Consider the following 71,294-nt stretch of genomic DNA (forward strand, 5'->3'; position numbering starts at 1 on the left):
ATCAGTAACTTGCTCAAAGTTTACCACTGAACAATCTGGAGGGAGCATGCTCTGTAACAATAACCATCTGTCTGTCCATTAAGAAGTGGCTGCTTGCTTCCACAATGTAATGTGAGGCCATTGCCTGTGAGAACAAGGAAGCTCTCTGTGCACTGATATGAAATGATATCTGAGGTATATTGTTTATGAAAAAGCAGGTATAACCCAGGAAGAATAGTGTGTAGAGCTTGCTAATATGTGTTTTTAAAATGTGTGAACATTTGTAAACCTGAGATTTGGTTCCATGGTCCTGTCTGAGACCTGGATGGTTAGCAACAGGAGTGAGAAGAAGATTGTTTTTCCCTGTATGTGCACTTTTTTTTGTTTGTTTGTTTTGTTTTGCTTTTTAGGGCCACACCTGCAGCATATGGACATTCCCAGGCTAGGGGCTGAATCAGAGCTATGACTGCCAGCCTACGCCACAGTCACAACAATGCAGGATTTGAGCTACATCTGCGACCTACACCACAGCTCACAGCAACGCTGAATCCTTAACCCCCTGAGTGAGGCCAGGGGTCGAACCTGCAACCTCATGGCTCCTAGACGGATTCCACTGCACCACCATGGAAACACCTGTGGATGCACTTTTACCTTTTAGATGTTGAACCGTATGAATATAATACCTGTTCATATGCAAAAAATTACATACAATTTTTAATAATAATAATAATATCCTAAGAAGATGTTGATGCAACATAAAAGCTAGCAATAGGACCTCCCTTGATTATGACTTTTATAAAAAAAATCATAGCTACTCAGGCCTCCTGGCAAGAGTAGGTGAAGGGAGCTCCAGGCTCTCCATGCCCTAGAAAGCATTCTCATATGGATAGTGAACTCCTATATATTCGTCAAAGCCCAGCTGAAATGTCCCCTCCTCCAAGAAGATTTCCCTGACCCTCCAAGAAGCTGAGTTCTTCTCCACCAGGGAAGACACTCCATGGGGCTAGGAGTGTTGGTGCTGGACTCTGTCTCCCACCCCCACCCCAGCATGGAAGACTCTGGAAGTGGGACTCTTGCTGCCAGCATCGACTTGAATTCACAGGAAGGGTTTGGTTAATAAGTGCATGGCCAAAAGTGGACTGAGAGCCAGGTGCAGATATCGGGGAAGGGGGGCAGGCACTATCTGGGGAAGAGAGAATAATTTTCCTCCACTACAAAGTGGGTATAGCAGGGACAGGTCCCCATTCACCAGCCAGCCTTGACCATGAGAGAGGCCAGGGCAGGAGGCTGTTGTATTCTTGTTGCAGGAGGACGTGCCCTTAGGTTATTTTCCCCAGGACTGTGATGGCCACACAGATTGAAAAACTTTGGAAATGACATTGAGAAATCTGGGGCAGCCCCAGGGAGGGGGGAGGCCACAGGGAGTGGAGGGCTGGGCTGAAGAGGGGGAAAAGCAGCTGCCAGATAAAAGGCAGCCTCCAGCAGCCTCTGCTCACTTCCCCCCCCACCCCCGTCCTTTCCCTCTGTCCCTTTGTCCCTCCACCGTCCCTCCATCATGGGGTCCACCTCGGGTCCCAGGCTGCTGCTGCTGCTCCTGACCAGCCTCCCCCTAGCCCTGGGGGATCCCATGTGAGTAATCACAACCCCAACCCCCAAACAAGGCTGCTTCTGCATTGGGAGTGGGCACTTGTGAGTATAGGTCTCTGCAGGTTTAGGGTGCATGTACGGTGCTGGTTGATTCTGTGGCTTGTGATGAGGTTGGGGTGAGTCTCAGAAGTTGGGGTTGGGTGAGTCTCAGAAGTTTGGACTCCATAGGATCTGGGAGTTTGTAGTTTTAGCATTTAGGAGTTTCAGAGATGCGGTTTGGATGTATGTGGCTGAGGGGATGGATTGGGTTGTATTTATAGGTCTGGGGTGCTAGAGGTTTAGGAGGCTGTTTAGGGTGTTCCAGGGTTTGGGTATTTAGAGACTTGAGGTATTTAAAGATTTAGGAGTTCTGACCTTGGAGCAGTGGGTTAAGAATTCGACTGCAGAGGCCAGGGTCGCTGATCCGGTGCGACCATAAAATGATAAAAAATAAATAAACGATTAAAAAAAAGATTGAAGGGTTGAGACTTCTGGAATTTGTGGGTTTGATTGTGGGCTTGGAAGTCCATCGTCTTGGAGGAATTGGTTCTGATTTTGAGGTTCAGGAATTGATGGGATCTGAAGCCCCCAAGCTGTCCTCCAGTCATCGGATCCCCCGCAGGGCTAGGGGCTGGGGCAGAGCGCTGACCCTGGGGGTGCCTAGCATCTCGTGCCCCTGGGATGACAGCTCTACGCCTCGTCCTCCCCTCCCGCAGTTACACCATAATCACCCCCAACGTCCTGCGTCTGGAGAGTGAGGAGATGGTGGTGTTGGAGGCCCACGAAGGGCAAGGGGATATTCGGGTTTCGGTCACCGTCCATGACTTCCCGGCCAAGAGACAGGTGCTGTCCAGCGAGACCACGACGCTGAACAACGCCAACAACTACCTGAGCACCGTCAACATCAAGGTGGGCGCGCTCAACAGCCGGACCGCTGAAGCCCCACCCCTTCTTTGAGTCCTCTTGGTAGCTGAGCCCCTCCTCCCTTTCTGAGCCCCACCCACCCTGCCTGAGCCCCGCCCCTTCTGTCTGAGTGTCTCCATTCTGAACCCCGCCCCTCTGAGTCTCCTCCCCTTCGGAGCCCTTCCCCTTTTGGAGTCCGGGTCACTTTTTGGAGCCCCCTCCCACTCTCTCATCCCGGTCTTTCTCTGAGTGTCCCCACCTTCTGAGCCCTCGTCTTTCTCTCAGCCCGGCCCCCTTCCAAGCCCCACCATGTCTGAGCCCTTCCCCATTTCTGACCCCTCCCCTCCAACCCTCCTCCCTAAGTCCTTTCTTCTTTTAGAACCCGTCCCCTCTCCGAGTCTCCTCCCCTTTCTGAACCCCCTACCCCTTCTGAGCCCTCCTTCCGCTAAGCCCCCTGCCTGAATCCCCCTTCCCATCCCTCCCTCTGACTCCCTACCCCCTCTCTTGCCCTTTGGCCCTTCCCCGAGTACCTCTTCTCTCCCCAAACCTGGGCAAAGCAGGAGGACCAGAAGTGACAAGCAGGCTCTGTTGCGAGGAGGGGCGGGTGCGGACCCAGCCGAAGTCCTAGAGGCTGGATGGTGGGCAAGGGGTCTTGGCCCCTAGTGATCCCCTGGTTCCTGCTCAGATCCCGGCCAGCAAGGAGTTCAAATCAGAGAAGGGGCACAAGTTCGTGACCGTTCAGGCGCTCTTTGGGAACGTCCAGGTGGAGAAGGTGGTGCTGGTCAGCCTTCAGAGCGGGTACCTCTTCATCCAGACGGACAAGACTATCTACACCCCAGGCTCCACGGGTAAGGGGCTGAGGGTGGCTGCAGAGAGCCAGGGGCAGGGCTGGAGGAAGGGGCAGGGCCTCACCCGGCTCTGCTTTTCTCTCCCACCACTGCTCAGTCCTCTATCGGATCTTCACCGTTGACCACAAGCTGCTGCCCGTGGGCCAGACCATTGTCGTCACCATTGAGGTACCAGCCGACTGGGGCCCCAGACATACCCAGGGCAGGGACTCGGGGAGAGACAAAGAGAGAGAGAGAAACAGAGAAAGGGATTCCGGCAAAGGCCCAGCAGCAGAGACATAAAGGCAAAAAACAAAACCCCAAAAACGTAAGGGCACACAGAGAGATCGGGAGAGAGGCGGGGACCCAGCGATGCTTACCGTGGATGACGGCTCCAGATAAGTCCCTGGTCACTGTGTGAATCTGGACAGGTCACTTCATCTTTCCAAGCCTCAGTTTCCTCATTTGAAGACTGACACGACAGGTACTAATTCTATGTAGTCTGTTCCGCCTACTGCCCGCCAGAGGGCGCGTGGGAGCACCTGAGTCAGGTTCCACCCCTCCTCTGCCTGCCGTTTTCCAGGGCTCCCCGCTCCTGGGGTAAATGCCCAAGTCCTCCCCACGGGCCTCAAGGCCCTGCAAGACCTGCTCCCGCACCCTGCCCACCCTCCTTTCTTCCCTCTCTCTTCCTCCCTCCGCTCCAGCCACGTGGGCCTCGTCACCGTTCTTGCAACAATCCAGGCACAGTCCTGCCCCAAGACCTTTGCAGGGGTTGTTCCCCCTCCCCCCCAAATGCTCTTCCTGCAAATATCCACACAGTTTGCTCCCTCACCTCCTTCAAGTCTTTGCTCAAATGTCACCAGTGTACCAATTTTACAGTGAGGCTTGTCAGAGCGCCCTGTAAAATTGCAACAGAACACACACACACACACACACACACACACACACACACACTCCCTTTTTTGCCTTCCTGCCATCTCTTTTTGGCATCTTATAAATCGGAGTTATTTCCCCCCTCCCTTTTTTGGTCTTTTTATCTTTTTAGGGCCGCACCCGCAGCATATGGAAGTTCCCAGGCTAGGGGTCGATTTGGCCTAGGCCACAGCAATGTGGGATCTGAGTTGCACAGCTCACAGCAACGCAGGATCCTTAACCCAGGGAGCGAGGCCAGGGTTCAAACCCAAGTCCTCATGGATACTTGTTGGGTTCGTTAACCACTGAAGCACGATGGGAAGTTTTTTGGGGTTTTTTTTTGTGGGACCTATTCCTTTGTTAACTGCGCCTTCCCCCAATCTGCACTGAACCTAAGTTCTGTTCAGAAAGGGATTATCTGTTGGCCCAGAGTTTGGCGGGTAGTAGGGTAAATAAAAACTTACTGGAAGAAGGGAGGGAGGGAAGGAGAGGGGAGTGAGAAGCAGGGAGTGATGGGGAGAGAAAGACAAGTGGAGGAGGAAGGGGAGGAATGGGGCCTGTCCTCCTTGTGGGATCTTTGTATTTATTGAAATCAGGCAAACCTAACAAGGACCAGAGTTTTTGTGTGTGTGTGGTATCAGTATGTGTGTGGGGTTTTTTTGGTTTTTGTTTGTTTGTTTTTTGCTTTTTAGGGCCATACCCTCAGCATATGGAGGTTCCCAGGCTTAGGGTCCAATCAGAGCTACAGCTGCTGGTCTACACCACAGCCACAGAAAGGCAGGATCCAAGCCACATCTGCGACCTACACCGCAGCTCACAGCAATGCCGGATCCTTAATGCCGGACTGAACATGCAACCTCATGGTTCCTAGTTGGATTCGTTTCCACTGCACTACGATGGGAACTCCAAGGAGCGGGTTCTGAAGGCTGTGTGCTCACTTTAGTGATGGTGGAAAACAGAGAACACCCTCCTCTAAAGATGTGGCGCTGCCAGACTCCCATTGAACGTCACCTCATGCCATTGGGAAGAACATATCCACAATTACCTCCACTTGCCAGAGAAGCTAGAGAATCAGATTTCTCTTTGAAGTCTCCTGATGTTTAGCTATTGGCAACAAATGAAATCATATACTTATTAGGTTGAGCCACACGAAGTTGCTATTCTTGCAGGTCAAAAAGGTGAATGTAGGCAGTGATGTGTGCCTTCTACAAATCAAATGCTCAGCCCAGGGTCCTATATCAAAGGAGGTGATAAATTCTAGTAATTACTAGTCTTCAGAGCGACACAGATCATCACAAGCACTTGCCTACACTAACAGGTCCCAAACCAGTGACACAGGAGCTGTAGTTATCTCCTTTTTCCAAGAGGTTCACATTGAGCACAAAGAGGTTAAGTAATTTGCCCAAGATCACACAGGCTTGTAAGTGGTGCAGTGGGGACAGGAACCCAGGCTACCTGGTTTGGGTGCCCATTCTTAACCACTGCCCCTGTAGACACGACACAGAGGAGAACCAAGGGGCTAAGCCTGGTCTCTGAAGAGCCACTTCCCTTCCTGTCTCCTCACAGACCCCTGAAGGCATTGACATCAAACGGGACTCCCTGTCATCCCACAACCAGTTTGGCATCTTGGCTTTGTCTTGGAACATCCCAGAGCTGGTCAAGTAGGTCGGGCCCTCCAGCAGGGGTGGGGTGGAGTGGTCGTGTGTTTTAGGGCTCCCCAGGAGAGGGAGTGGGGGGGCTGCCAGACCTGGCGGACTCACTAGCCTGCCTCCCCCACAGCATGGGGCAGTGGAAGATCCGAGCCCACTATGAGGATGCTCCCCAGCAAGTCTTCTCTGCTGAGTTTGAGGTGAAGGAATATGGTAAGAAGAGGAGGGAGCTGGGGGGGGGGGGGGCGTGCATAATGTTGGACCCAGCGTTGACCCCCCCCACCGAACGAATACCATCTGCTCCCCCCCAATAGTGCTGCCCAGTTTTGAGGTCCAAGTGGAGCCTTCAGAGAAATTCTACTACATCGATGACCCAAATGGCCTAACTGTCAACATCATTGCCAGGTGAGGGTCTAGGGGGAGGGCCTGGGGAGAGGGAAGGTCAAGGGATAGGGCAGGGATGGAGGGGGAGGGGCTCGTCACGGCCAGTGGACATTTGGGGGAAGACTCCTCTTTTCAGGACCGGGGGAGTCTGAGACCCCTTCCCACTTTGCAGGTTCTTGTACGGGGAGAGTGTGGATGGAACAGCTTTCGTCATCTTTGGGGTCCAGGACGGTGACCAGAGGATTTCATTGTCTCAGTCCCTCACCCGTGTTCCGGTACCTAACAGTGGCCCCCTCTGAGTAACTCTTCCTCTCCCCCTCGGAAGCCCTTCCCCTCCCTGAGCCCTCGCTTTCTCCCCCAGATCATTGATGGGACGGGGGAAGCCACGCTGAGCCAAGGGGTCTTGCTGAATGGAGTACATTATTCCAGTGTCAATGACTTGGTGGGAAAATCCATATATGTATCTGTCACTGTCATTCTGAACTCAGGTGAGGCCCGATCTGAGGGCGGAGGCTCCGTACCACCATGTGGTCCAGCCTGAGAGGGGCAGCTCAGTGGAGGGGAGAGGATCAGAATGAAGGGCGACCCAGTCTGGTGGGGGGCGGTGTGTCCAGTCTGAGGGAGGAGGTCCAGAATGAAGGCAGGGTCGGGTCTGACAGGGGAGACCTAGGCTGGGACACAAACCCAGTCTGAGGGGGGAGGCCCAGTCAGAGGGGGGAGGCCCAAAATCAAGGTGGGATCCAGTTCATGGGGGAGACCTAGTCTGAGGAAGGTGGGGTCCGTGTTGAGGAGGGCAGTCTGGCCCTCCCTCATGGCTGGCCCCCCTCAGGCAGCGACATGGTGGAGGCAGAGCGCACCGGGATCCCCATCGTGACCTCCCCCTATCAGATCCACTTCACCAAGACCCCCAAGTTCTTCAAACCCGCCATGCCCTTCGACCTCATGGTGAGACCCGGGGCTGGGCTGCAATGTCCCCCCCACTACCACCTGTGCTGTACCTGAGCACAACCATGCTTCTGGGGCTGCTTGAACACCCTCCACCCACCCCACACCCACAGGTGTATGTGACGAACCCCGACGGCTCCCCTGCCCGCCACATCCCGGTGGTGACTGAGGACTTCAAAGTGAGGTCCTTAACCCAGGAGGACGGTGTGGCCAAACTGAGCATCAACACACCCGACAACCGGAATTCCCTGCCCATCACCGTGAGTCCAGGCCAGCCTCGGGACCCCACATCAGGAGGTGGGGGCTGTATTCTGTAGCATGGGGTCCTGACATTTGCACAAAGGGATCCTGTCCTGAGCATCCAGTGGGGTTCTTTCATTTGCATCCACCTAGAGGTTCTTCATTTGCATAGAAAGTTTCTCCTCTGCATGGTAGGGTGCTGCCCTCTGCCTAAAGGTCTTTTTTTTCTTTGGCTTTTTAGGGCCACACCCACAGCATATGGAGGTTCCCAGGCTAGGGGTCCAATCAGAGCTACAGCTGCCGGCTTATGCCACAGCCACAGCCACAGCAAGGCAGGATCTGAGCCACGTCTGTGACCTACACCACAGCGCATGGCAACGCCAGATCCTTAACCCACTGATCCCAGGGCCAGAGATCAAACCTGCATCCTCATGGATCCTAGTTGGGTTTGTTAACCACTGAGCCACGAAGGGAACTAGACATCTTATAGAGAGACTTGCGATGGCATTGGACCCACCTGGATAATCCCATGTCCTCCCTATCTTCACCAGCCTTAACCTAATCCCACCCTTAAAGTCCCTCTTACAACATAAAACCATCTTCCCAGGTCCCCAGGGGATGCGGACATGGACATTTGTGGGGGGCCAGCTCACAGCCATCTTTCCCTGTACAGGTACGCACTGAGAAGGACGGTATCCCAGCTGCACGACAAGCGACCAAGACCATGCACGTCCTACCCTACAACACCCAGGGTAACTCCAAGAACTACCTCCACCTCTCTGTGCCCCGCGTGGAGCTCAAGCCAGGGGAGAATCTCAATGTTAACTTCCACCTGCGCACGGACCCCGGCTACCAAGACAAGATCCGATACTTTACCTACCTGGTTCGTGGCTTCCTAGAACCCCAGCCCCTCCCCCTCACTTCACGGGCAGCCCCCGGGAGACCCCCCCCAGATCCCCCCATCTTCCCTCTCACCTTCCCGATCCTTATGTCCACCTGTTCCCCCACCTCCACCCCACTGGCAGATCATGAACAAGGGCAAGCTGTTGAAGGTGGGACGCCAGCCGCGCGAGTCTGGCCAGGTCGTGGTGGTGCTGCCCTTGACCATCACGACGGACTTCATCCCTTCCTTCCGCCTGGTGGCTTATTACACCCTGATTGCTGCCAATGGCCAGAGGGAGGTGGTGGCCGATTCCGTATGGGTGGATGTCAAGGACTCATGTGTGGGCACGGTAAGCTTCCCCACAGTGCTCTGTGCCCAGCTGGGGACACTCCACCTGGCGAGCGCTTTCCCTGCCTTGCCTCTTTCCAACCTTCTGAATCCATCCCTCTCCCATTTTTAGGGTTCCTGCCTCTCCTTTCTCCGTTTCCATCTCATCCTTTCTCCCCTCTCTGCTTCAGTCTCGGGAGCTTTTGTTTTTTTTCCTTCCAGTTTTGAGATGCAACTGACTCATAGCACATGAGTTTAAGGCGTACAGTGTAATGATTTGACTTAACATGCATCATGAAATGATGACCGCAGTAAGTTGAGGTAACATCCATTATCTCACAGAGATACAAAATTAAAGAAATAGGCAGTGTATTTTTTTCCTTGTGGGGAGAGCTCTGGATTTCCTCTAATGACTTTCATATATAATGTACAGCAATACTCATTCCGTGTATTGTGTTGTACATTATATCCCGGGTACTGATTTATAACTGGAAATTTGGACCTTTTCACCACCTTTGTTCAAGGCTCCCTCCCCTGACTGATGGTGATCACAAATCTGATCTCATTTGCTATGAGTTGGTTTGTTTGTTTTTAAGCACAATTGACCTACAATGATCTACAATGCTATGTTGGTTCCGGGTACATCACAGAGTGGCTCTAGATTTCGACACATTTCAAAATGCCCAGTATGATGCCTCTAGTTCCTCTGTGTCATCCTGCAATGATACTACCTGGTTATTGACTATATTCCCTACCCTGTACATTCCATCCTCGTGTGTTACTTATTTTGTAACTGGAAGCTTGTTCTTAGTATCTCTCTTGCTCCTGCTTTACCCTATTTTTTTTTTTTTTTTTTAGGATCGCAGCCAAAGCATTTGGAGGTTCCTAGGCTAGGGGTCGAATCGGAGCTTTACCACAGCTCATGGCAGTGCCAGATCCTTAACCCACTGAGTGAGGCCAGGGATCGAACCTGTGTCCTCATGGATACTAGTCAGTTTCATTTCCACTGAGCCATGGTGGGAACTCCATGCTCTCTTTTCCTGACTTTCTGCCTGATGCCAGTTCTGCCCGCCTCTCTCCTTTCAGTCCAGCCCAGGACCTCCTCTGTCCTCGGCTGCCTGAGACCTGGGCCTCGCGGGGCTGACTTCTCTCTCTACCCCTTCCCCTCCCCCTCCCAAGCTGGTGGTAAAAGGTGGCGGGAAGCAAGACAAGCAGCATCGGCCTGGGCAACAGATGACCCTGGAGATCCAGGGTGACCGAGGGGCCCGAGTGGGGCTGGTGGCCGTGGACAAGGGCGTGTTTGTGCTGAATAAGAAAAACAAATTGACCCAGCGTAAGGTATGCACCCCACCCCTGCCCTGCCCACATGGCTGAGGTTGGGTGGGAGATGGCTTTGGGTTGAGGTGAGAACGGTGCCAGGGAGAGCAGATGGGTTTGAGTGTCAGTTGAGTGTAGTAGTTGGGATGAATGTATGTCAACACTGGGATGGGCTGAATTGAAGATGATGATGAGAATGTGGATGGACCAGGGTCCAAGTTGGGGATGGTCATTGGGAATGGACACAGTTCATGGGGGACCAAGGTGAGGATGGAGATGGGGCTGGATAGACATGTTAGTGGCTCGATGGAGGCACTGCTGGCTTGGTCCCACCCTGCTTTGGTTCCCCGCTTCACCCGGCAGATCTGGGATGTCGTGGAGAAGGCAGACATTGGTTGCACACCAGGCAGTGGAAAGGACTTTGCCGGCGTCTTCACAGATGCAGGGCTGGCCTTCAAGAGCAGCAAGGGCCTACAGACTCCCCAGAGGGCAGGTGAGGATGCAGCCAGAGGCAGGTCCAGGGAGGGACAGTGCCTCCACCTCCCAGATCCTGGGATCTTGGGCATTCAAGTCCCATCTCAGCCACCACCCAGCAAGTCACTGCTTTCTGAGCCTCAGTTTCTGCAGCTGTCCATTGGGAACAATAAACCCCCTCCCCCGACCTTACGGGCTACCTGGGGTGGGGGGAACCAAGGATACACAGTAGGTGCCTAACCCATCTTATTCCCGGTCTACCTGCCCTCAGATCTTGAGTGTCCGAAACCAGCCGCCCGCAAACGCCGTTCCGTGCAGCTCATGGAGAAAAGGATGGACAAACGTGGGAACCCTCTGCCCTCACCCCCCTCCTCCTCATCAACTGCCCATATGGGGATCTCAGCTGGAGAGGGAGGGGGAGGGCCTGGCCATGGGGGGAGTTCTCCCTGAGGCCAGTTTTGGGTGCCTCCTGCTTCGAGGCCCAGACTGAGGGCACTCCCGGGGGGTCTATGCTCCCACAGTGGGTCAGTACAGCAAGGAGCTGCGCAGATGCTGTGAGCATGGCATGCGGGACAACCCCATGAAGTTCTCGTGCCAGCGCCGGGCTCAGTTCATCCAGCATGGTGATGCCTGCGTGAAGGCCTTCCTGGACTGCTGCGAATACATCGCAAAGCTGCGGCAGCAGCACAGCCGCAACAAGCCCCTGGGGCTGGCCAGGAGTAAGTCCGCAGTCAGGCGAGAGGGCCTGTCCAAGGCGGGAGGATATGCCTGCCTGAGAGAGGAGGAGGCTCCTGTCTGAGTGGAAGGAGGACCCCTGTCTGGAGCTCTGATTTGACCCCTAGCCTGGGAAGTTCCCTATGCCACAGGTGCGGCCCTAAAAAAGGCAACAGAAACAAAAACACCTAGAATGGTCTCCATCACAAAGTGGCATTTACAGAACTGATAAGAGTCCTCACTGCCATCTTCTGAGAGGCTGATGGACCCATGTGGACCAGTCTCCCCCCCCCCCTTTTTTTGATATTATCTTTTAATATGTCAATTAGAGAAAGACTTTTGTGCCAGGATGGGCTTTGTCGAAATTGAATATTTGGATGAACTTGGCATAGGACTAGTTCATTCTAACTTGTCCATGTTTCTCTTCTTATTCATTTTATGCTAAGATGTCATTGTGATGGTTCTCATAAGCCACTGGAACATTTCTTTCATATCTCCTGTCACTTTCACGGGGCACTGGGAATTGTGTTGACCAAAGTGGGTTCCCTGGGTAGAGTCAAGTGTGAGTAGTTCTTTAAATTGAGAGAAATTACATGGTCAATTACAAGAGACGAAAAGTAATGAAAGAGAATATCTTTGCTTAAAAACCATAGAAGACTTGTACACTTTCACAGTGGCAGGTTCCCAGGCTATGGATACAATCAGAGCTGTAGCCACCAGCCTACACCACATCCACAGCAACGCGGGATCCGAGCCATGTCTGTGACCTACACCACAGCTCACGGCAACACCAGATCCTTAACCCACTGAGCAGGGCCAGGGATCAAACCCGCCACCTCATGGTTCCTAGTCGGATTCGTCTCTGTTGCACCACGACGGGAACTCCTAAACAGTCTTAAACTTAGAGAAATATTGAAAATGCAGTCTAAAAAACTTTCTTCCTTGGGAGTTCCCATCATGGCTCAGTGATAACGAACCCAACTAGTATCCATGAGGACGTGGGTTGCTGAATGGGTTAAGGATCCAGCATTGCCATGAGCTGTGGTGTAGGTTGCAGACTCAGCTTAGATCTGGCATTGCTGTGGCTGTGGTGTAGGCCAGAGGCTACAGCTCTGATTTGACCCTTAGCCTAGGAAACTCCATATGCAGTGGGTGTGGCCCTAAAAAAAAAAAAAAAGTTTTCCCTCCTGCACCAGCTCCAACACCCCAAATAGTTTGGTGTGTGTTTTCTAGAAAAAAAAAGATACAGGCAGACCTCGGAGTCAGTTCCTGGCCATGTTAATAAAGCAAGTCACATAAATTTTTTAGTTTCCTAGTACATATAAAAGTTATGTTTACACTATGCTATATTCTATTAACTGTGCAACTGCATTGTTTAAAAAAATGTACATACCTTTATTTTAAAATACTTGATTGCTATCAGAGTTTCCCAGCGGCTCAGCAGATTAAGAATCCAGTATTGTCACTGCTGTGACTCTGGTTACTGCTGTTGATGGGGGTTCAATCCCCTGGCCTGGAACTTCTGCATGCCGTGGGCATGGCCAAAAAATAAAAGAAGAAAAAAAATTTAAAAATTAAAAAATGCTTTACTGCTATCAACTATACTTCAAAGAAAAAATTGCTAGAGTAAAAAATAAATGCTTTATTGCTAACAAAAGTTAACCATCCTCTGATAACGCAGAGGTCACAAGCCTTTGATTTGTTTTTCAAAAATGCAGTATCTGCAAAACTCAATAAACTGAGGTATGCCTGCATTCTCCTACAAACCCACAGTGCAGTCATTAGAATTAGGACGTCAACATTAATTCATTACTACCCTCAAATCCTCCATCACCATTCAAATTTTGCCAGGGTTTTGTTTTGTTTTGTTTTTTGGTGTTTGGGGTTTTGAGGTTTTGTTTTTGTTTTTGTCGTTTATAGGGAAAGGATCCTGTCCAGAATCACAGGCTGTGTTTTCTGGTTGGGTCTCTTCAGTGTCCTTGGACCTGTCTGACCTTTAGAGCACTTTCTTCTTTCTGTGACTTTCACATCCTTGATGGATACGAAGTACACAGACTGAGATCTTGGGGACTGTCCCACCATCTGGGTCTGCCTGATGCTCCTTCATGACAGCACTCAGGTTTTGCATTTTTGGCAGGACTGTCACGGAAGAGACATCGTGTCCTTCTTGGTGCACCATTTCAGGTGACAAAGGGTACTGATTTATCCCACTCTTTGGTGATGTGTACCCTGATTGCCTGATTAAGCTAATGTCTGCCGGGTCTCTCCATTGTAAATGTCCTCTTTATTCCTTTTTAGTTATTTTTAAAAACTTCTCTTTAACTATCAGATAGTGGCAAAATTCAAGTCAAGAGAGATTTCCCTCCAAATCAGTGTTCACTTAGCCTTTAAGACAACAGGGGTGGATTCCTTATATTGTAATGTATGATTTTCAAACACAACCGTACTTTTTTTTTCTTTTCTTTCTTCCTTCCTCCCTCCTTTCATCCCTTCATTCTTCCTTCCTTTCTTCTCTTTTTCTTTCCTTCCTTTTTTTTTTTCCTTACAAAAAAGCACCCACCTCTCAAAGGCAGCCATTGATTGCCAAAATGGGCAAACATTTCTAAATTCCTGTAGTGGAAAGCTAGCAGCCCCTGCAGCCCTCCAAAAAGAAAAAGATTCCCAATACACATGAGCAAAGGATCTTCAGTCTCTTTGCACTTTATAACTAGGCGTGCTGCTTTCTGCTCCAGTGACCCAAGATGTTCTTTTGCAAAGAGGAACGTTTTTTTGCAAGGAGGAAATTTAGACAAAACATCTGATTTAGAGGGGTACAGTTTACACATACGTGGATTTTTTTCAACATTGTGTCATTACTTTAACCAGTTGGGGGTGAGCCAGAGGATTGATTAAAAGTCAGTACCCCAAAGGCACTTTGATGGATTATTCCAGAGCGCAGATGGATTTAGGCATCTCTGGAATTCCACCTACTTGGTTGTAAGGCAGACCCAGAGCCAAAATAAAATCTGTTCATCATTTTTTTGAGGAAAGCCCAGCCAGGGTTGAACTCTGTTCCCGCCCAGCTTGCTGATGGTGTCAAGCTGGCTTTTAAAGGCCACCTCCTCTCCAGCAGTCTCCATCAAAGTCCAGGGAATCTTTCAACTCACCCCATTGCTTTCAGGAAGGACTTTTAACCATCAGACACAGCAGCAGGCATGGTACTCAGGGCCCAGGATGCTTCTGGAGGGTCTTCCGTGCAAAGGTTTCATTCCCTCAAAAACCAAAGAAGGGAAAGAAATCAATACAATTCAGCCTGGATTATTTTTGCCTTTATGCCAACACAGTTGTAAAATAGGGTTTCCCATATATTTTATGGAAGAAGGAGCCCCCAGAGTCAAATGGGCCTGGGGTCCCTGGAAGTGATCACATGGTCATGGGTGTGTGGCAGCTAGGAATCCCTCCGGGGATTGTAGAGATACGTGTCTAAAAGGGGACAGCGAGAAAGTGAGTCTGTTCCAAACCTGGGTTGTTCCCCTCCTCCCCTCTTCCCCCAAAAGGTGACCTGGATGAAGAAATAATCCCAGAGGAAGACATCATTTCCAGAAGCCAGTTCCCCGAGAGCTGGCTGTGGACCATTGAGGAGTTTAAAGAACCAGACAAAAATGGGTAAGGCTGGGATGACCCTGCTTCAACCCCCGCCCCCAGCACCCAGGGCCAGCCCCTCTCATCACCCTAGACTGGACATTGAATTTGCAGGTACCTGGAGTCCCCCTCTTTTCTTCGTTGTGGAACCCCACAACCCAACCTAGAAAAATCAAGTCTTGGGCTATCTGCACATGCCCACCCCCAGCCCCCCTCCATCCTGTCTTTTGGGGCCCCCTCCTTACCAGCTCCTCCCTCCCCCACCCTCCACCGCCATGCTCAACCTCGTCTTTTCCTAATACTGCTCCCCCTCATCTCCCCAACCAGAATCTCCACCAAGACCATGAATGTGTTTTTAAAAGACTCCATCACCACTTGGGAGATTCTGGCTGTGAGCTTGTCGGACAAGAAAGGTGAGAGAAGATGGTGGCCCAGTCCTTAGGAGGGTGGGAACCCAGACCCCTCAGGCATTTGTCTCGTTTCATCCCAAGAGATCCTCTGTTTCTTGTTGGCTGATACTCTTCCCCCTGTTTTTTGTTTGTTTGTTTGTTTTTTAATGGCTGCATTTTATGGCTGCATTTGGAGATTCCCAGGCGAGAGGTTGAATTGGAGCTGCAGCTGTGGGCCACAGCCACAGCCCACAGCAATGCCCGATCTGAGCCACATCTGCGACCTACACCACAGCTCTTGGCAATGCCGGATCCTTTAACCCACTGAGCAGGGCCAGGGATGGAACCCTCGTCCTCATGGATACTAGTCAGTTTTGTTACCCCTGAGCCATGACAGGAACTCCCGCAGAGTGCTTTTTGTAAATAGACTTGATTTTTAGTGCAGATTTCGTTTCAGAGCAAAGTTGAGAGGAAGGTGTAGAGGTTTCCTATATACCCCTTTCCCCACCACACATACAGCCTCCTTCATCATCAACATCCTGCCAGCACCGTGCCTTTGTAACCATCAGTGAAGCCACAGGGATATGTCACTATCACGGCAAGTTCATAGCTGACATCAGGGTTCACTCTTTGGTGTTGTATGCTCTGGGTTTGGACAAAAGTTTAATGCTATACATCCACCATCATAGTATCGTACAGAATAGTTTGTAACCACAAACATTTTTCAGGGGTGATGTTTCCATGATAGTGGGTAAAGCGATTAAGAAAAAATAAAAGAGGAAGCAGGGTGAGAGGAGTGATTGAAACACTGGTGGTTCGGTTTTGAAACACATTAAAAAAGGTGTAAATGTGATGCACTCCCCCACCTCTTGCCCCCTGGCCATCAAGAGCCCGGCATGAGGCCCTGAAAAACTCTATCCAAATATAGATGATTTATAGTAGGTTTCAGAGTGGGGAGAGGAAGAGTGAGGCACCGACTTCGAGGGCAAAATTAAGTGGATGCCAAAATACTCAGTCATCAAGATAAATGATAATGATGTAGGTCACAGACACAGCTGAGATCTGGTGTGGCTGTGGCTCTGGATATGGCGTAGGCCGGCAGGGGCAGCTCCAGTTCAACCCCTAGCTTGAGAAGTTCCGTATGCTGCGGGTGCAGCCCCAAAGAGGAAAAAAAAAAATTGAAAACATTAAAATATGAAAAAATAGGTGTATTAAAACTCACAACATGAGATGTATTTTCTTTATAGCAAATTCGGAATTTAATACACTGTATTGTAAGTTTGTTTAGTTATCATTTATCCTAAATTATACTTTACTATCATTTTACTTTCCCGGCTTCAGGATTTTCAAAATCTGCTTCTTTGCTTATCTCGTTTTCAACTGGAGGAACTGCAATTTTCTGATAATTTCTCTAGAACAAGTGATGATGGCAGATGAAATTATATACACAGGGCACATAGTTTTCCTGCCTGAGATTCCAAAATCACTCAGTGCAGTTCTGGTCTGAGGCCCCCATCCCTGCTTCAAATCAGAGCATCTTCATATTTGCCTGTTGGATAGTTCCATATACTGAGATTCTGTGTGAGGTTTTCCTTATACACAAAAAAAAAAAAAAAAAAAAAAAGTTCCTGGAGATTGGGGGGAAAAGGTTGAAAACCAGAGGCCCCACTGTGGTTCAGTGGGTTAAGAAACCGACACAGTGTCCCTGGGGATGCAGGTTCGATCTCTGGTCTTGCTCAGCAGGTTAAGGATCTGATGTGGCTGAGATCTCTTGTTGCTGTGGCTATGGTGTAGGCTGGCAGCTGCAGCTCTGTTTCAACCCCTAGCCCTGGAATTTCCATATGCCGCAGGAATGACCCTAAAAAAAAGGAAAAGAAAAAAAACTAAAAGTCATTATTTGATCCTTGCCCCTCAAAGCATGTTCCCTGGACCAGTTGCAATCTGGTAAAGTAGCTTTACCTGAGAGTTTGTTCACAATCTTGGTCGTTTCCAACCTGCTGAATCAGAATGTTTATTCTATCACACGATCCCTGAAGGATTTGTATATGCGAGAACGTTGGAAAAGTTCTTTCCTGCACCAGCATTCCTCAATCTCATCACTGATGTCTGATGTCATTCCAGACTGGGTCATTTTTTTGTAGTAAGGTGCTGCCCTGGGCAATATAAGATGTTGGGTAGCATTCCTCGCCTTTACCTGCTAGATTCTAGTAGCTACCCATCCCCCAAGCTGTGACATCCATAATGTCCCCAGACATTGCCAGATGTTCCCTGTTGGGGAGGGGCAGAATATCAGAGAGCCCTGTGGGATTTTTTTTCATTTCCTTTTTTTTTCTTTTTTTTGTCTTTTTGGGGCTGCACCCTCGGCATATGGAGGGTCCAACCAGAGCTATAGCTGCCAGCCTATGCCAGAGCCACAGCAACACCAGACGAGCCTCGTCTTTGATCTACACCACAGCTCACTGCAACACCAGATACTTAACCCACTGAGCAAGACCAGGGATCCTTAACCCGCTTTGCCACAGCAGGAACTCCTGGGCTTTTTTTTTTTTTTTTTTTTTTTGAGCCCTGAGATTTTTTAATCCCCCCCCCCTTTTTTTGGCTTTTCTAGGGCCGCACCCGTGGCATATGGAGGTTCCCAGGCTAGGGGTCTAATGGGAGCTGTAGCCGCTGGCCTACACCACAGCCACAGCCACAGCCACTCAGGATCCGAGCTGCATCTGCAACCTACACCACAGCTCATGGCAACACCAGATCCTTAACCCACTGAGCAAGGCCAGGGATTGAATCTGCAACCTCATGCTTCCTAGTCAGCTTCGTTAACCACTGAGCCAGGATGGGAACTCCCTTAAATTCCTGACATCTTCTCAACATCAACTCTCTTCTCAAGATCAACTCTCTCTCATCTCATTTTTTTTTTTTTTTTTTTTTTTTTCTTTTCTAGGGACGCTCCCGTGGCATATGGAGGTTCCCAGGCTAGGGGTCGAATCGGAGCTGTAGCCACCAGCCTACAGCAGTGTGGGATCTGAGCCGCATCTGCAACCTACACCACAGCTCAAGGCAACACCAGATCCTTAAGCCACTGAGCAAGGCCAGGGATCGAACCCGAAACCTCATGGTTCCTAGTCGGATTCGTTAACCACTGTGCCACAACGGGAACTCCCAAAATAAGAGATTTTTAAAAACCGTTTTAGGATTCCAGAAACAACTGAGCAAAAAAATATACCAATGGCTGAGTAATAGTCCATCATGTATCTGTACTACATCTTCTTTATCCACTCCTCTGGACACTTAGGTTGCTTCCGTGTCTTGGCTATTGTCAGTAGCACTGCAGTGAACACCTGGTGCATTCAAATTATGGTTTTCTTCAGTCTTTTCCATTTTTAATTCCTTTTTTTCCTTTCAAATAGAGAGCAAGGGGTCTAGCTTTCCTCAGGCAGCATAAGCTAACCAATATTTAACACAATCATTCTATTTTCCTTGAGGACACTCTTATTTATAGCACAAGAACCTGGTTTCTCACCCATGTCCTAAATTAAATTTAAGTTTAGAAAAATTTATAAAAACAAATAGTAAGTAAGAAATGGTAAGGAGCACCAGTGACTAATCAGACACCCCGAGGGTGATGAGTAAATGACAGTAGGTTGGGAAATAAGGATTTTGTTCAAGCCTCTGATTATAATTTTTTTTTTTGCTCTTGAAGAATAAGAACAATGCACAAATCTTAATAGATTTCTTAGTGTAACATTATTAATAATGTGTTAACAGTTTGTGCAGTTTCACTTGCATCAGCACTCTGCTTGCATTTGATCAGGTAATTTTTGTGTCATATATAACATTGTTTTCAGCATCATTTTTGATCAAGGTTGTTATCAAAATTCAACGGAGTAAATTTGAAGATGTAATTGGCTTTATTAAACAATTCATGAATTGGGCAGCGTCTCATCTGGCAGGCAGAGAGATACTCAGAGGAGTTGTGAAAAATGGAAGGTTTTAATAGAATGAAGTCTAGGGCAAGAGAGTAATCGCAAGATACAAATTTCATCATTGGAGGAAAATAACAATTCAGGTGGGAGAGGATCTCCTTGGCTGAGCTACAGTATTTTCATTCGCTGGGCTTTTTACTGGGCAGGAAGAAAGTCTTCCTTCCTCCTGCTGCAGTAAATTTCACTTCCTATTTGGGAGTGCAAGGTACTTCTCTTTCCTTTGGGGTCTGTAATTGATGCTTCTTCCTGTTGGGATCTGTAATTGACATCTTCCTGTTTGGGGTAATTGACTTGCTTGGTGGAGCATTAGAGCTCCCTCTACAGGCCTTCCCTACTTCAATTTAGTTAAGGTTTACTTTTACTAATTTTTACAATGTAAATCAGTGCTGTCCATTAGAAATATAATGCAGGTTGTAAACGTCATTTAAAATTTTCTGATAGCCCTGTAAAAAAGGGATAGGTGAGTGAGTTCCCTTGTGGCACAGTGGGTTAGGGATCCTGCATCATCACTGCAGCAGCCCATCCCTGCTGTGGTGTGGGTTTGATCCCTGGCCCAGGAACTTCCACATGCTGTAGGGGCAGCCAAAAAGAAGGGATGGTAGGTGAAATCAATTTTAATAATACATTTTATTTAATCCAAATATATCCTAGGAGTTCTCATTGTGGCTCAGTGGGTTATGAACCCAACTTAGTGTTGTGAGGATGTGGGCTGGATTCCTGGCCTTGCTCAGTGTGTTAAGGATCCGGCACTACCTCAAGCTTTGCATAGGTCGCAGATGGGGCTGGAAGCTGGTGTTGCTGTGACTGTAGTGTAGGCTGGCAGTGACAGCTCAGATTCAGCCCCTAGCCTGGGAACTTCCACATGCTGCAGGTGCAGCCCTAAAGAGAAAACAAACAAATATATCCAAAATATTATTATTTCAACATTTTGTAAAAACTTGCAAAACCACTATCACACTGATACTGTTACAATAATAAATCCATTAATATTTTAAAATAAGCTATTAATAATCTCAAAATTGTGATATCTTTTAGTTTTATTTGTACTAAGCCTTCAAAATCTGCCATGTATTTTATACTTACTGATATCTCAATTAGAATGTTAGCTTTTCATTAGAAATACTTTGATCTGTAATTACCATCCATAAAATTTACAGTTAAAAAGGAAAGTGTACCCAAGTTGTTGTAAATATTCTTTTTTCTTTCTTTTTTTTTGTATTTTTGACTTTTCTAGGGCCACTTCTGCGGCATATGGAGATTCCCAGGCTAGGGGTCTAATTGGAGCTGTAGCCACCGGCCTACGCCAGAGCCATGTCTGCAATCTACACCACAGCTCACAGCAATGCCAGATCCTTAACCCACTGAGCAAGGACAGGGATTGAACCCGCAACCTCATGGTTCTTAGTCGGATTCGTTAACCACTGTGCCACAATGGGAACTCTGTAAATATTCTTTAAAAAGTTATCCAGTCACTGAATCAAGCATCCTTTTAAAAATTGAGATACAGGAGTTCTCTGGTAGCCTAGCAGTTAAGGATCCATTGTGCCACTGCTGTGGCTCAGGTCGCTGCTGTGATATGGGTTCAATCCCTGGCCCAAGAACTTTCACATGCCATATGCACAGCCAAAAAAGTGTAAAATAAAACAAAATTGTGATCTAATTCACATACCACAAAAGTCACCCTTTGAAAGTGTACAATTCAGCGGTTTTTAGTATATTCACGATGCACATTGTTTTTGTTTTTTGGTATTTTTTTTTTTAGGGCTGCACCCACGGCATATGGAGGCTCCCAGGCTAGGGGTTGAATCAGAGCTGCAGCTGCTGGCCTATACCACAGCCACAGCAACACCAGATCTGAGCCATGTCTGTGACCTACACTGCAGCTTGAGGAAATGCCACATCCTTAACCCACTAAGCAAGGCCAGGGATCGAATCCATATCTTCATGGATACTAATTGCATTTGTAACCACTGAGCCGCAATGGGAACTCCTGCACAGTGTTTTTTCTTTTCTTTTTTTTTTTTTTTTCTTGTCTTTTTGTCTTCTCTAGGGCCGCTCCTGCAGCCTATGGAGGTTCCCAGGCTAGGGATCCAGTTGGAGCTATAGCCACTGGCCTACGCCACAGCCACAGCAACACCAGATCCGAGCTGCATCTGTGACCTACACCACCGTTCATGGCAACACCGGATCCTTAACCCACTGAGCGAGGCCAGGGATTGAACCCGCAACCTCATGGTTCCTAGTCGGATTCGTTAACCACTGAGCCACGACGGGAACTCCTGGTTTTTAAGTTGAAATCTGAGTTAACTAAAACGAAATAAAAGTAGGAATCCAGTTCTCAACTGAGCTAGCCACATTTCAAGTGCCCAGGGTCCACTTACAGTCATCATTTTGGAGAGCACAGATCAGAACCTTCAGTTATGCTTGCCTTCTTCCCTTCTGCATATTTACCTATGAATAACATTACAAAGAAAATGAGAATTTCTCTCACAGCAACTCCCATCCACCACCACCACCTGTAAGATATCACTATTAATGATGTGTCTCTGGGCTCTGCCAGGGCAGGCGGAGCTTGGGACAGCTCTTGTGGTCAGGGGTGAGCCCTGAGATATTGGCAGGGTCAGGAACTTGGACCTGAACTTGGATCCAGCCCACCCTCCCTGCCCCCTACCACCGACGCTGTGTTCTGTTTCCACCTGGGCAGGGATCTGCGTGGCTGACCCCTATGAGGTTGTGGTGAAGCAAGATTTCTTCATCGATCTGCGTCTCCCCTACTCCGTTGTGCGCAATGAGCAGGTGGAGATCCGAGCTATCCTCTATAACTACAGGGAGGCAGAGGATCTCAAGGTGAGCCTCTAGTGTGACAGGCATGATGGGGAGCTTGGAGGGAGGGTCCATGGCACACTCTCCTGACTTGATACTCCCTCTTCCTGGCAGGTCAGGGTGGAACTGCTCTACAATCCAGCTTTCTGCAGCCTGGCCACCGCCAAGAAGCGCCACCAACAGACTCTAACGGTCCCAGCCAAGTCCTCAGTGCCCGTGCCTTACATCATTGTGCCCTTGAAGACTGGCCTCCAGGAGGTGGAGGTCAAGGCCGCCGTCTACAACCACTTCATCAGTGATGGTGTCAAGAAGACCCTGAAGGTCGTGGTGAGTCTTTGGGGATACCTGCTGCCCCTTGTCCTTCAGGAAAGACTCCTGTCTTCCTGTGCTGTGAACCCAGGTTGGAGACCCAGGCTAAGAATACGGAGTACTTCTCAGAAAATTTAGGAGTTCCGGAAGTTTGGAAGCAGGGCTGGGATTAGGGTGAGGCAAGTGAGGCATTCTCCTTGGGCATGGAATTTCAGGGGACACTCCAAAGCTTAGTAACAGAGATCAATGATATTTTTTCGTTAAAATATAGTTTAATGTCAAATATGACATTTCGTAACACATTTCAGCAGAGGAGTTTTCTCTTGACTAAAAATCTTGGGAGGAGTTCCCATTGTGGCTCAGTGGTTAACGAATCCGACTTGGAACCATGAGGTTTTGGGTTCGGTCCCTGGCCTCGCTCAGTGGGTTAAGGATCCAGCGTTGCCATGAGCTGTGGTGTAGGTCGCAGACACCGCTCGCATCCCACATTGCTATGGCTCTGGTGTAGGCCAGCGACTGTGGCTCCAATTAGACCCCTAGCCTGGGAACCTCCATGTGCCGAGGGAGCGGCCCTAGAAAAAGGCAAAAAAAAAAAAAAAAAAAATCTTGGGAAAGCATATTTCACAGAACAAATATTATAAAGCCATAACATACAATGCTAGAACAGAGGAAACGTCTATTTCTACCTATGATTCTTACCTTAAAATATGCATTAACAGTTACTTTTCCATGTCCTATGATTAAACATATAATAGATAAAATCAACAATAAAAATAAAAGTATTATCATCTTTTAGTAACGTTTTAAAGCAAAATGTGAGATCATAAACAAGATCAAAAATATTTAATTCAAGAGTACCTGTTGTGGCTTAGCGGTAACAAAAATATTTAATTCAAGAGTTCCTGTTGTGGCTCTGACTAGAATCCATGAGGATGTGGGCTTGATCCCTGACCCTGCTCAGTGGGTTAAGGATCTGGCATTGCCATGAGCTGTGGTGTAGGTCATAGAAGCAGCTTGGATCTGGCATTACTGTGGTTATGGTGTAGCCAGCAGCTGCTGCTCCAATTCAACTCCTACCCTGGGAACTTCCATGTGCTGTAAGTGCAGCCCTAAAAAGACAAAAAAAGTAATGCAATATATTAAGAAATCAAAATTAATGCCCCAAACCCTCACAACAAACAAAATATCAAAATTTTAAATAGAGACAGGATCTGACAGTGTCAAGGCAAACCATATTGGAGCCTGAAGCAGAAGAAAAATGAGTTGCTCCATAAATGTGCCTGTATGTATTTTTAAATGGTTAATTTTCCCCAAAAACATTACAGTAGCTGAAAAAATATTGAAACATTGAAAACCAAGTGTATTAAAATTGACAGAGTGATTTTCCATTGAAGTATTTTGTTTATACCCAAACCAGAATTTATTATAATTTTTCTTTATTGGCTTTAATAAAAGCAAACTCATATTTTTTTCAACTACTTTACTGTTCTGGAATAAAATTAACCATTAAAAATATGTGAAAGTATATATTTTGGGGCACATATTTTTCTTTCTTTTCTTTCTTTTTTGGGGGGTGTCTTTTTAGGGCCGCACCATCAGCATATGGAGGTTCCCAGGCTGGGGGTCGAATTGGAGCCATTGGCCTATGTCACAGCCACAGCAACGCCATTTCTGAGCCAAGTTTGTGACCTACACCACAGCTCATGGCAATGCCAGATCCTTAACCCACTGAGTGAGGTCAGGGATAGAACCTGCATCCTCATGGATACTGGTCAGATTGGTTTTCACTGAGCCACGATGGGAACTCCACACACATTTGTCCTTTTGCCTTGAGTTTCTATATGGCTCAGCTTGGGCACTGGTGAGAAGAAAGCCAGGATTTTGTTAGAGTTTATATTGCCCAGCTCCCAAAAGCCAGTGTGCCCATCACTTCACAATTCTGTACTCACTGTGGCTGGTAGCTTGAAAATCACCATGTTGGGAATATTTACACCAAGGAAATTGGCAGCACTACAAATTAGGAACTTTTCTTCCTGAAAAGCTGGATGTTATATATTTACCAACACACCATTGGAGGCATCTTAGTCTGCAAAGGAAAATCTGGGAATTACTACCAGGTGAAAGGAGAATGAGTTCTAGGAAGACAAAAACAGCCACCGTCCACCATGGAGATTTATGTGTAGACACATAAGGGCTTGTAGTGGGCCTTTGATCCTAATTAAGACAGTTCTGATTTTAACTGAGCCCTTACTATGTGCTAGGCACTATGTTAAATACTTGTGTGAATCCTTTCATTTCTTTTGTGAGAGGGGGGTCTTTTTAGGACCACACCTGTAGCATGTGGGAGTTCCCAGGCTAGAAGCTGAACGGGAGCTTCAGCTGCCAGCCTTCGCCTCTGCCACAGCAACGCCAGATCCGAACCACATCTGCAACGCCACACCACAGCCCATAGCAATGCCGTATCTTTAACCCACTGAGCAGGGCCAGGGATCAAACTCGGGTCCTCATGGATACTAGTCAGGTTCATTACCCTGAGTCACAACAGGAACTCCTCATTTCTTTTTTCTTTACTATTTATTCTCATTTGTTTATTTGAAAATGTTGTTTTACTTTTAAATTATTTGTTTTATTTTACAATTTTTATTTTTATTTTAGTTAGCCTATTGAGAGGCACTGGGTTAAAAACAGACTCTGGAACCAGACTCTCAGGTTCAAATCCACACTGTGTTCTACTAGCTATGTGACCTTGGGCAAATGACTTCATCCATCTGTACCCCAGTTCCCCCATCTTGAAAATGGAAGTGATAATAGCAGTATCCACCCCATTGAGTCGTTGTGAGGATTAAATGAATTAACCCCAGTAAAGAAATCTTTTAGGCACATAGGAAGATTTCTATAGATTTTGTTAGGTCATTATTAACTTATAATTTTATTATTAATCTATACAACAATGGGTACGAGGTAGATGTTTATATTATGTCTTTATAAGGAAGAGAGCTGAGGCACAGACAGGTGAAGTAAGTGACTTCCAGTCACACAGCTAAGATCTAGTGGATGCCATCGTGCATATGCTACAGTAATCCCCAGAACAATGCCTCGCTGACCAGCTGTCTGTCTGTCTGTCCTTTTCTTCACGGGACTCCCCCTGCCCCCAACACTATCCAGCCAGAAGGAATGAGAGTCAACAAAACTGTGGTCACTCGCACACTGGATCCAGAACATAAGGGCCAACGTGAGTCAGCCACAGAAGGGGTGAGGGCTGGGTGGTTGAGGCAGGGTAGGGTGGGAGGGGGGTGGTTGAGGCAGGGTAAGAGTGGGAGGGGGCTGGTGCAATGGGTGTCTCCCATTCTCCCGGCAGAGGGAGTGCAACGAGAGGAAATCCCACCTGCGGATCTCAGCGACCAAGTCCCAGACACGGAGTCAGAGACCAAGATCCTCCTGCAAGGTGAGAGGCCCTTGGCTTCGACCCCAGGGGACCCAGAACTGTGTTGGGGGGGCATGAGCCCAGTTCCATCTCATCCCTCCTCCTCTTCAGCTAGAATTTCTCTTTGATCTGCTTCAGGAAGGCTCCAGGCACTATTTAGTTCAGCCAATAGCTTTTGCTGATGAAGAAATTTATTATTTTTTAATGAATTTATTATATTTATAGTTGTACGACGACCACCACAACCCAATTTTATAGGCTTTCCATTCCTAACCCCCAGCACATCCCCTCTCCTCCCACCCTGCCTCATTTGGAAACCATACGTTTTTCAAAGTCTGTGAGTCAGTATCTGTTCTGCAAAGAAGATAGATCATTGTAGCTCTGATAAAGAAATTTAAATAAGAAGCAGTATAGTTCCAGAGCAGAAATTCTGGATCTGATTGCCCTGGATGGGGAACTCGGGCAAGAAGGGACAAGATAGATCTGAAAAGGCACCTTGCAACCTGTAAGGTGTAAAGTTTTGGGAGGAGACCCTTGGTTCCCTCATCTGTGACGGGGGCAAATAACAGTATGGTTACCTAAGGGTTGTTGGGTGGGATTAAATGAGATACTATACAGTGTTCTCTTAGAATAGAGCCTAGCAAATAGCATTAAGCACGATATAAATATTCCTGACTATTGTTACTGGAATTATGTTACCACTGGTGTGTAACGAGAGGAACCAGGGACTGGAAATCCCCTGTGAAGCACAAGCTCACCCCCACCACTCCGCAAATGCAGAATCCCCCTCCAGCTGCTCAGCTCCTCCCATCACATACCCTCCAGCTGTCCCTGACTCCTTTGGCCCTGGCTGGTCAGAGTCTGGAAATGCTGGGGGCAGCCCTGGTCTTGAATGCCATCTTACCGTCTGGCTGCAGGGACCCCGGTGGCCCAGATGGTAGAGGATGCCATCGACGGGGACCGGCTGAAGCACCTCATCCAAACCCCCTCCGGCTGTGGGGAGCAGAACATGATCGGCATGACGCCCACAGTCATCGCTGTGCACTACCTGGACAGCACCGAACAATGGGAGAAGTTCGGCCTGGAGAAGAGGCAGGAAGCCTTGGAGCTCATCAAGAAGGGTATATGCCGCACCTCCTCCTCTGAGCTGTCTAGGCCCCTGAGACCCCGCCCCTCCGAGCCCCCTCCAACCAGAGGCCCCTCCCCTCTAGAGGCCCCACCTCTCTGAGCCCTCTCCAACCAGAGACTCCGCCCCTCTATAGGCACCACCCCTCTGAGCCCCCTCCAACCAGGGGCCCCGCCCCTCCTCTGAGACCACCCCCTTGCTCCTCTCTGAGTCCACCCCCCCCCCCCCCGCCACTGAGGCCTTCTTGCCCCATTTTGAGAGCCCTTCTGTCTCTGAACCCTCTCTCCTCCAAGAATTCCTTTCCCTTCCTCTATCTGATCCTCCCACTTTCTACTTTAAGCTCCCCTTCCCCACCCCAAACTTGTCCCCTGCTCAGAACCCTCTCTTTCTTCTCTGTACCCCTGTCCCACCTCTCACAGAATCTTTATCCTCTTTCTAAGCCCCTCCCCTCCCTGGCCTACCCATGGTAGCCACCCCCTCCACTCAGCCTCTGTTGACACTTCTCCCTTCTCGGCAGGGTACACCCAGCAACTGGCCTTCAGACAAAAGAACTCAGCCTTTGCCGCCTTCCAGGACCGGCTGTCCAGCACCTGGTGAGTCTCCAAGATCTGCTTGCCCATCCTTAGCCTTGCACCTCCCTGAGCAGGGCCTGGATCCCGGCCTCAGGTGGTCTAGGTTGGCCTCGCCCACACAGCCCTGTGCGACTTGACCCCTCTACTCACGAAGTCAAAACACCAGCCAGATGAGTGGCCTGCATGCCACACCGGGTCCTGAGTTTGGGGAAGAGAAACTGGGCGGACCAGGCCAGGCCCCGCCTCTCTCTGTTCATTGCTTGGCTGGGATGCAGTCTTCGGATCCCAGAGCCAATTGGCTCATGCTCTGTGTCCGCAGGCTGACAGCCTATGTGGTCAAGGTCTTCGCTATGGCAGCCAACCTCATCGCCATCGACTCCCAGGTCCTCTGTGGGGCCGTCAAATGGCTGATCCTGGAGAAGCAGAAGCCTGATGGAGTCTTCGAGGAGAATGGGCCCGTGATACACCAAGAAATGATTGTAAGAGGAAGGGACTCAGAGCAGGCAGGGGGAGAGGGGCATCTGAGCATCACAGGTTAGCGGGGTGGGGGGGTGGGAGGAAGACTCCACCATCCACCCATGGCCCAATCCATTGTGCCAGGGGACAGGGGATAAGGGAGCTGGGAGTGCCACTCCTCCATTGCAAAAAACAAAGACTTGCAGGATCCGGTGCAAAAGGAAAGTTCCCAGGTCACAGAGCTGCTTAGAGCCGTGGTCCTCAAAGTGTGGTCCCCAAGCCAGCAGCATCAGCACCACCTGCAAACTTGTTAAAAATACACATTTTCAGGATGGACTCCAGAGGCACTGAATCAGAAACAATAGGGGCAACGTCTAGAAATTGGAGCTTTAACGCACATATACACACATCTCTGCTGATGCTGGTGTGTGCTGAAGTTGGAGAGTTGCTGCCTTAGCCTGACCTTGCTGGCTTTCACACAGCTTTCTCCTGCCCCCCTTCACACTCTACCTGGACTGCTAGAAGCCTTGCTCTGTCCAGCCACAGGGCCTTTGAACATGCTGTTTCTGCTGCCTGCCCTGCTAACCCCTGCCCTCTTTGAGAGTTGACTCCTACTCACTCTTCAGATTGTGGTTCCATCTGTCACCCCTCAGAGACACTTTTCCACGACTGAGTCACTCTTCCACTGTCCATTCTCAATGCCATCTCCACTTCTCCTGCACAGCACTCATCAGTTTGTAATTATATATCTGTGGATGACCTGGTTGGCTCATGTCTGTCTCCCCTACTAGACAGGGAGCTCCATGAGGGCTGGGCTGGGGTCTGGTTTTCTCCCACCATCTTATCCACAGCTCCATCAACATTTGCAGAATGAATGAATGGATACTAAAGAGCTTGGCCCTCTTGGGGAGACCCTGGGGAGAGACCCAGCCCTGCCTTGACCTGCTGATCCTACAGGGGGGTGGTGGGCATGTGGGGACATGATGTTCACCCGCTCCGGGCTTCCTGCTTCCCCTCTAGGGTGGCTTCAAGAACACTGAGGAGAAAGACGTGTCCCTGACAGCCTTTGTTCTCATCGCGCTGCAGGAGGCTAAAGACATCTGTGAACCACAGGTCAATGTAAGTGTCCCTTGCCTCTCCCTCCTCCCCTCCCCTGCTCAGGACACATCAGGTGAGGTATGGATTTGGGGCCATTTCCAGTCCTCCCAGTGTGACAACCACCATCACAGTGGCCATAAGAGTACCTAACATTTATCGAGCCATTAACTAAGATACTCACCTAAAAGCTTCACATGTTTAAGTCCTGTAATCCTTGTAGCAGCCCAAGAGACAGGCTACCCTTATTATCCCCAGTTTTTAGAAGAGAAAACTGGAGCTCCCATCATGGCTCAGCATAAATGAATCTGACTAGTAGCCATGGGGACACAGGTCTGATCCCTGGCCTTGCTCAGTGGGTTAAGGATCTGGCGTTGCTGTGAGCTGTGGTGTAGATCACAGACGAGGCTCGGATCCTGTGTTGCTGTGGTATAGGCTGGCAACTATAGCTCCTATTTAACCCCTAGCCTGGGAACCTCCATATGCTGTAGGTGCAGCCCTAAAAAGACAAAAAAAAAAAAAAAAAAAAAAAGAGAGAGAGAGAGAGAGAAAATTGAGGCACAGAGAGATCAAAGATCAGGTCCTTTCCGCCTGTTCTCCCATTTCTAGAGAGTCATAGCCAATTTCAGCAGAAGTCCTCTCAGTTTGCTTTCCACAGCACTCCTCCACATGCCTCCTTGCTGCTTCCCTAGAGAAAACTCAAGACACAGAGCTTAAAAAGAGGAGAAAAAAAATCCTCAAGACCATTTCCTTAGTTTAGAGGGTCTTTCAGGGTATTTTTTTAAAGGAGTCCATGATCCCAAAAGGGAAGGGATTTAAAATGTTGACTATTCACTGTCCCCTTTTCCTCTGGCTTTGGTTCTGAAGCAGAGAAGTTTGAAAAGACAGGCTCTGGAGAATCTGTAATCACTCCATCTGCTTTGCCCTGGGATTTTGAGGCTGGGTTGCTTGACTTTAGCTTCCCTACAGGGGAACCTCAGGCTCTCATCTTCAGCCAGCTGCTTCTACCTCCTCAGAACCCCAGAAAAGGGATGGAGGGGAGGGGCCGTTGCCTTTAATGCCCAAAAGGGCCCAGGCCTTCCTGGTTCCAACCTGGAAGATTTGAGAGAAATTATAGTAGAAATGAGACAACACTAGGACTAGGCACGGGGTAGGGGTGGGGATGTCAGAGAGAAGTGACTTCAAAGCCTGACTCTCAGGCACTTCCCCTTCAAGGCCTTAATGTGTGCATCTGTAAAACGGGTATGGTGGTCTTTGTATTGTTTAGGACTCTCTGCATTGTCCTAGATGGAACACAAGTGTGACCCAGATTATGCAAAAATAGGGTATTTATTTTAGGGATCCAAGAATTTATCAAGTGCAACGATAAAAGAGTCCTCAGGGACTCTGCCAGAATGCTTCGTTTTTCACGTCCTCCCATATCTTTCCTTCCCTTCTTGCCTAATAATTCAACTTTCCTGGCCATCCGGCCTGCCTGGCCAAACTGTCTTCCTTGGGGAAATAGACCAAAGCACCAGCAGCAGAATCTCAGTGACAGATTCTGATTGGCTCACCGTGGGTCAGGTGATCACCTGTGGACCAATCAGCTGAGGGAGGCAGTAGGTCTTAGTGGGCAACTATGTGCGCTTCTGGTGCGGCCTTGTGAGTGGAAGTGAGGTGTTCTAACAACAGTCATCGACAGGTGTAGAAGAGATTCCTGGGCAGGCAAAAGGATCATTTCTACTGTAATATAACATTTTTTACTATACATATTATAATGAAGTATGGCATAGGCTGTGGAACCCGACTGCTGGCATTTAAATCAGGAGTATGCTGAACCCATCCGTGTAAAATCTGTAAAACCAGTTGTTAAATTTCCAGGAATTTGCAAGCTGGCTGTTAAACACGATCGTGATTAAATTAAATTATAAACTTACAGTGAAAAACTGTAAACATTAAACAGTAAAAACAGGCGTTCCCGTCGTGACGTAGCGGAAACTAATCTGACTAGGAACCATGAGGTTTCGGGTTCGATCCCTGGCCTGGCTCAGTGGGTTAAGAATCCAGCGTTGCCATGAGCTGTGGTGTAGGTCGCAGATGCGGCTCAGATCTGGCGGTGCTGTGGCTGTGGTGTAGACCGGCAGCTGTAGCTCCAATTAGACCCCTGGCCTGGGAACCTCCATAAGCCTCAGGTGCAGCCCTAAAAAGACAAAAAAGATTTTTAAAAAAAGGACAAAAAAAGGAGTTCCGTGGTGGCGCAGTGGTTAACGAATCCGACTAGGAACCATGAGGTTGCGGGTTCGGTCCCTGCCCTTGCTCAGTGGGTTAACGATTCGGCTTGCCGTGAGCTGTGGTGTAGGTTGCAGACGCGGCTCGGATCCCGCGTTGCTGTGGCTCTGGCGTAGGCTGGTGGCTACAGCTCCGATTAGACCCCTAGCCTGGGAACCTCCATATGCCGCGGGAGCCGCCCAAGAAATAGCAACAACAACAAAAGACAAAAGACAAAAAAAAAAAAAAAAAAAAAAAAAAAGACAAAAAAAAAAGTAAAAACGCAGGTAGTAAACACTTAAAATGTATCACTTCCTAAACATTTTGCTATCTTTTATCATGGTTCTTTTGAGAATTTATGTGTATTGTACTTGTATAGTGGAAATATTATGTAATGTTGAACTACTGCCCATCTCTTCCCAAATCTACATTCAATGATGTGGGTTGATTGATGGATTGAAAGCAGCCATGATAATATTGACATCATAGAAATGACAAACCCTTCAAATTATGTTTTCCCCCAACCCCTATCTTTCTGGGTCACAGCATTTTTCTCTGACAGGAGGATAATGATGAAAATAATACCTACCTCATAGTATATTATGAGATTAAGTGAGCAAGTATATGCCTGGGACATAGTAAGAGCTAGCTATGATGGGGATTACTCTCAGATAAGAAGTGTTCCCTTGGTGAGCTGAATCTGGCTCACACTAGCTCACGAGTGCCTACGGGGGGCATCTCTACCCCACTCCATGTTCAGGGACTTCACATTGGTAGCTTAAAACTGACCATGGTAGAATTTTTACACCACAGTAATTGGTGATGCATAAAGGAGCACCCCTCCCCCAACCCCATGCCTCCATTGGAGAGCTGATTGTTAAACATTCACCAGCACACCATGGGGTATACAGACTGCCCCCCCCATCCCCGCTGCCAGCACATAGTAGGTACTCAGCAACAAAGCAGCTCACAATGAGAAAACTTCAAAAGTAGGTAGTAGATCCAAGGCAGGTCCCAAGGACAGATACCATCCTGGCGCCCAGGAAGTGATGCTTGTGTGATCCTTACTAGTTCTCTGTGGCAGCAACGCCCACTTGATCAGAATACCCAATCCTCTTTCTCATAGAGCCTGTTGCGCAGCATCAATAAGGCAAGAGACTTCCTCGCAGACTACTACCTAGAATTAAAAAGACCATATACTGTGGCCATTGCTGGTTATGCCCTGGCTCTATCTGACAAGCTGGATGAGCCCTTCCTCAACAAACTTCTGAGCACAGCCAAAGGTAAGAGGCAGCCTGGAGAGATAAAGAAGGGGGTGCATGGCTAGGGTTTGAGGGTGGTCCTCTCAAGCTGGGATGCATGCCTCTAAGCTGCACTGGGATGTGCATCTCCAAGTGGAGCTGGGCTGGATGGCTCTACAAGGTGAAAAGCTCTCATTGTAAACCACACAGGAAGGCTCACTGCATAATTCATGACAGCAGTGAGGTGTCATTAAGAACATGGGCTCTGACCTCAGGCAGACTGAAACCGAAACCCCACTCAGCCACTTTCTCACTGCCTGACCTTGGACAAGTCATTTAACTTCTCTGGACCTTAGTTTCCTCATCTTAATACCTACATCGCAGGGTGGTCATGAAGATTAAATGTATAATGCAAGTAGAAGAGAGTCTAGCACACAGTAAGAGCTCTGTCACTGATACCATTAGTGCCTTTAATTTTATTTTAATTTTTGTCTTTTTAGGGCCACACCTGCCGCATATGGAAGTTCCCAGGCTAGGGGTTAAATTGGAGCCACTGCTGCTGGCCTATGCCACAGCACAGCAATGCAGGATCCGAGCCATATATGCAACCTAGCTCACGGAAATGCCAGATCCTTAACCCACTGAGCAAGGCTAGGGATTGAACCCGCATCCTCATGGATCCTAGTCAGATTCATTAACTGCTGAGCCACAAAGGGAATCCACCTTCAATATTGTTAAAAATATTATCATTATCTGAAAGCATAGGGAACTTAGCACAGTGCCTAGCACAGAGTGAGTGCTTAATTTTTGGTCCCAGCTGATGACACTGTATCATGTTTGCACTCACTGATGTGACATATCTCAAGTAATGGAATGTAACATATACAAAAGTCATTTAACACAAGAATAATTTATTGGTGGTGGCCGGCTCTCCTCCACACAGAGATGCAGAGATCTAGGCCTCTATCTTTTCATAGCTCTGCCGCTCAGAATCCATCCATGTAAGCTGAGGGGGAAATAGTCAGGAAGACTGTGCAAGGGAGGTGGACCAAACATGGAAGGGGTCCCATCATTGCTGTGCACATTCCATTGGTCAAAGCTTAGTTATGTGGCCATACCTACCTGCAAAGGCATCTGGGAGATGTAGTCCAACTCTGTGCCCAGGAAGAGGAGGGTATGATTCTTAGTGACAGCCTCTGCCATCAGTATTTTCTTAGGCACTTGTGACATACAGTGAATACAGTGCAGCCCTTCCCATTATGGCCTCACACCTCAGTTGAGGAGGGAAAATGAATTAATAGATTACTGTAGAACATTATAGCATTGGGATAGTAGAAGCACAGGATGCTTTAACGGACAGGAGGAAGAAGGGCCTCACTTCCTCTTAGGGTGCCATTGAAGCTGAATTGTGCGGGGTGAGAATTAACCACAGGTAGATGGAGAAAAATTGCTCCAAGTAGAGGGAACAGAATATGCAAAGGCTCATAGGTTTAAAAAAAAAAAGAGCAAGTTTAGGGAATCTCCTGCAGTGGGGCTGCAGTTGAGAATTCAAATGGAGGAGTGAGGGTTGATGAGGGAAGAGAGCAAGGCAGAAGACAGCAGATTGAGGGTCTTGAATGTGGGCCAGGACACTTGAAAACCAAGTCCAGTATGAGTCTTTTTTTTTTTTTCTGAGCTTTCTCTGAGCTATTTACAGGCTGAACAGAGCATTGAGAGTGGGGGTTCTCTCTGCAGAAAGGAACCGCTGGGAGGAACCTGGCCAGAAGCTCTACAATGTGGAGGCCACATCCTACGCCCTCTTGGCTCTGCTGGTAGTCAAAGACTTTGACTCTGTCCCTCCTATTGTGCGCTGGCTCAATGAGCAGAGATACTACGGAGGTGGCTATGGATCTACCCAGGCAAGTAGCCCCACCCCCACCCCACCTCCACCCCAGGCACCTGCATCCCAACCTCTTCTGGCCTCCCACTAGCCTTCTGGAGTAGGCACTGAGACCAAGAGAGGTAGGTCTTCTGTCCCATAAGCCAGGATGGTTGGAATGAAGTTGAGAAATCTTTTTTTCCCCCCTTATAAACCCATCTCTGGATCTAGACTACATTCTGAGTGCTCCAAGCTGTGTTCTGAGCCTCTCTTTCCCTCTTGACATCTAGGTCATGTTCTCAGGGCTCAGGTTCAGATGTGAGCCTCTCTCTCCCCCTGGTTCCCCAGTTCCACCAGATTCCCTATCTTATCCTGTCTCACTGGTAGGTTCTAGATCCTGTTCATCTCACCAGACCCCCAATATTACCTTGTCTCATTGGTAGGTTCTAGACTGGATTTTTAGTTGTTCTGGGCCATTATCCAAGCTTCTTTCTCTCACTTGTGGGATCTAGACCATGTTCTCAGCTCCTTCAGGCTCTCAATATTACCCTGTCTTACTGTGAGTTCTAGAAAAGGGTCTCAGCTATTCTAGCCCCCAGTAGGTTCTAGACCATGGGTTCTTTAGCCCCCTTTATTTCTAGTGGGCTCTCAATCACATTCTCAGTGTTTGGGATTCCAAATCAGATGCTCAGTGTTCCCAACTTTACTCTTTTTTAATGAGTGGGTTCTAGACATATTCCCAGCACTTCTAGACTCTTGTCTTAGATGCTCTCCTCTAGATGGGTCTAGACTACTTTCTCACTGTGGCTAGACTTTCAGTCTTATGTCTGCCCTTTCTGGTGAATTCTAGACATGTTCCCCATGTCTCCAAGCTCTTGTCTGAACCCCTCTCACTCAGAGAGTTCTAGAACATGTCCTCAGTAGCCAACAACCCTCGATCTTGTTCTTGAAGGCCACAATGGGTGGGTTCAAGGCCACAGTTTCAGGGCCCCAGCTCTGATCTGAGACTCTTCATCCCTCAGTGGGGTCTAACAACTTTCTTGTTGCCCAGATTCACCCTCTTTCTCTGTCATGGGTAACAGGCCACTTTCATGGTGTTCCAAGCCTTGGCCCAATACCAGAAGGATGTCCCTGATCACAAGGATCTGAACCTGGATGTGTCCATCCACCTGCCCAGCCGCAGCGCTCCAGTCAGGCATCGTATCCTCTGGGAATCTGCTAGCCTTCTGCGGTCAGAAGAGGTACAGCCACCTGACCAAACCCTCATCATTTTCAACCTCCATGTGAATTTGCAAGGAGGCAGAAGGGAGGGCAAAAGACCATCACAGCCAGGGGAAGGCTTTGTTCCTAATGCTTTCTCTTCTCTCTCCCCACTCCTTGCAGACAAAAGAAAATGAGAGATTCACATTAATAGCTGAAGGGAAAGGGCAAGGCACCTTGTCGGTAAGAAACGAGGACCCATACCTGCTGGACTCACTGCCTTTCCTAGACTCCTCTGCCCCCGAGGCACCCTTTCCTCCCCAAGTCAAGTGGGCTGACACCTTGTCTCCCTTCCCATCTCACCAGGTGGTGACCATGTACCACGCCAAGACCAAAGGCAAAACCACCTGCAAGAAGTTTGACCTCAAGGTTTCCATACATCCAGCCCCTGAACCAGGTAAAAGGTGTACAGACCCTATCTATCGACCCCTCCCCACACCATTCTAAGGTCTTCCTCCTTCCTGGATCAGAACCCAGGAACTTCTCCCTCCCACCCTTTTGTCTTCTGTGTTTCTAGTGAAGAAGCCTCAGGAAGCCAAGAGCTCCATGGTCCTTGACATCTGTACCAGGTAAGAGATGGCTCATTGGGGTTCATCCTGGCCAGCCCCTGTCTCTGGCAAGACTTCTTACAAATAATAACTGTGATGCCTAATGCTTTCTGCGAGTGTATTTTACATCTAGTCCTGTGCTAAGTACCCACAGGAGGCAGAGAGTTTCTCATGATGCATGGCATTGAGAGACTGGCAATGACCATGTAAGCTGAGGCTGTGCCAATCGATCTTATCTATGAAGTTACAATTATTCCATGACCTTTAAGAATTTGGATCACAACATCAAAAACTCTCCTCCCACCAGTTACAAAGGCCTAGAGAAATGCAAGTGTAGTTAGATGAATATTTGTTGAGTACACTGGGATGTTGATCGCAGACGCGGTTCAGATCCAGTGTTGCTGTGGCTGTGGTGTAGGCTGGCAGCTGTAGCTCCAATTCAACCCCTAGCCTGGGCACCTCCACATGACACAAGTGCGGCCCTAAAACGACAAAAACAAACAAACAAACAAAGCACTGCGGTTGGGACAGTGCCCCCTTTCTTCTCTTTGTATAACTTTTGATTTCAAGCCAGCATCTTTTTATGCCATCGTGAATTGTCATGTTCCCTTCCAAGTTTGAGTCAGCTTCCACCATTTACGCCTTTGAGTTTCCAGTGTCAAGGAAATAACCAAGAGTCCCTTCAGTGTCATGGTTCTTGCCAGTGTCACATCCTCTGGGACATCGACATCCTCCTTGTCACAACCACTTTCCTCCTTTATGTTGCTAAGTTTGCCTCACTAAGTTCCTCCAGCCACAGAGCTAGTCTTGCAAAAGGCAGCTGGGCCAACCTCCCCGAGGTCTGCTAATTTTTTCTCTAACTCCATTTATGTTCTATTCAAATTTTACTGCCAGTGTTATCACTCCTCATTTCGTTGCTGCACTTTTATCTTTGTGGACCAATTCCCTTTTTCAGGTATCCATTTTCATAAAAGGCCACGTGGTTTTTTCACTGTAAGACTGAGAAGTAACACAACTACACGCTTTGCTGCCTGAGTGTGAACTGAATAATGATGCTCAGGGACCTGTCACTGATGGACTTTGAAAGAAGTAAAGTGATTGGTCCTTGGCTGTGATGTGCATCTGTTATTTACGTAGTGATTAGTGGAGTGATGAGCTAGCAACAAGATTTGTACTTTATGTAATTACTCACAAGTGATACCGTGAAATCTGAACCATGGTGAGAGTTCCCTGGTGGCCTAGTGGTTAGAATTTGGCTCTTTGACTGCTGCAGCCTAGGTTCAATCCCTGGTCTGCAAACTGAGATACCACGTCAAGTCACTGCATGACAAAAAAAAAAAAAAAGAAAAAAGAAAAAGAGAAGAAAAAAGAAACCTAAACCATAGTGCTAGGGGATATTATTGACCTAGACCATGGTAATAGAATCATACAAAGTGAGACCCGGCCACATTCTTATCTTCATTTTCTAGAACTGAGGCACAGAGAGGTCAAATGATTCATCAAATATTACACAGAGCTGGGATTTGAACCCAAGCAGTTGGACTCTAGAACCTGAGCAATTAATCACCTTGACCATTATGCTACCTTTTCTTTATTCCTTTTGGGAAAGTGTTTCCTAAAGTATAACATCTTTCTATGCTGCTATGTGAGATCTAGATACAACTCCCTTGTCCAGGCACTGATCCCCACCCTGGGGCCCAACTCCTCTCCCCCTGCCCCATCCAGGTACCTTGGAAACCAGGATGCCACTATGTCAATCCTGGATATATCCATGATGACTGGCTTCTCTCCTGATACTGAAGACCTCAAACTGGTATGAAGGTCTTGGGCTCAGGAGCTGGGATCCATGGGAAGGAGCCTGGGGTCTGGAAGAAGCTGGAGGGAGGGGGATGCGGGAGGGATTTTCACAAGCCCCACTCTTTCCCAGCTGAGCACTGGTGTGGACAGATACATCTCTAAGTATGAGCTGAACAAAGCCCTCTCCAACAAAAACACCCTCATCATCTACCTGGACAAGGTAAGGCTTCCTTTGATATCTTGACCCCCTACTTGGCTGGCCTTACCTTCTCCACTCCACTAGCCTTTGTCTGTGGGTCAGACCAGCTCTGGGCTGGGGGATACAGGATCTGTGCTGCTGGACATGGGAGAAAGGGGCATGGAAAACAAAGTGGTTGACCTGGGTCAACAAGGTGGTCAACCTGGGTCAACAAGGTGGTCATCCCAGGTCAGCAAGTGATCAACAAGGTGGTCAACCTGGGTAACAAAGTGTTCAACTCATCTATAGCATCTCACCTTTGGACCACTCATGTTCTAACCTGATTTTTCACTTGCTTCCTCCAACTTCTTCTCATTAGAGTCTTAAACCATCACGGGGTTAAAATATATATATATATGGTTTCCAAAAAAAAAAGTGTCCAGTAGAGAGAAAGGACTTCCCTTGCTCCCCAACCTCTGCACGTCTCCCCTCTTAATTTCTCTCCATCTAGCTTTCTCTTGCTCTCTTTATCTCTAACATGATTTGAGCTTCCTTCCCTGTCCTGCTTATTTCTCTCCGTCCCCCATCTTCATATCTTCCCTGCTAACTCCCAATACCCTCAGTGACCCTCACCCTGTATTAGTCAGCATAAGTAACAGTAGCTACTATAATAAAACCCCCCAAGAACATAAGGGTTTCAACATAAGAGACTTGGATTTCTCGTTCATGTAAAGTCCAGTCGGTATGGGAGGGGATGAGGGAGGCCTTCTGTTTCATGAGGTCACTCAGGGGTCCAAGTACCTTCCATCTCGAGATTCTATAATCCCTAGGATTTTGGAATCCTCTGCTGGATCCAGTCTTTCTAGAAGAAGAGCAGATTGTGCAGGAGATGGGGTTTTTTTAATATCTTTTTTGTATTTTAATTTTTTTGTACTTTTCAACTTTTATAATTTCAACCTTCCAAATTTCAGAGCACAGTGAAGGAGCACCATATACCCTTGACCCAAATTCACTGATTGTTAGCCTTTTCCTCCAAATATACATCTCTCACATATACATAGGTGTATGTACATATGTATGTATATCTGTTTCCTTCCTTCCCTTCCTTTTATTTTGTCCAGCTTTATTGTGATTTAATTGGCATGTAAAATTGTGTAGGTTTCAGGTGTACAGTATAATGATTTTATGTGTATATATATTAGAAAATGATTACCACAATAAACATAGTTACATCCAGAACCTCACATAGTTATAATGTGTATGAGTGGTGAAAACTTTTAAGAGGTACTCATTTAGCAACTTTCAGAAATCTCATGCTGTCTTGTTAGCCATAGAATATGTATCAGGACATAGACAGCAATTGTGGGCCAGAACTCAATCCCATGGTCACACAGAACTGAAAACAGGCTGAGAAGTGTAATCTAGGCATGAGCCTTGGAGGAAAAAAAAAGGAATTTGTTGAACTGCTCATTAATCCTTTTGCAAAGATTCCTACCCCCTCCCCATCTTCCCCATTCATATCCATCCTTGGTCCCTCAGTTTCTCCACCACTGCCCGAACCCTCAGGACCCCATGATGGATTTCCTCCCATGTTGCCCTCCTGACCAGCTTCTTCTCTCTTCCCAGATCTCACACACCCTGGAGGACTGTATATCCTTCAAAGTTCACCAGTACTTTAATGTGGGGCTTATACAGCCTGGGTCAGTCAAGGTGTACTCCTATTACAACCTGGGTGAGCAGTCATCCCAGAGCCTGGGGTCCTAGGGTCCCACGGATCTGGGAATTAGGGCCCTGAGGGTACCAGGGTTGGGGACCCAGGGTCCACAAGTCTGATGGACTGGAGTTGGGAACTTGAACCCCCAGGTGTTGTCGGTGGGACAGAAGGCTGACCCCTCCCCATCACTTCTGCCCACAGATGAGTCTTGCACCCGGTTCTACCACCCCGAGAAGGAGGACGGGATGCTAAACAAACTCTGCCACAAAGAAATGTGTCGCTGTGCTGAGGGTGGGTGCGCAGGCGCCAGGAGGGTGGCCACGCCCACTTGAGACCCCACCCCGACCCCCGCTCCCAGGGAGGGCGGGGACGGTGTGTGACCCGAGAGCTCCGCCGGCCCAGAGCAAGAAACTAAACTTAGACTACGTCCCCCATCCATTCGCCACCCCCTGCAGAGAACTGCTTCATGCACCATGACGAAGAGGAGGTCACCCTGGACGACCGGCTGGAAAGGGCCTGCGAGCCCGGCGTGGACTATGGTGAGGGGGTGGGGTCCACGCATGCGTGACATGTGTGCACAACAGGTGTGCTGGCAGGTGTGGTCATGGCTGCATGTGTCTATGGTTGTGGATGACTGGTGTGTGTGTCTGTGTGTGTATGTTTTGTGTTGTGAGAGGCTGTGATTGCACGAGGAACCCTGGTCATGAGTGGGATGGGTATGTGGGAGTGTGTGAGAGAAGGTGGTTGTGAGTGGCTATGGTTGTGTACATGGCTGTCTGGTGGGGAGGCGCATTTGTCTGAGATGGTGATTGTGGGAGTAGCTGTCGTTGTGCTTGTGACTGTTGTGGTGAGCGGCTCTAGTTTGTGTGCTTGGCTGCCTTTGGGACTGTAGTTGTGTTTGTGCATCATTGTCTTGGTTATATGAGAGGATGATTGTAGGTCTCAGTGGAGAGGAGTGGCTGTCGAGGTGTATACGGCGGTGGTTGTGGACGCTGTGTAATTTTGTGCATGGCTGGGGGTGTGGCTGTGTGTGTTCCGGGGTGGAGGTGGGGAGGCAGATAGGAACTGGAGGGTGCCTGGCTCTGATCCTGCATGTGTCTGCTTGAGAGGAGCCATAGGCCCAGGTGAGGGCACCCCAGGGTCAACCCAGCCCAGGACCCACGCTGTCCTCCTTGCCCTCAACAGTGTACAAGACCAGACTTCTCAAGAAGGAGCTGTCAGATGACTTTGACGATTACATCATGGTCATCGAGCAGATCATCAAATCAGGTGAACCCGGTGCTCTGTTTGCTCTCTTTCGGCCTCCCCCTCTGTCTCCCTCTCCCCCCCCCCGCCAGCTCAGCTTCCCTTTCCCTCCCCTCCAGGCTCCGATGAAGTGCAGGTTGGACAGGAGCGCAGGTTCATCAGCCACATCAAATGCAGAGAAGCCCTCAAACTAAAGGAGGGGGGACACTACCTTGTGTGGGGAGTCTCCTCCGACCTGTGGGGAGAGAAACCCAAGTGAGTGCCCGCCCTGCACCTATGTGAGGCCGCCCCCCCGCCCCTCCCCTCCCCCTCCTGACCTGTCTCCCTTTCCCCCAGCATCAGCTACATCATTGGGAAGGACACCTGGGTGGAGCTGTGGCCTGATGGTGATGTATGCCAAGATGAGGAGAACCAGAAACAGTGCCAGGACCTGGCCAACTTCTCTGAGAACATGGTCGTCTTTGGTTGCCCCAACTGATGCCACTCCCCCACAGTCTACCCAATAAAGCTCCAGTTATCTTTCACATTTCCCCCCACATCTGAAGGTCTTTTTTTTTTTTTTTTTTTTGAAGGTCTTTGAGAGGGGAAAAGAGGCAGCTGTGATCCCGCCACTGCCTCACCCACAGCTCAGGTTCATCCTACTGAAACTCCACCTGCTTCCCACTTCATCCCCTCCAGCAGTTCACCCGGCTTCCTGGCCTCAAGTGCATGTACCTGCCTTACCTGCACCTAGCGGGCAGTACATCTGCAGCTTCCCCTGCATCTCCCCTGCACCCCCATCCTTACCCAAATTCTCATTTACATTCTCACCTGCATCCTCCCCAGCAGCTCACTGTCCCTTCACCTGAGCTTTCACCACCTTGCTTACCTACCTCCTTATTTCATCCTCACCTGAGCTTTTCCCAATAGTCTCAGCTGAATCTTCACCCTCTCTCACCTGCACACTCAACTGTATCTGCCTGCATTTTCTGCATCTTCCCTGCTTCCCCCACCTACATCTTAATCTGTAAACTTAACTGTATCTCTACCAACATTCTTTCCTTTATTCTCACCTTGTCTTTCTACCTGTATCCTTACCTGTATTTTCTCTGCATCCTCCTCAGGGTGAGGAACTGCATCTTTGCCTACATCCCTCTCTAGTCTCTTTCCTGTGTTCTCACCAGCATCCTTAGCTACATTCTCACCTGCATCTTCCCCTGCATCTTTTTTTTGCTTTTTTTTTTTTTTGCTTTTTTTTTTTTGCTTTTTAGGGCCACACCCACAGCATATGAAGGTTCCCAGGCTAGAGGTCTAATTGAAGCTACAGCTGCCGGCCTACACCAGAGCCACAGCAACGCCAGATCTGAACCATGTCTGCGACCTACACCACAGCTCATGGCAACGCCAGATCTTTAACCCACTGAGCGAGGGCAGGGATCGAACCCACAATCCCATGGTTCCTAGTCAGATTCATTTCCGCTGCGCCATAATGGGAATTCCTTCCCCTGCATCTTTACCTGTGGCTTCACCAGCACCAGAACCCTCTGGTCCTGCTCTGCCTTCTAACCCTCATGCTCACCTGCATCCTTACCAGCCACCTCACCTTCATCCCGTTTGACCTCATCCACAACACAACTCAACGCTCACTCCATTTTCTAGCTCACCTGTATGTCATCTGCCGTTCTCTGGACTTGCCCCATCTTCCTGGTTTCCACGTTCTAAATGGGCCTGAACAGACTGGTAGGATTGTGTGAGGTGGCTCTGCGAGGAGGGGGAGGGGGTGGTGGTGTTTCCGGCTAGAGCCCTGAGGGAGCCAGAGAATGAGTCACCAGTTAAGGAAGGCGTACAGGGGCTATTGTGGCTACAGCCTCACCAGAAACTCATGGTGGGGCAGTAGGCACAGATGAGTGAGGCCACTGGCAGTCAAGGGCCCCCAAGTGCCTCTTTTAACTCCACCTGTGACCCCTTGAGGACTGTTGAGGGTGGGATCTAGGCTCTGGCTCTGGGTCAGGTCATCACGGGAAAATCCCTCTGAACGTGGACCCCAGCATAGCCCCCCTCCTCAAGAACTCAGGTCCTGGAAACCCCCACCTCCAATTCCAGGATTGCAGGGAAAATCCACTCACAGCCCACCCCCACTCCCTCCAACCCCCAATTGCCAGAGACCCCCATCAAGGGGAGACTCAAGATCCTCATCACTCACTAGGTGTCCCTGCTGACATCTGCCAGGGCCCCCTGCCCTCTTTTTTTTTTTTTTTTTTTTTGTCTTTTTTTCTTTTCCAGGGCCCTACCCATGGCATATGGAGGTTCCCAAGCTAGGGGTCGAATAGGAGCTGTAGCCACTGGCCTACGCCAGAGCCTGAACAACGCGGGATCCAAGTCGTGTCTGCAACCTACACCCCAGCTCACGGCAACGCTGGATCCTTAACCCACTGAGCGAGGCCAGGGATCGAACCCGCAACCTCATAGTTCCTAGTCGGATTCGTTAACCACTGATCCACCAGGGGAACTCCCCCCCACCCCCCACCTTCTTTTATATCCCATTTTTCATTTTGTTTCTTGCTCACTTCCCCTTCCTTCTGCCCTGGAATTGATTTTCTTTATTTCTTTAATGCATGGGGTGTTGGGTTTTTTGAGTGCCTATGGTTCTAGGCTGTGAACAGCAAAGACAGCATGGATTTGATTTCAGACAATGAGGGTGTCCAAAAAGGAAAGAATAGGCAACGTGAGGAAGTCTGCTTGTGATGGGGCCACCAGCAACTCCCTTGGATTGAGGGATGGCTCATTTCATGTGTAAATTTCACTAGGCTGTGGTGAGCAGTTGTTTTGTCAAACACCAGTCTAAATGTTGCTATGAAGGGATTTTTTTTTTCACTCTTTAATTTTTTTTAATTTAATTTTATTTATTTATTTATTTATTTTGCTTTTTTTAGCTTTTTTAAGGCTGCACCCACGGCATATGGAAATTCGCAGTCTAGGCATCAAGTCAGAGCTGTAGCTGCCGGCCTACATCAGAGCCACAGCAATGCCAGATCACAGCTGCATCTGCGACCTACACCACAGCTCACGGTAATGCCAGATCCTTAACCCACTGAGTGAGGCCAGGGATTGAACCTGCATCCTCATAGATCCTAGTTGGATTTGTTACCACTTAGCCGCAATGGGAACTCCTGAAGGGATTTTTTAAAGGTGTGACTCACACCTACAGTTAGTTGACTTTTAAAGCAGATTACCCTTGGAGTTCCCTGGTAGTCTAGTGGTAAAGGACTGTGTTATCAGTGCTGTGGCTTGGGCTACCGCTGTGGCTTGAGTTCGATCCCCAGCCCAGAAACTTCCACATACTGCAGCACGGCAAAAAAAAAAATAAATAAAAACAAAAGCAGATTACCCTTGATAATGTGGGTGGGTCTTGTCCAATCAGTTGAAGGACTGAAGAGAAAAAAATAGGTTTCCTGAGGAGAAGAGAATTCTAGATGGCAGCATAGAAGTTCTTCCTGAGTTTCTAGCCTTTAGAGTCAAGACCATAACATCAGCTCTTAACTGAATCTCCAGCCTGCTGGCTTGTCCTACAGATGTCAGACTTACCAAGCCACAAGATTGCATGAACCAATCTCTCTCTCTCTAAAAGATAAATAGAAAGATAGATAGATAGATAGAAAGATAGATAAATAGATACCTATTAGGTAGAGATAAAGATATATTATTGGTTCTATTTATCTGACAAACCCTTTCTAATACAGATGGTTAGGGAAGGCTTCTCCGAGGAGGGGGGGGTTCTTCGGTCAAGACATAGATGACAAAGAGGAGCCAATCATGGGGGCTCTGGAAAGGATTGCTCCACCCAGAGAGAACAGCAAGTGCCCTAGATGCCTGGGGCAGAGTGACTAGAGTGCCAAGGGCTTCATGATAATGAAGACCAACCCCCCAAAAAAGGAGCTCTCTCTGTGGTGCAATGGAATCAGCAGTATCTTGGGAACCACTGGAACATGGGTTCGATCCCAGGTCCAGTACAGTGGTTTGGGAATCTGACATTGCCGTAGGTAGGTCTGGGTTGTGACTGTGGCTCTGATCCCTGGCCTGGGAGTTCCATATGCCACCAGGAGGCCAAAATTATCCCACCCCAAAAAGACAGTAAAGACCGCTTAGTGTCTATTCTTAGCTCAGAGAACAGTCTTTCTTCTCTAAAGGGCCATATAGTAAATATTTTAGCCTTTGAGGACTGAGAGATAAAATCAAGGATATTGTGAAGGTACGTACAAAATGAGAGGAAGCTTCCACCCTGCATATGCCCCTTTTGCTGGGGATGGGCCCTCCGGGATGAAGGGCATGATTTTTGCCCAGCTGCTGGGGATATTCTATGGATGAAGAGTGGTGGACCTGAGGCTTGGAGACCCAGTGGAGAGGGACAAGGTGACCACCCAGGCCAGTTTCTCTCTGCTCCAGTGATACTTAGATCCTAGCCAACCTCTCTCTCCTGAAGCCCATCTGCCTCATATGGATGAGCTGGCTGGAATTGAGGCAACAAGCTGAATCACCAGATCCCAGAATGAGATGCATCCATTCACTGCCCAGCAGTTGCTGACAGAGGACACTCCAACATGTAGGTGGCAGCCAGTGTGACCAGGACAGGGTGTGGACAGTGGCAAGTGTTGGCTGCTGGCCAGGGAGGTGGCCTCTGGGATCAAAATGGGGAACAGGAGCCAGAGGAAGATGCCGCATCTGTGACTCCACAGCTCACTAATGGGCCAGCCATCATGAGGAACTCCCGTGACTGTACAGAAACAGGAGCTTGGCAAGATTTAGCTCATGAGCCTTAATTTACTAACCCCCATAAGCTCAATGAGAGGCCATTAGAAAATTTTAAACATGGAAGAGAGCTGACATGTGTTTAAAAAGCTGATGCCAGAAGTTCTGATCCTAAACATCTGCCTCAAAGAATTCAGACCTGGTACCCAGACAAATACACGCACACACATGCTTGTAGCAGCCCTGTTCATAATGACCAAAAGACAGAAATAACTTAAATGTCCATTAATGGGTGAATGGATAAGTAAAATGTAATCCATCCATACAATGGAATATTATGCAGCCTTAAAAAGGAGTAAAGCACTGACACATGCCATGATGTGGATGAACCCGGAAAACATTATGCTCAGTGAATGAAGCCAGACACAAAAGACCACTGGTATGTTTGTTTGTTTGTTTGTTTGTTTGTTTTTTAAATGTCCAGAACATGTAAATGCATAGAGCAAGATAGACTAGTGGTTGCCAGGGTCTTGTAGGGTTGGGGGTTGAGGAGTGACTGCTTAATGGTTATAAAGCTTGCTTTTTGTGTGTATGGCTGTGTCCATGCTGTGTGGAAGTTCCCAGCCCAGGGAACAGCAGTAGCCTGAGCTACAGCAGTGACAACATGGAATCTTAACTGCCAGGTCACCAGGGAACTCTCTATAAGGCTTACTTTTGAGGCATTGAAGTTCTTAGGAACTAGATAGAGTTACACAACATTGTAAATGCATGAAATGACACTGAGTGGCTCACTTTAAAATGGTTCATTTTATATTGTATGAATTTACCTCAATAAAATAAAATAAATAAGCAAAGTCACACCAGCTCTAGAATTCACTACAGAATGAATTATAAGGTGGCAAAAATAAAGCAGGATGTCCAGTTGGGAAGCTACTGCAACAGTCCAAGCAAAGCAGTGATGGGTGCCTTAGTGTCTTGGTCCATTTGGGCTGCTATAACAAGATACCAATTGAGTAGCTTAAACAACAGACATTTATTTCTCATAGTTCTAGAGGCTGGAAGCCTGAGATTGGGGTGCCTACCTGGCTGAGTTCCGGTGAGAGCCCTCTTCCTGTCTTGTACATGGCCTCCTTCTCTCTGTGTCCTTACATGGCAGAGAGGGAGAGAGGGCATATCTCACATCTCACCTTATAAGGGCACTAATCCCATTGAGGAAGGCTCTACCCTAGTGCCTCAGCACCTCCCAAAGGCCCCACCCTTAAATACAATTACACTGGGGATTAGGGCATCAATAAATCAATTTGGGGTGTCACAAACATTCAGTCCAAAGCACTTAGCGAGGGTGGTAGCAGTGGGGATGGAAACAGGTGGCTGGATTTGAGATCTGGTTTAGAGGTTGAATCAAAGGGCTTGCTGAAACATAAGGCAAAGCACCATAAAACTCCTAGAAGAGAATATAGGCAAAACATTCTCTGACTTAAACTGGTACAGATGTTTTCTTAGGTCAGTCTCCTAAGGCAATAGAAACAAAACCAAAAATAAACAAATGGGACCTAATCAAACTTACAAGCTTTGCACAGCAAAGGAAATCATTAAAAACAACAACAACAACAACAATGAAAAGACAACCTATGGATAGTTGCAAATGATGTAGTGGACCAGGGCTTAATCTCCAAAATATACAAAGAACTCATACAACTCAAAAACAACAACAAAAAACCCAACTGAAACAAAACAAAAAAAACAATTGAAAAATGGTCAGAAGACCTAAATAGATATTTCTCCAAAGAAGACATCCAGATGACCAGTAGGCACATGAAAAAATGTTCAACATCACTAATTAATAGAGAAATGCAAATCAAAACCATAATGAAGTACCACTTCACAACAGTCACAATGACCACCATTAATAAGTCTACAAATAGCAAATGCTGAAGAGGCTGTGGGGAAAGGGAATCCTCCTACACTGCTGGTGAGAATGTAAATTGGTACAACCACTATGGAAAACAGTGTGGAATTTCCTCAGAAAACTGAATGCAGAACTACCATATGATCCAGCAATTCTACTCCTGGGCAAACATCCAGACAAAACTGCAATTCGATTGCACCCCTATGTTCATAGCAGCACTAGTCACAAAGCCAAGACAGGAAACAACCTACATGTGCATCAACAGATGAATGGATAAAGAAGATGTGGTACATATATACAACAATACTACTCAGCCATAATGAAGAACAAAATAATGCCATTCACAGCAAGATTGGTACAACTAGAGATTCTCATACTAAGTGAAGTAAGTCAGAAAGAGAAAGACAAATGCCATAGGATTTCACTTACGTGTGGAACCTAAAATATGACACAAATGAACAAACCTATCTATGAAACAGAAACAGACTCATGGACAAGGAAAACAGACTGGTGGTTGCCAAGGGTTGGAATGTGAGGTTGGGGTTCGCAGATGCAAACTATTCCACTTAGAATGGATAAGCAATGAGGTCCTGCTGTACAGCACAGGGAACAATATCCAATCACTTGTGATAGAATATGATGGAAGATAAGAAAAGGAATGTATCCAAATGTATGACTGGGTCACTTTGCTGTACAGCAGAAATTGGCACAACACTGTAAATCAACCATACTTTAATTAAAAAATACATGACATTTAGGATTAAAAAGAGGGGGCTTATTGAGGGTAGGATGTAGTGACAGGGCAGAGGGAGGAGTTCAGGATGACTCTAGGCTTTGAGCTTTGCTACTGGGTGGACACTGGTTCCGCCCTCTGACTGTGAGTTGCAATCAAAACGTGCATGAATGCACACACAGGTGCATGCAGATATGCAAGACACTCAAGCACATGCACAGATATGCCTGCACCTGCACACACCTGCATACACACACCTGCATGCACACATGCATAGCATACCCATGTTCAATGCATTGCACACAATGCACACACCTGTATACACATCCATACACACAAACCACTCATAGATTTCCCACTGCTCTGATCACCGTCTCAAACACTTTATAGTGTTTTCACATTTCTTAGGCTTACCTTCCTCACCCTGCCAGACTAGGAGCTACGAAAGGCCAAGCACTTTGGTCTCCCTTGTTCACGGCTGTGCCCCCAAACCTAGAACAGTGCCTGGCACACAGGAGGTTCTCAATAACTATATGGTAACCGTGCAGATGACAAGGCCAGAAGGGAGGGCAGGGGCCTTCCTTCTCCCGCCTCCACCTGAGTCACATCTTCAAGTGCCTCAGGATGGTGTGAGAGATCTTATGAGTGAGAGTGAGATGGGGCTGGGCCAGGGGTTTGGGGACAGGAAGAAGAGGGTGAGTGGGGAAAGGGGAGGGGCTGAGCCCCAGCTCTAAAGGCAGCCCCAGGGACCCACGGGCGCCTGTCTGCAGTGCGAGAAGCCCAGGAGGGTTGGGCAATCGTGGTTTCCTCCCAGCCCACAGGACACAGCTTTGCCAGCCCAGCCCCAGGCATCTTGGCCTCGTCCGCTCTGGCATGGAGGAGACAGTCGTGCGGCCCTCCGTGTTCGTGGTGGATGGACAGACGGACATCCCATTCACGAGGCTGGGGCGCAGCCGCCAGAGACAGCCCTGCAGCGCTGCCCGGCTAGGTCTGGGCTTCCTGCTACTGCTGCTGGCAGCCGGACTGGCCATCCAGGGCTGGTTCCTGCTGCAGCTGCACTGGCGCCTGGAGGCCATGGCCCACCCCCTGCAGGTAAGTGGTACTGGGGTCCTGAAGCCGGTGGGTCCCCTGTGTCACTGTGCATTTCTGCGTGTGTGCATGTGTGTGTGTGTTCAGGACAGAAGACAGACTAAGAGCAGCCCAGGGTAAGTTAATTCACCTCTCTGAACCTCAATTTCCTCATCTGTAGAATGGGCCTGATAATCAGTGTCCTCATAGGGAATAAAATATAATGTGCATGGGTGCCTGGCTGGCCCACAGCAAGCATTCAACCAATGGGAACTGACATTTTTTTTAAAAAAAATTGAGATATAGTTGGTATAGAACATTGTGCGATTTTTAAGGTGTATAGCATAATGACTTGATACACTGACACTACAATAGGGTTGCCATGGCAGGAGTTCCCATTGTGGTTCAGTGGGTTAAAACCCCACTAATATCCTTGAGAATGCAGGTTGGCTCCCTGGCCTCCATCAGTGGGTTAAGGATCCAGCATTGCTGTGAGCTGTGGTGCAGGCTGGCAGCTGCAGCTCTGACTTGACCCCTAGATTGGAAACTTCCATATGCACCCCCCCAAAAAAAATTGGGTTGCCATGGTAGCTTTATGGTGTCACATAATTACCATTTCTTCTAGTGGTGGGAACACATAAAATCTAATTTAATGTTGAAACACAGTTTATGTTTAAGTTGAATGTTTATAACACAGTTCTGTGGTCTGTAACCCCTGGAAACCACATTCTGATATGGCTGATTGTTATCAGCCATACCCTGATCACCCTTTTTTGGGGCTGTTACTAGTCCATGTTGTCCAAGTCTATGAAAATCTCTTCCTCAGTTTCCCGCTGGCTGTGGAGGTCTCTGCCTGTCTGTCTGCCAGACCTGCAGGTCTGCGTGTCCCACGATGTGTCCACATGGTCTTGGCCTTTTTGTGCTTCCAAGCCCTTTCTCCTCATGGCTGGATCTGATGGCCACAGGCCCATGTGGACCTGTGCCGCTCTCCTGCCTACGTGGACCCACATGTCTACACTCTAGCCCGTCGACAGCCCATGTGCGTTGACGTTGCATGTCTGCACTTCTAAGGGTCTCTGTGCACAGTCCCACATGGCTCCATAAACCCGTGCTTCCATGTATCTGCCTCCACCCGTGTCTTGGTATGTCACCTAAGTGTCCAGATCTGGGCCCAGTGTCATGTGTCCACATCCACCATGGGTTAGCAACTAGGTCCAAGTGTCCAGCCATCCGGGGGTCCACGTGTCTTTGATAGCACTTTTTTAATAAATCCTTCCGTGGCGCTGGCTACGTGCCAGGGGCTGTAATTCACTTTTCATATGTAAATGTGCTGAATCCTCAGCAGGCACTTTTCATGCATCCATTTACAGAGAGGAAAACAGGCACTGGGTGGTTACTAGCGAGCTGAGCGGTGGGGGTGAGGGGGCCGGGCGAGGGGGAAGCGTGCACGTGGCCTTGGATATGTCTGAGGAGGGTGTCTGTGTGCATGTCTGCATGTGTCTCTCAGTGGGCCCTGCAGATGCTCACCGTGGGCTGCTCTGCACTTTCAGGACAGAGGTGCAGGATCCTGGGAGCAGCTGATGCAAGGTGAGTCAGGGTCCCGGTCCCGGAAAGGGGGTGGGATCGTTCCCACGCTGCCCCCACCCCCTCAGCCCATTGCCCAATGTGATTTGCACAACCAGCCCAAACCCCACAGACGCCCGTCCCTCAGGCCGGAGAAGCAGAAGTTTGGGTTGTTCCGGAAAGGGTGGGGTTGACACCAGGAGGTGGACTTGATGACCTCGCACTCTGGGAGGCTGGCCCTTACCCCCTCACTGCCTTCACCTCTGACCCCTGACCCTCTCTCCCCAGAGCGGAGGCCCCAGCAGGCCAATCCGGCAGCGCACCTCACAGGTGAGGGGGACCCCATGTCTTGGCATGGGGTGGGGATCAGCACATCCTGGGGAGATCAGATAGACACCCCCAACAGGTCAGAGTATTCCTTTGCTAATACAGTAATTACTCACAGCGCTGCCCAGAGCACAGGCACTGCCTAGGTCTGTGAGTTTCTAATTGCATTTATTGAATAAACCCTTTTGCGGGGCTTACTCTGAGCCACGCGATGTGATGTGCTTTATATATGTTCATTCATTAAGTCCTTAGCGAGTACAGCTCATATCTCCATTATTCATTTATTTTTTCTTTTAGGGCTGCACCACCCATGGCATATGGAGGTTCCCAGGCTAGGGGTCCAATCGGAGCAGACGCTGCCAGCCTACCCCACAGCAAGACCCGAAAGAGGCCAGGGATCGAACCCACGTCCTGATAGATACTAGTTGGGTTTGTTAACCATCGAGCCACCAAGGGAACTCCTCACATTTCTATTTTAAGGAGAAGGAGCCTGAGGCACACAGACGTTATAAGGCTGATGGCCCAGGATGTATTCTGCCACAAGCAAGCACTGATTATTTTGGCAAGTCACTGAGTTACCCCTGGGGCCCTCAGTTTCCCCACCTACAGGAGGGGGAGGAAATGAGTTAAGATGTATGATAAAGAAGTGACTTTAGGGAGTTCCCCAGTGGCTCAGTGGTTAAGGAATCCAACTAGGAACCATGAGGTTGCGGGTCCGATCCTTGGCCCTGCTCAGTGGATTAAGGATCACGCCTTGCCTTGAGCTATGGTGTAGGTCACAGACATGGGTTGGATCCTGCGTGGCTCTGGCGTAGGCCGGCCGCTACAGCTCCGATTTAACCCCTAGCCTGGGAACCTCCATATGCCGCAGGTGCAGCCCTAGAAAGACAAAACAACAACAACAACTGATTTCACCACCTTCTGTGCCTCCCTTTCCCCACCTGTAAAGTAAGGGAACTTGAGTTCATACATCTAAAGCTCTCAAACAGCCTAGACCAGTGCTAGTGGGGCTCAGAGAAGGGTGGTGACTGGTCCAGGGTCACACAGCAAACGTGGGACAGGCGCTGAGCAGCCCCCTTTATATCCCTCCACAGGTGCCAACTCCAGCCTGACAGGGCGCGGGGGCCCGCTGCTGTGGGAGACGAAACTGGGCCTGGCCTTCTTGAGGGGCCTCACCTACCGGGATGGTGCCCTGGTGATCGCCCAGGCTGGCTACTATTACATCTACTCCAAAGTGCAGCTGGGCGGTGTGGGCTGCCCCCAGGGGCTGACCGGTGGCCTGCCCATCACCCACGGACTCTACAAGCGCACATCCCGCTACCCCGAGGAGCTGGAGCTGCTGCTCAGCCGGCGATCGCCATGTGGACGCGCAAACAACCCCCGCGTCTGGTGGGACAGCAGCTTCCTGGGCGGAGTGGTCCACTTGGATGCCGGGGAGGAGGTGGTGGTTCGCGTGCCGGGGGAGCGCCTGGTCCAACTCCGCGATGACACACGGTCCTACTTTGGAGCATTCATGGTGTGAAGGAAGGGGCAGTGGTGGATTGAACAGGGGTCCGACGGGCACAGACCTCAGAGGGTCTGCCTGGGGAGGCAGAAGCCCCAGCAAGCAAAGATTCTGAAGAATCCCCAGGGAAACTGCAAATTCAGCAGGTGCAGAGCTGAGCGGGGACCACGAGGGGCCAAACCCAGCTGACCCAAGAGGTTGAAGACCCAGCAGGCATGTCCGAAGGACCAAAGGAAGCTGCAGACCCCTCCAGGAACAACACTGACCACAGACTCGGAGACTTGGGGGTCTGTTGGCCCCCCAAGCAGGGATAAAGCTGATCTGCCTGATATTCAGGAAGAAGGGGGTGGGGTGGGTATTTATACTTTTGATGGGGGGGGAGAGTGGGACTTGGGGGGTCCAGGGACTTGGCCAAGAACAGGAAACTTATCATCCTTTCTACTCTTACAAGAGTGGGCAGAGTGGGAGGGTGGGTAGATTTATTCATCCAGACTCACCCATGTGGAAAGTCCAGCCCAGCCCAACCCCACCCATAGTCATAGTCACTGTATCCAAGCCTCATCCACCAGCTTGTGGCCACACCTCAGCCTGGCCGCGGAGTTGCACTCAGAGACACAGGCTCAGGGATGTGCTGGTAAATGGAGAGCTACAACCAGCTCCCCTGGGAGGGGAGATGCTTTGTAGTGTTGGCCAATTGCTATGGTGTAAATATTCCCACTGTGGCTGATTTCTGGCTTCCATATATATCACCAACTAGCTGGCCTATCCCAGCACTGCTAAGCACTCAGGTACCACTAGGACACCACTGCTGTTTCGACACCCAAGCCAGAGCCTGGCACACAGGCACTTGAAAAATGTTTGCAGAAAGAAAGAACAAGAGAGAGAGAGAGAATGGGGGAGGAGAGAGAAAGGTAGAAAAGGAAGGAAGGAAGGAGAAAGAGAGAGAGAGAGAAAGAAAGAAAGAAAGAAAGAAAGAAAGAAAGAAAGAAAGAAAGAAAGAAAGAAAGAAAGAAAGAAAGAAAGAAAGGAAGGAAGGAAGGAAGGAAGGAAGGAAGGAGAAGGAAAGAAAGAAAGGAAGGAAGGGGAAGGAAGGACAGAGAAGGGAGAGAGAAGAAAAAAGAAAGAGAAAATGAAAGAAGGAAAATATCTTCACAGCTACAGCATCACAGAGAATCACAAGCTCAGTCATTCCTTCACAACCACAGACATATACACACAAAGCATCAGATTCGCACACCGCCTCACACAAGTCATAGACAGCATCGCAAGCCTTCAAGTCACGCATGCTGCATTACAACCACACAGGGCACAATCACACACGTGTCATCACCACAGCCTCAGTCATCCCCACGGGCCATATAGTCACAGGCCGTGCAAGGCTTATCACATCAGACTTCCTCATGCTGCATCACGGGAGGACCCACCACACACAAAGCATCAAATGACAGACACAGACACACAGCCTGAGGTTCCTCCTAGCCAAGATGTACACATCCTGGGGTGAAGACCAGACTCACTCAGTAGCCCTGGACCCCATGACCACGGGTCTTAGAAATAAATGGTGGACTCTGAACCTGGGTCCGTCTATTTCTTAGGGGAAGGGTGGCTCGCAGGGCCACAGGGATAGATGGAATGACTCACAGAAGCCACTTTACAGCTGAGGAACCTGAACCCAGCTGACCCAGCAGGAAGCCTGGGGGGGAACTAGACACCTCATGCCCCATTTGCCTTCCCCTCACATCCATAATTCCTGAGGAAGTAGAAGCCACACACTTCCAAGGGACCTTACTTCAGACCTCCCAGCAGAGACTGCCAGTTTGTCTACACAGCCAGTTGGAAGCTTGGAGTAACTGGGAGCATGAAAGTGTGTGGGGAAGAGCAGGTAATAATATGCATACAAATCAGATGGTTTATGCAAATGAGCATGGACCCAGGAGGTCAGACTTCCCTGGACCTAGGATGAGAGCTCAGACCTGGGAAGTGAATGGATTATTATTGTTGACATTGTTATTGACATTGTTGCCCCGTATTGGGGTGAAGGGAACCAGCATTGCAATCCGATGGTTCTGCATTCGACTTCTACTCTGCCACTTCCTGGCTGTGTGACCTGGAGCAAGTCCCATCACCTCTCCGTGCCTCAGTTTCCTAATCTGTAAAATGGGAAGTAAACCTCACCTCCTAGGTTTATTGTTGAGATTAAATCAGAGGAAGAAAAAGCCATTTGGTGCAGTGCCTGGTACACAGTAGGCGCTTCATAAGTGCATGAGTGCCCTAAGTGAACTATGAAGGGGAGCATTTGTCAGGCACTCGCCCGCTGCCCGGCATCTCATGCAAGTCACATCCTTATGTGTGAGTCACATCTTTATCTACATCCGTGGGCAGGAGCTCCTGTTGCCCTCCCTGTTTCTGAGGTACAGACTGAGGCAGGTATGCCGTCCCCACCTGCCCCCGCCAAGGGCACCCAGCTTCATGCCTCTCCACCCCTGGTGGGCTGGTGGGAGGTGTGACAGCCACAGATGCCCATCCCCAGCCCACACTGGAGTTTCCTTCATTCACATCATAATCTTTCTGTTTTCGTGGCTTTGGTGAGCAGACTGAACATTTGCCTCGGGTTGGAACCTCTAGTAAATTTAGCCTCAGATCATTCCTGGGAGGGGCCTCCCAGTCTTGAGGTGGAAGAGAGGGTTGAAGAAGGGGCAGGGGCAAAGAAAGAGGAGTAGGTGGGAGATGGGAAGAGACGGAGGGCAGGGAAAGATGGGGGGAGGGGAGGAGAAGAGAAAGGTGGCAGAGAGAACCCTGCAGGCGTAGAGGCTGGTGTGGCAAGGGCCCTGGTCCCCCGCTTGATTTCAGATAAGGTGTGGGAGCAGGAAGCCCTCAGCTAAGGCCAGCAACCTACTTTACAACTTCTTAGAAGTCTATCTACTAGATTTCTGCTTTCACCTCCTGTGCTCCGGTGTCTTTTCAGATTTCACCCTCCCCCCACCCCAGTCAACTCTCTCTCAAGACCCAAAGATCCGGGGGCAGGAAACTCTCCCCCTTCTCGTCCTCTCTTGCCAAGTTCCAAAGGTGGGAAACTACATAACAGCCTGAGATGACCAAGAGTTTCAAGAAAAATGAGAGTTCGTGGCTGTCCTAGTTGCCCATTGCTGCTGAAGACAAGAGTCGCTTGTTATCTGGCAGTTCTGGAAATCAGAAGTCAGAAATGAGACGTGTGGGATTTAAATCAAGGTGTTGGCAAGGGCTGTGTTCCTTCCAGAGGAAGGATTTGCCTCTGTGGGAGCCCAAACTAAGACATGTGTGTAGCAGACAGGAAGGTCAGCTCACAAGAACTCAGCTTTATTTTCATTCATAGGGTGACTTAAATTGTGCAAAGATCCCTTGGCACCAGGAGGCTGAGAACTTATTATCCACAGCTTCCCCACAGGCTCCTTTCCCCAGGACAGTCAAAATTCCAGGGAGCTTAGGAAATGCCAAGGCATTAAGGGTCTCTTCTGACCCACCAACCTTCCGCTTTTGCACTTGTAATCTATCAAGAGGGGCCGTTCTCTCTGCTACTCCCGAACCCTGCGCACAAGGCTGATTTCTTGCCCAGGTTGAAGCACAGGAAATTCTTTGAGGCTGTCTGTGGCTTCAGCTGCCCCAGAGACACCATTGAGTCATTTCCTTTGGGGGGACCTGCAGCCTCTCTGCAACAGGGAGCAGGGCTCAAGTCTCTTCTAGTTTTCCTCTTCTCTGGGGAACTTTCCGTGTTTCCAGGGTTCTTTTTTTTTTCCGACAAGCAGGGCATGAGAACTTCCTGCCCATCCCCTAATGGGTCCTGAATTGTGTCCTCTGCCCCCAACCAAATTCATAAATTGAAGCTCTAACCCCCAATACCTCTGTGACTGTATTTGGAGCTAGCCCTTTTTTTTCTTTTTCTTTTTTTAGGGCCACACCCTCAGCATATGGAAGCTCCCAGGCTAGGGGTGGAACTGGAGCTGTAGCTGCCAACCTATGCCAGAGCCACAGCAATATGGGATCTGAGCCATGTCTGCAACCTACACCACAGCTCACGGCAACGCCAGATCCTTAACCCACTGAGTGAGGCCAGGGATGGAACCTGCATCCTCATGGATACTAGCTGGGTTTGTAACCTGCTGAGCCACAACAGAAACTCTGGAGATAGCACTTTTAGAGAGAAAATTAATAAGGTGATTGGAGTTGGCCCTAATCCAATATGACTGGTGTCTTTACACACATGCACAGCAAGAGCACAGAGCATGTGAGGACACAGGGAGAAGGTGGCCAACTATAAGCCAAGCAGAGAGGCTTTGGAGGGACCAGTCCTGCTGACACTTTGATCTTGGACTTTCAGCCTCCAGAACTGCATTTCTGTTAAGACACCCAATCTGTGCCATAGCACCCTAAGCAAACTAATACACCACCTCCCCTGAGAGGCACTAGAGGTGGGATCTTTTTTGGGGGGGCGGGAGCTAGAAAAGACTCAGGACTTAGTGCTTTTGATTCTATATGTTATGATCTCTAATCCAGTACAAACTTTCCCCCTCGCTTAATTAACTGACAAAGTTCCCTTGCAGCACAAGGGTTAAGGATCCAGCATTGTCACAGCTGTGGCACAGATTGCAACTGTGGCACAGATTCGATCCCTGGCCTGGGGAATTCCACATGCTGAGAGTGCAGCCAAAAGAACAATCAAAAAACTTAGATCTGTGTATACAGGGACCCATGCAATTGAAACCTGTGATGTTCCAGGGTCAACTGCAATTGGTTAAAGGAGAAATAGCAGACTCATCCAGCGGGGATCTGAGTGGTACCCCCACAACATCCATGACAGTCCACCCCTCATCCCACTGGGATCCACACATTTTGTAAAGAGATTCACTGCATTTGGGGAAAGTTACTGCAGGAGGCTTGCTGATCTCTATTCCCACCAGAAAAGTGAAGAACATGGCATGAGCCACAGCTGCCACTGCTGCTGCTGAAGCTAGCCACTTCAACCAGTGCTTGCCCTCCTCCACTACCCATTCTAAACCCCCTTCACCCTCAGCTGCTGCTTCTGCTGGTCTATTCGGCTTACCTGGTGGGTGGCCCACTTCCTCATCCCTTGGGCATCTGAGAATCTGATTATCATGCCTTTACTCATGCAAGGGGGACACTAATTTCTTCCATTCCACTGTGATGCAATGTTGCATTCGATTTACCACCCTGGTTGTGAGAGGTGTTAAGATGAGCAATGTCAGAAGCTCCCACTTGTCCTTATCCACAGGAAACTCTTACTGACACCTGATCTGCTCAGGGATCTCCAAGTGCCAAGGGCTTCACGTGCATCATCTCTCTGAATCCTCCCAATATTTCCCCCTGACTACAGAGCAGGAAACGGCGGCTCAGGGAGTGAAGTTAACTGATGATGCTCTATCTAGGTATCCTCCATCTTCATTCTCCACCTTCTGACTCCAGAGCCCTTGCCCTAAAGCACATCCCTAAATCTACCATATTACTCCAGTCTATTAATAGACCCCACTTCATTATCTACTCCCCTATCAATGGACACATAGGCTGTTTCATAGTACCTGTGATGAACAGCCTCATGTGTGTCTTTTTTGTGCAGGTGGTCCCCCTCTCACAGGTCCTGGGCACCTTCATATGAGGGTTGGGAGAAGGATTCTGAGCCTTTGTATATTGATGTCTATCCTGGGACCTCTAGTCCAAGATTTCCAGCCAGTTTCCCTGTATCCCTGACCCTTTGTCCTCCGTGCTTCATCCTGTCTCCCGCTTCAAGACACTCTTGCCAAACCGTGGCCCTGCAGATTGGCTCACCACACTCCTTGGGGGCTCTCCTAGGGCACCCTGATCAAGTCCCGTCACCTCACTGAGTCTATGTCTCCGCAGCTGTGCAATATGAAAAAACAAAAACAAAAACAAACCTCCTCCTGAAGCAAGTGGTTGGGAAGCTTCAAAGATAATCATGCATGGAAGGATAATAATTTTGAAGCAATAATTGATCTTGTTCCTATTCTTCTTCTGATCTAAATCTCTACTCCGTCAGTGACTGGTTGAGTGCCCTTGCGCAGCTGTGATTAACCTCTCTGCCTCAGTTTCCTCATCTGTAAAATAGGGATAATGATATCCCCACTAAATCATATCTCAGAATACACCTGCCCCTGCTACCTGGGCCTAATTAAGACATGCCACGCACTTAGTTGAGTGGGTCCTGGCACATCCTAGGTGCTCAATAAATATTGGCCATTGTTCTTGATGTTATTATTACTTACATCTCCCGACCCCGTCCCCATTCAGGCAGTAGATTGGCTTTGCCTGTTCATTTCTTCACAAAAGAGGTGATGCAGAGCAGGAATAAGCTAAGGGCGTCTTTCTGGCATCCATCTCCAGAAGCAGAAAGTAATGAAGAGGTTTGGGGTCTGGCCAAAACTCAGGGGGATATGTAGGGATAATTTTGAAGAGTCACCCCAGCTTCAGAGCAACCCACGAGCTCCACTGGAGCCCCCATTGTCACTGCATCACATCCAGGTATTCCCTCTGCCCAGTCTTGCTGCCCTCACACCCTCACAGATGCTGAACCTGACAACATTGTGCAATTAACCTCCAGCATGCAAATCTCCCTCGCAGCATGTTTTGTGGAAACACAATCTTTCAAGGGAGGCCTCATTGACACAGACAGACTCTGCTCCTACTACAAACTCACAGACATGCTGAATAAAGTAATAACAGAACATAGAGATGAACTTGAAAGGAAGAAAGAAAACTAGACGCTTCTGGAAGAGAGAAATTAAAGTCAGAGTGGCAACGGTGAGCACTTGCAGCAATGGATCAGGAGGGTGAGCCCCAAAAGTAGATTCTAAGGGGCAAAGAAGTGGGAATCTGGTAACCCCTATGGACAGTGGTGTGGCTCAGATCTGCAGGACGCTGAGGAAAGGGAACAGGGACCCCTTCCCAGAACCTGAATCCTGGAAAATGGTCCATTTGATTAAGGGGGTCTAGAAAAACAACCTATTATGAAAGAGAAGAAAAGTCACCCACAAAAGGCCGGAGACCTCAGACCTGCTTCACACCTGTGTGCATTTGGTGTCTCTACTGTACAGCAAGAGCAGGAACCAGAAGGCAAGCTCCCTGGGGGGCAGGGAATGTGTCTGTTCTGTTCACCTCTTATGACCAGAATGTAATAGGTTCTCAAACCATAAGGGCTGAACAAATTGATGTGACTTACTGGACCAATAGAATCTTCCTGGAAGTAGCATTACACAAATTCTAGAATCTCGTCCTCAGGAAGCCAAGCAGCTTCCACGTTTGGCTTCTCAGAGCTCCAAATGGCCATGGGAAGGACAGCTCTCCAGTAAGAGAGGATGGGCAGATGGAGAAGCCCTGGAAGATGAATGATGTAAGATTCCATCTGAGTAGTTCTACCAGCCCCGGATGAGCCTCCCCCAGTCTGCAGAGATGAAACTAACCATCCCCACTCTGCCAGGCCAACTTGCAGAATTACGAGCAGATGAAATACTTGTTTTACACCACTATGCTTTGGGTGGCTCCTTACGCATCAATAAGTAACTAATGGACTGTGCAAGTGTCCTTTTCTTTCTATATTTCTTTCACTTTTTTTTGTCTGCACCTATGGCATACAGAAGTTCCCAGGCCAGGGATCAAACCCAGGCCACAGCAGTAATAACACCAGATCCTTAACCTGTTAAGTCAACAGAGAACTCTGCAAGCCTTTTTCTATAACCATACAGATAGATAAAGAGACATACAAAGAGACAAATAGATGGGTAAATAGAGGGTGTTTGGATGAATGGATAGATGGGTGGGTGGGAAAATGGATAGATGAGTAGGGAGTGGATGAAGGAATGGGGACATGGGTGAAAGTTTGGTGGGTGGGTAGATGGATGAATGGGTGGGTAAGTGGACAGTTGAATAGATGGATGAATGGATGGATAGAAGCATGGATGGGTGGTGGATAGTTGAGGGTGGTAGATGGGTAGAGGGGTGGATGGTCAGTTGGTTGTGATACCAAATTCATGTTCACGCTGCTCACCACACAACAAGCCAATAAATTCGGAGATGAGTTGTTGGGGCAAGGAATAGCAACTTTAATGGGAAAGCCAGCAGAAAGGAAAAAATGGCAAACTAGTGAATCAAAAAACCATCTTGCCTCAGTCTGAATTCAGGCTCCATTTATACAGAGGAAAGGCAGGGGGAGGGGCCAATTGTCACTGCCCATCACTTGCTTGGGGGAAGAGCCCACTGCAACGTGGCTGAGCAGGACCACTAAAGGCCGCTCATTCATGGTGGCATACTTACAGTTGGATAGATAGATGTATATACAGATGAAAGAGTGAGTAAATGGATGGTGCATAAATGAATACACACATATATTCTAAATGAAACTCTCAACTTAGTAACAGCCTATTTTGGCACAAAACAAATATGAACTCATATGTAGGCATCTATTATAAGTTGCACTTCAATTTTAGCTTGAAGTCTGGGTAACTAAGAAGCAGAAAACAAACAGAAAACACCGAGGCTAATTTGTATTCCAGATTTATATCTAGCTTAGAGGAAGCAATAGGTAGTCATGTGCCCACCATCCTGATAACAAGGAAGTCCTCCAAGAGCATCTTTTATTTTGCAAGAGGAAGCCCAGAAAATGATAAACCATCCTGTTGGCTGATGTGTCTGTACCGATACCAGGACTGCACTACTTTCATTAATATCATAAATATAATAAGCCTGCTACTTGGGAGGACAAGGCCCTTCTTATTCTTCATCTTCAGGATGATCTTGGTTATGTATAGTCCTTTATGCTTCTTGTCAATTCCATGGAAAACCCAGTTGAGATTTTTATTTGAACTGCCTTGAATCTGTAGATCAAATTGAAAAGCACAGATATCTTTATAACATTGAGTCATCTAATCAATGAACATGGTATAACTCTCCTTTTACTGAGGGCTTTTTTAATGTCTCTAAATAATGATTTCTCCATAAATATTTTGTACCTTTTTTTTTTTTTGTCTTTTTAGGGCCACACCCATGATACATGGAGGTTCCCAGGCTAGGGGTCTAATCGGAGCTGTAGCTGCCAGCCTACACCACAGACACAGCAACTCCAGATCCAACCTGCATCTGCGACCTACACCACAGCTCACACTGATAGAGGCCAAGAATCAAAACTGCATCCTCATGGATGCTAGTCAGATTCATTTCTGCTGAGCCATGATGGGAACTCCTATTTTTGTTTTTTTTAAAGACACAGTGCAAATAGCTTTTATTTTTATTTATTTATTTTTGCTTTTTAGGGCTGCACCCATGGCATATGGATGTTTCCGGGCTAGAGGGTAGAATGGGAGCTACAGCTGTCAGCCTACCACAGTTCACAGCAACACTGGATCCCCAACCCATTGAGCGAGGCCAGGGATCATACCCTCATCCTCATGGATACTAGTTGGATTCATTTCCACTGCGCCACAACCAGAATTCCTATTTTGTCCCATTTTTAGGTTTATTTCTAAGTGCTTTCTATTTGTTGGTGCTATAGGAAATGTCATCTCTTTTTAAAATATTTCCTAATATCTATTGCTGGTATATCCCTCACAATAGATGTTTGTATTTATCACAACAACAGTGAAAAAAGTCCCTAAAATGGACATCGTTGTCTTGCTTCTGATCTTTAAGTGATGCTTTTAATGATGAATCTGCTGTAGGGTTTTTCAGGTGGCCTATATCAGATTATGGAAGTCCCCTTCTATTCCTAATTTGTCAAGAGAGATTTTTAAAAATCATAAATAAATGTCAAATTTTATTAAATGTTTTCTCTGCATCTCTTAACATATCACATTATTTTCTCCTTTAGACTGACAGTGTGGCAAATTACATTCATCAATGTTAATCCAAACTTTTATTCCTGGAATAAACCCAACTTGGTTTTTTAAAATACATTAGTGTATTCAACTGATTGATTTTTTTTTTTTTTCATTTTTGGTGGCCCAGTTGCATATGGAGTTCCCAGGCCAGGGATTATACCCAAGCTGCCATTGAAATCTACCTATGCCTCAGCTGTGGCAACATAGGCTCCTTTAAGCCACTCTTCAGGACCTAAGATTGAACCTGTGTCCTGTCACTGCAGAGATGCCCCTGGTCCTGTTGTACCACAGTGGGAACTCCTCAACTGACATATTTTATAGAGGATTTTTGCATGTATGTAAAGAGTCTGTTTTTTCTGACTCATATTATCCTTGTCAGTGTTTGGTATTAAGGCAATGTTGGCTTCATAAAAGAAAATGAGTGTGTTTTTTTCTATATTCTGAAGTAGTTTGCATATGGTTAGTGTTATTAGCTACAGATATTTAGTTGAATTCACTTGTAAAAACATCTGGATCTGGTGCCTTATTTGGGGGAAAGTTTTGTGGTGGGGGGCGGGGGACAGTGTCGGAAGGCTTTAAGGTTACATTCAGGAGTTCCCATTGTGGCTCAGTGGTTAATAAATCCAACTAGGAACCATGAGGTTTCGGGTTTGATCCTTGGCCTTGCTCAGTGGGTTAAAGATCCGGTGTTGCCGTGAGTTGTGGTGTAGGTCGCAGATGCGGCTCGGATCCCAAGTTGCTATGGCTGTGGTGTAGGCTAGTAGCTTCAGCTCCAATTGGACCCCTAGCCTAGGAACCTCCATATGCCTCAGGTGCAGCCCTAGAAAAGACAAAAAATAAAGTGAAATAAAGTTACATTCAAATTCCTTGATGAGTTTTAAATTCTTGAGACTTTGTATTTCTTCTTGACTTGGATTTTAAAGTTACATTTTTTGGAAATGTGGATATTTTATCTAACATTTTCACAATGATAGGCGAGTAAATGCCATATTGATGAATAAAATCATTCTTCATGTCTTCTTATTGCCTCTAACCCTTACCCTAATCCTCAGCCACCTCTGTAATTATGTCCCCTTTCGTATCGGCAATATTTCTAATTTGCGCATTTTCTTTGTTTTTCCTTGATCAATGTCACCAGAAGTTTATCTGTTCTTCCCAAAAAACTAAATCTTGTCCTTTTTAATTTTTTGAAGAATCACTATACTGTTTTCCATTGTGGCTGCACCATTTTACCTTGGAATCAGCTCCCCAAACGTTTTGTGCTTATTTTCCAGTGGCTCTGTGCATGTTTCATACATGTGGTCATGAGCTCAAACTTATTAGTTGTATTGTTCAAATCTATGTCCTTACCTTTTTATTGAAGTATAGTTGATTTACAATGTTTCAGGTGTACAACAAAGTGATTCAGTTATACATATATACTTCTTCAGATTCCTTTCCATTATAGGTTATTACAAGATTTAAATATATATTAAATATAGTTCCCTGTGCTATACAGTAGGACCTTGTTGATTTTCTATTTTATATATAGTAGTCTTTATCTGTTAATCATAAATTCCCAACTTAGGATTTATCCCTCTCCCCTCCCCTTTCCCCTTTGGTAACTGAAAGTGTGTTTTCTAATGTCTGAGTCTATTTTTGTTTTGTAAATAAGTTCATTTGTATCATTTTTTTAGATTCCACATATAAGTGATATCATGTAATATTTCTTTCTCTGCCTTATTTCACTTAGTATGATAATCTCTAGTTCTATCCATGTTGCTGCAAATGGCATTATTCCATTATTTTTTATGACAGAATAAGATTCCATTATTTATATGTACCACATCTTCTTTATCCATTCATCTATTGATGGACATTTAGGTTGTTTCCATGTCTTGGCTATTGTGGATAGTGCTGCTATGAATATAGGGGTGCATGTATCTTTTCCAATTAGAGGTTTTCATCTTTCCTGGCATATTCTGACGTTTGTCTGCTTGAGTATCTATTGCTAAGGGGGATGCTTAAAAAATCTCCCACTTTGACATTTGTAAGGTAAGGTATTTTAGATCTGATGTAAGGTATTTTAGATCTTTTCCCCTCATTTCAGATCTTCAATTCTGCAGTGCATTTTACATCAATAGCATATCTCAACCCATACCATCCACATGTTTGAGTAGTTCTTTTGATTCTTGCTTTATTTATTTCAAAACTATATTATTAAGCACATATACATTTAGAATTGTTATAATTTCCTGACAGAGGCTTAGTTGTCTCTAAGTAAGGAAGGCTTCCTACATTAAAGTCTATGCTGTCCAATAATAACAGGGTTAAATCAACTTTCTTTCTGGCTATTTACAGCCCTTAACTGGCAATTTGTAATATCTTTTAAGTTTAAATGCAAACAACTTGCTACTAATTTTCTTTTTTTCTTTTTCTTCCATTTCTTTTTTTCCGTTTCTTTCTTCCTTCCTTCTTTTTTTCTTTCTTTCTTTCTCTCTCTCTCTTTCTTTCTTTCTTCCATTTCTTTCTTTGCTTTTGAGGGCCACACCTGTGGCATATGTTCCCAGGCTAGGGGTCGAATTGGAGCTACAACTGCTGGCCTATGCCACAGCCACAGCAACACGGGATCTGAGCTGCATCTGCAACCTACACTAGAGCTCATAGCAGTGCCACATCCTCAACCCACTAAGCAAGGCCAGGGATCAAACCCACATTCTCGTGGATACTAGTCAGGTTCTTAACCCGCTAAGCCGCAATGGGAACTCCTGTGATTTTAACTTTTTTATCCAGCCTGACAATATTTGTCTTGTAATTTGAGTATTGTACTGATGCTGTCCAATAGCAATATAATGTGAGCCATCTTTGTAATTTAAAATTTTCTAGCAGCCACAATCAAAAGATGAACAAAATGGTGAAATTACTTTTGATATATATATATATTTTTTCTTTTGTCTTTTTGCCATTTCTAGGGCCGCTCCCGCAGCATATGGAGGTTCCCAGGCTAGGGGTCGAATCAGAGCTGTAGCCTCCGGCCTATGCCAGAGCCACAGCAACGTGGGATCCGAGCCGCATCTGCAACCTACACCACAGCCCACTGAGCAAGGGCAGGGACCGAACCCCCAACCTCATGGTTCCTAGTCGGATTCGTTAACCACTGCACCACAATAGGAACTTCAATTTTGATATATTTTATTTAACCACATAGCCAAAATGTTATTCTCTCAGAATTGAATACCTATAAAATTAGTAAGATATTTTGAACTTTTTAAATTCCAGGTTTCCAAATTCTGGAGTGCATTTCACACTCAATTCAGATCATACACATTTTAAAAAGTGCTCATTTGACTATTCACGATAGCCAGGACATGGAAACAACCTAAATGTCCATCGACAGATGATTGGATTCGGAAGAGGTGGTATATATACACAATGGAATACTACTCAGCCATAAAAAAGAATGACATAATGCCATTTGCAGCAACATGGATGGAACTAGAGAATCTCATACTGAGTGAAATGAGCCAGAAAGACAAAGACAAATACCATATGATATCACTTATAACTGGAATCTAATATCCAGCACAAATGAACATCTCCTCAGAAAAGAAAATCATGGACTTGGAGAAGAGACTTGTGGCTGCCTGATGGGAGGGGGAGGGAGTGGGAGGGATCGGGAGCTTGGGCTTATCAGACACAACTTAGAATAGATTTACAAGGAGATCCTGCTGAATAGCATTGAGAACTTTGTCTAGATACTCATGTTGCAACAGAAGAAAGGGTGGGGGAAAAATATAACTGTAATGTATACATGTAAGAATAACCTGACCCCCTTGCTGTACAGTGGGAAAATAACAAATAAATAAATAAATAAATAAAAAGTGCTCATTTGAAACATATGGTTTGGTGGTCACTGTATGAAATAGTGCCGATTTAGACCATCTACATTTATTTCAATTAACAATATGTCTGGATTTATTATCCACTTTCTGATTGTCCCTTTCTTTCTATATTGTTTTCTCTCTCCTTCCTTGCCTTGTTTGGGATCTTCCTCATTTCAGTTTTTTCCTCCATTCAGTTTAGCAATTATACATTTTACCCCGTTCTTTTGGACATTTTCTTAAGACACTTTAATTTATAAATGCAATCTATCAAGGTCTAGCATTATTGTCTTTTTCATCTCCAAAAGCCTCTGTCAGCATCCACTCTCACCCCCTACAGGCCATTCTCTGAATAGCAGTCAAAGGGAGATTGTATGGTAAATTCTTTTTTGAATGTGTAAAATATGCAAAATCATGCATCATCAAACGTAACGACATCTGTTTGACCAAAAACATTTTAGGATAAAAAACCTTTTTATACTATGTCAAAAATTAAAAGTACTGGAATTCCCATTGTGGCTCAGCAGGTGAAGGATCGGACACAGTGTCCCTCCCTGAGGATGCAAGTTCAATCTTTGGCCTCTCTCATGGCGTTAGGGATCTGGCATTGCCACAAGGTGCAGTGCAGTGTAGGTTGCAGATGCAGCTCAGATCTGATGTTGCCATGGCTGTGACATGGGCCAGCAGCCACAGCTCTGATTCAACCCCTGGACTGGGAAATTTCATGTGCTGCAAACACAGCCATAAAAAGAAAAAAAAGAAAAAAGAAAAAGAAAATTACTAATCAAAGGGAACAAAGGCCACTCAACTATCTCAGAGAAGCAAAAAGGAACAAAATATTGTAAATTCATTTTTTTAAAAGTTGTTTAAACATCTTATAGTTATTTTTAATTGAGATATGACCGATACACAAGAAGAGCTGTACACATTTAATGTATATATCTCTATGAGTTTGAAGATAAGTAGACACCCTTAAAACAATTTCCATAAACAATGCTATAAACTTAACCATCACCCCTAAAAGCTTCTTCCTTTCTAATTTTTTTTTTTTTTTGTCTTTTCTGGGGCCCCACCCGTGGCATATGAATGTTCCCAGGCTAGGGGTCTAATCGGAACTGTAGGTGCCGGCCTACACCACAGCCACAGCAACGCGGGATCTGAGCCGCATCTGCCACCTACACCACAGCTCAAGGCAACGCTGGATCCTTAACCCACTGCGTGAGGCCAGAGATCGAACCTACAACCTCATGATTCCTAGTTGGATTCGTTAACCACTGAGCCACGATGGGAGCGCCATCTAATTTTTTTTTTGTGATAAGAACATTTAACCTAAGATCTACCCACTTAAAAAATTTTATGTATATAATACAATATTTTTAACATATGCATTATGCTGTGTAGTAGATCTTAGGACTCATTCTTCTTTCATAACTGAAACTCTGTAACCATTAAACAATAACTCCCCATCCCCCAGCCTCTGGAACCAACCATTCTATATCCTGCCTCTACAAATTTGACTATGAAGTCCCTCACATAAGTGGAATCATAGTGTATGTCCTTTTTTCTGGCTTATTTCAAAGTAGCGTAATTACTTCAAATTCATCCATGTTGTAGCAAGTAGCAAAATTTCTTTTTTTAAGGCTGAAAAATATTCTCTTGTATGTATACACCACATTTCCTTTTGTGAGTGTGTGCTTTTTAGGGCTGCACTCGCAGCATATGGAAGTTCCCAGGCTTGGGGTCTAAGTGAAGCCACAACCACAGCAATCCGAGCCATGTCTGGGACCTACACCACTGCTCATGGCAACACCAGATCCCTGACCCACAGGGATCGAACCTGCATTCTCGTGAATACTAGTCAGATTCGTTAACCCTGTGCCACAAATGGAACTTCTGCCACATCTCATTTATCCAAGCATTTGATGATGGACATTTAGGTTGTTTCCATATCTTTGCCATTGTAAATAATCCTTCAATGAACACAGAAGTGCAAGTAACCCTTTGAGATCCTGACTCCAACTTCTATCCAGAAGTAAGATTGATACATGGTAAGGTAGTTCTAGTTTTAGTTTTTTGAGGAGCTTCCATACTGTTTTCCATAGGCACTGCACTATTTTGTATTTCCGCCAACACACAAACACACACACACACATATGCAAACATACACACACACGCCCTACTAAGATATTGATTGGGATTGCACTGAATTTATAGATCAATAGATGTTAATGTAGAATTCACTGTAGAATGATCTTCACAATATTAAGTCTTCTCACCCATAATCATGGTATAGCCTTCTATCTGTTTAGATTTTAAGTTTCTCAATAATGTTTTATATTTATATGTTTTATATGTGTATATTTATATATTTTATATATTTATTTTGTGTAGAATTTTTGCCCTGCTTTCATTAGATTTAATCTCAAGTATTTGCTGTTTTTTGATACTATTGCAAGTAGCACAGTTTTCAAATGTCTTTTTCTAAAGTTGTTAATACATAAAATCATCATTGATTAATGTTTTGATTTTGTCATTTCTTTGCTATATAAATTTATATATACTATTAAATATATATAAATTTATTAAATAAATTTATTTAATAATTATTAAATATGTGTATAGAGTCGTTTATTTTTCTATGTATGCAATTATGTAATCTGCAAATAATGTAGATTATTGATTTCTTCCCTTTCAACCCTTTTGCTTTATTCTTTTTTTTCTAGATAGAGAATTTTAATGAAATCAGCATAGTTAAGACCAAAAAGATAAGGTAGACATTGTCAGTTTATCTCCAGCTCTTGCCTTAACAGGATAGTAAAATGAACACAACTTGAAGCATAGGCGAATCTTTCTCTGTTCGGTAAGACGGTGAAGGGATCTTCTCAATATTTAAATCCATTAATATAACCAGCTATAGAAATCTAAATATAAAACCAGTCTCCTAGAGGTTTTGAGAAAGTATTCACCATCTTCCTGAAAAATTTAACATTCCTTCTTCAATTTTAATCATCTCTTTAGAAGGGGAAAAGAGTGATAGTACTTGCTGGACTAGAATTACTACAAAAATTCTAAAAGCAGACCGTATTCATTTACTCACCAAGCCAATCTTATTTAAATGAGGACTATCCAACAGAAACATCCCATCAGCTATTCATGATCTGAATTCTAGTGTGTGAGATCAATTTAAATATGGTACACATATAAAAATCAGGAGACAGGGAGTTCCCATTGTGGCTCAGTGGGTTAAGAACCTGACTAGGAACCATGAGGATCCAGGTTCGATCCCTGGCCTCACTCAATGGGTTAAGGCTCCGGCATTGCCATGAGTTGTGGTGTAGGTTGCAGATGAAGCTTAGATCTGGAGTCACTGTGGCTGCAGTGTAGGCTGGTAGCTGCAGCTCTGATTTGACCCCTAGCCTGGGAACTTCCATATGCCACAGGTGTGGCCCTAAATAATAATAATAGCAGTCATAAGACATTTCAGTTTTGTAATAAATAAAGTGGTGGCCAACTACTATTCACTAGCAGCTTTTTTGAGATAAGCTATCAAGTCTCCCTTTTCTCCCTTCTTCTTAATGCTGACAAAGATCATTTTTGTTCCAGGGATGTACTTCTTGCGATCCTCCAAGTACTCCCTCAGCGTCTCCTCTCCCCAGGTGATGCCTTTGTTCTTGTTGACATCTACGGAAGAGAATCCAACAGTCTGACCTGTGTTCCACCCAAACAGACCATGGAGGTTTGGCCCAGTTTTCTGCTTGCCTCCCTTTTCCACAGTATGGCACTGGGCACACTTCTGAACAAAAATCTTGTTCTTCTCAACATCACCCATTTTTATATCTTTTTTTTTTTTTGTCTTTTTTAGGGCTGCACCCATGGCATATGGAGGTTCCCAAGCTAGGGGTCGAATTGTAGCTGTAGCCACTGGCCTACGCCACAGCCACAGCAATGACAGATTCAAGCCACATCTGTGACCTACACCACAGGTCATAGCAATGCCGGATCCTTAAGCCACTGAGCAAGGCCAGGGATTGAACCTGCGTCATCATGGATACCAGTCAGATTTATTTCCCTTGCTCCACGAAGGGAACTCCGCAGCGGGAACGCCACTGCATCACCCAATTTTAAATCCTTCTTTCGCCATGCACAACAGAGAAGGGGCAAGCCAACATCCCTTTTCCTTTTTTCTTTTTTTTATTTTAGGGCCCCAGATGCGGTATGTGGAACTTCCCAGGCTAGGGGTCGAATCGGAGCTGCAGCTGGTGGCCTACAGCGCAGTCACAGCAATTCTGGATCTGAACCATGTTTGCGAGCTACACCACAGCTGACAGCAGTGACAGATCCTTAATCCACTGAACAAGACCAGAGATTGAACCTGCATCCACTAGTCGGGTTCATTCTCACTGATCCATAATGGGAACTCCCACTTATCTTTTTAAACTTGTAGTGTTCTATGGGAACAGTTTGTAATTACAGAGACAATTTTTAAAATACTTGTAAGAATATTCACATTTTCTACTCTTTGTATCCATTTTAGCAAGTTGTGTTTCTCTAGAAATTTCTCTATTTATTTAAATTTTCAAGTATATTAAAAGGTTTTTTAATCTTCTTATTTTAATCACTGTAAGACACATTATGTATGAATGTAGGATAATCCTTTTATTACT

The 71,294-nt window shown here is 47.2% G+C and overlaps 2 protein-coding genes and 1 pseudogene across 2 annotated transcripts; 2 read left to right on the forward strand and 1 right to left on the reverse strand.

The window, feature by feature from the left end:
• The first annotated feature begins 1,470 nt into the window (after positions 1–1,470).
• C3 (complement C3) lies at positions 1,471–41,595 on the forward strand. Its single transcript, NM_214009.1, is given in 41 exon segments — positions 1,471–1,608; positions 2,322–2,514; positions 3,194–3,356; positions 3,454–3,524; positions 5,814–5,908; positions 6,027–6,109; positions 6,211–6,301; positions 6,453–6,555; positions 6,642–6,768; positions 7,110–7,225; positions 7,339–7,485; positions 8,139–8,348; positions 8,491–8,697; positions 9,855–10,013; positions 10,356–10,485; positions 10,738–10,809; positions 10,988–11,185; positions 14,717–14,825; positions 15,129–15,214; positions 21,878–22,020; positions 22,111–22,323; positions 25,471–25,537; positions 25,664–25,750; positions 26,647–26,850; positions 27,373–27,448; positions 27,747–27,906; positions 28,904–29,002; positions 32,352–32,508; positions 34,201–34,364; positions 35,407–35,565; positions 35,708–35,767; positions 35,891–35,981; positions 36,102–36,153; positions 37,858–37,945; positions 38,060–38,149; positions 39,734–39,839; positions 40,023–40,112; positions 40,277–40,360; positions 41,007–41,090; positions 41,186–41,321; positions 41,403–41,595. Coding segments are annotated over 41 exon segments (4,986 nt in total). The 5' UTR covers positions 1,471–1,534; the 3' UTR covers positions 41,545–41,595.
• Positions 41,596–49,306: 7,711 nt separating this feature from the next.
• Positions 49,307–52,913, forward strand: TNFSF14 (TNF superfamily member 14). The gene is made up of 4 exons (NM_001260482.1): positions 49,307–49,525; positions 51,052–51,088; positions 51,353–51,394; positions 52,486–52,913. Exons 1-4 carry the CDS (start codon positions 49,307–49,309, stop codon positions 52,911–52,913), a joined length of 726 nt encoding a protein of 241 aa, NP_001247411.1.
• Positions 52,914–70,144: 17,231 nt separating this feature from the next.
• LOC100519295 (cytochrome c pseudogene) lies at positions 70,145–70,459 on the reverse strand (annotated as a pseudogene).
• Between the last annotated feature and the right edge of the window lie 835 nt (positions 70,460–71,294).

The sequence above is a fragment of the Sus scrofa genome, chromosome 2 (assembly GCF_054392235.1).
Source record: "Sus scrofa isolate SSC_HxYL_T2T_F1_AM1 chromosome 2, Sscrofa_HxYL_maternal_Yorkshire_Landrace_v2.0, whole genome shotgun sequence".
Taxonomy (NCBI): Eukaryota; Metazoa; Chordata; class Mammalia; order Artiodactyla; family Suidae; genus Sus; species Sus scrofa.

Excerpts from the sequence above, each read along its gene's own strand:
- TNFSF14 (NM_001260482.1), top strand. The coding sequence starts at position 49,307 with ATGGAGGAGACAGTCGTGCGGCCCTCCGTGTTCGTGGTGGATGGACAG. Across the intron at positions 51,089-51,352 it reads CTGGGAGCAGCTGATGCAAG|AGCGGAGGCCCCAGCAGGCC; the intron begins GTGAGTCAGGGT and ends CTCTCTCCCCAG. Across the intron at positions 51,395-52,485 it reads TCCGGCAGCGCACCTCACAG|GTGCCAACTCCAGCCTGACA; the intron begins GTGAGGGGGACC and ends ATCCCTCCACAG.